Here is a 60,948-nt window from a genome sequence, read left to right on the forward strand (position 1 = left end):
TATTACTATTTTACAGCTGACAATTCCCTGTTACCCTATACCCTTTTTGCAATGGACAATACCCCTGTTAAAATTCATGTCATTCAAATATGGGTAGTCAAATTAAAACATGAGTTCAGTGATTTTAGGTGGATTTACTCTACACTACCCCCCTTAAGCACTGCAACAGCAAGCTGCGCTCTCGGCGGAGGTGATTATAACATTTAATCACCGGCCCCATTGCCATGCTGCAGCAGTCTGGACAGACTTCTTACTCTGAGGTTTGATTTACCCGCCCTCCTCCCGAGGAAAAATCTCATTCACTAGACAGATTGCTGAGCAGGCCTCTCCGACCAGCCCCTATAAATCATTCTTTAATCAGAGAGCTCTGAGATTGGGCGCAGACACCCATGGGAGAGCTGGTGACACCTCAACTCCTCCCCGCACGTCTCTGCAGACCCGGGAGTTTTTCTTCTTTGCTTATATCCCCTAGCTCGACTGCACTTGTATCAGTCATCCTGAGAGCAAGAAAGGAAGAAGGATGGCCCGCCCTCCACCCTCTTCTCACACCAACATCCCACTGGTTCTTTTGCCAGGACAGAGAACGGGCGAGGGACAAGATTCCGAACTCAAAGGACACAAACTACTAGTACTAAATTTGCTCTGTGTCCTGAGGTTCCTAAATTAGGGTCCGATGAAGGGTATAAGATTAGGCCTCCAGCAAAAGATTTGTTTATTTTCACTGTTCTTCTTCATTCAATCAATAGTTAATCAAACAAGAGAATGTATAGAAAGGACTATTCAAGTCACATTTTTTCCAATTACCTCCACACTTGCAGCTTAAACAGAAAAAATGTTTCAGACGGGGATGCCTGGTACAAAACCTGATCAGCTTTTATCCTTCATCTACCTCAGGGTCACTGACAAGCTTGTGAACACTTGTCTTTGCTCTCACAAATAGGCCTATTCCTGGCTGAGAGCTGAGACTGTTTTTTTCTGTCAAGTCAGTTGTCAGAGGGAATAATTTAATCATGACTATCCATGAAGTGTACTGGGAAATGGCATTGCTGTGCACTTCTGAATGACTGAACAAAAGTCATGCTTAGAGACCACTTTTACAATGAATAACAAGTGTTAAGTTCCCAAAATGGGGTCTAGTGACCCCCAGAGCTCCTGCGAGGCCCAGCAGATGCACCAAGCAACTTTGAACATTGGCTGCCCCTATTGAAATTGATTACTCCAATAAGCAAAAAACATGTGACATGATGCAAATACCCTGATTGCAGTGCTTAAGCCGCGAAAGAGGTAAAAGATCTCAAGTTAGTGAATTCAGCCTTCTCTCAACAGAGCACTAACTGCTGCTAAATAGACGGTTTGTATTTTGCTCCTAAGTTTAATTTTGTCTCTTCCAGTGGGCAGAGCAGTAATCATATCCAAATCCAGGATTTCATTTGGGCAAATCCACAGGGTCTTCATTAGAGGTAGATAATGCTGTTTTCTATGGCAGCTCCACTGTATGATTTAGGCTGATAAATGTGTTTTTACCTAATCATGAAAAGTGAAATTACAGCAACATTAGGGATAGTGTAGCTTTAATTTCCCTGTTAGTTCTCTCTGTTTTAATTAAGGTTATCACTGCCTCCTCCACACTTACAGTGAACCTATAAAAGTTAAGGGAAATGATATGCTAAATCATAACTAACAACAGAAATATTTCCATATAGGGTTCACTGAGACAAAATCCTATCAAGCGAGGTCTATGGTCACATATGCTTAACAAAAGTATAGGTTTAAGGAGCCCCAGGCATAATCAAACACCAGTCTCGTTTTAAATTGCAGAAGGTCTTTATTCCAGTGCTGCTTAGGAAAAGCTTACATGGCTGGAAGAAAGCGAAACACTATGCAGCAGCTTCTCATTATTGCGCAGCAAAAATGTCCCTGCCTGAGAGGGAATGTGTGAGGTGAGATAGCCTGGATGATGAACAGGCTACTTTTTGAAATGCAAAGATGCTCTGACGTCACGATGTTGAGATATTTTCCTGTCGGTCAGGCATTTGGAGCTGACAGTCCGGTGAAGTTGCCAGACAGCGCGCTTCCCTTGTTTCCCATCCGTGCGTAATGGCCATGGTCACGTCCAGGATTTTCACAGGAGGACATCATTTCCAAACTCAAGTGAAGAATGCCCTTTTGCCAAATTACCTGAAGCCGGAGGACACTGATGGATTGTGTTGGTGTGATCCGTGATGAAGTGATGGAAGAGTAGCCCACAGACGCAGAGGTGCTCTGGTTGTTTTCTGCAGTTGAGACAGTGAACAGTGTTCTGGCATAGAAACGGCTAAAACAATCAGAAAGCAGAGAAGGCAAAATCTATTAGAAAAACATGCACTATCCATATCCATGGAGAGATGGCATGCGTGCTCCTCCTCAGTCGAGTTCTGCCGTCCTCACACAGGCTCCTAAGGACATCTGTGTGGTCATTATCCATCCTCCTTACATATTTGTGTTACTGTGCACTCTTTTCTTCAGATACCATCATGCAAAAGTCAGGTGATCCAACGCCCAGCTGTCGGCGCGTCCTGGCTGATGGAGGCAAAAGGCATCTGCAAAAATCTCTCTCTTGCGTTTTGCCTTTGGAGGCAAAGCAGAACAGCGCCCATGCGTCTCGGCTTAAGAGCGACCAAAGACCCGCGTCACGTTTTACCGCTGCTCGGAATGACACGCCGAGTCCTCCCGTGGGTTATATAAAGTTTGGGAATAAAAAGTTACCCAATGCCATCATAGTTGGTGTGAAGAAAGGTGGAACAAGAGCTGTTCTGGAGTTTATAAGAATTCACCCGGACGTGCGCGCAGTTGGCACCGAAACGCACTTTTTCGACAGGAACTATGACCGAGGTCTCGACTGGTACAGGTAAGAACACATGTCTACCTGCTCAGGTGTATGTCTTACTACTCGTCCTGTGGTACTCAAACGTTTCCATCTCACGGACCAAATGGATGGATTTAAGTCCATGTCTCAATTTGATCAGATTTTGTCCCAAGAGCCTCAAGATTTCCATTGTTTTGACTGGGTATTAAATTATATAACTCTTAAGGGGTGATGGTGGATATCTAAACATGCCTAACACTAGTCACTGTTGTACAATTTTCAAATTAGTGTCATTAGTACCTGTAAATTAAATTGTTGTACAAGCAAACTATTATGCAACTTCAATTTGGTGTGGGGCCCCGTTAAGGACCCCAAAGGGACCACTGGTCGAATAAAATAAGCCTGCAGGATATTAAATACCTGCTCCCTGGCTTATTTTCTTCAACACAGCTTGATAGCCTCATGATTATGGTATAAATTTTCAAAATCATATGCCATAGGCAACAGGGTATCACATAAGATTGTTGCTTTGCAAGTTAAATGATGATTTTAATCAGTGGAAACTTTGCCAAATTTAAATTTAATTCCAAGTAATTCAAATAGAACAGAACTCATTTTAGTTTGTTAGTATACAAAAAAAATTGCTTATATATAATATATATAATATATAATATATTGCTTATACAGCAATATATTTATTGCTGTGTTATCCGTCTTGGGTTCTCAGGTTGAAAGGTGTTATACAATTTTGAACTTTAATATATAAGTGCCGAATCAACTGATGTGCATTGGTGGTCTTGCACCTGGGCATTGTATTTGTTTCTGGGTCTTCTATTCAATGGAGTGTTATTGCTTTAATGAATTTTAAATAAATCAACAAAGGCATTTGCATACCAGTTGTATTGTTAATACAAGTGTCTCTCAAGAATTAAGGGCACATTTTCCATAATCCAGCTGCACTCTGTTCCAAAGATGATGCTGCTACGTGTCTCCTTCCCTCTCTCTAGTGTTGCTCTTGTGTGTTTCTTTTCTCTTTCACTTTACTGAAGTGGCTAAACATGTTAGAAGTGCTTTCTACAGGCCCTTCGCTCGTTCCACCATCTGCCATTGCAAGAAACTTTGAACGTTGTAGCTCAGTTTGTGATTGAAGAACAGCAGTCCTGTTCCTGTTTTGCGATGTTAAGCAATTCAGCAGATTTCTCACACAAATCCAAGAGGTTGGCAGAAGCTGCCAGTCCTCTTGGCAATGGTCTTGTTTGTAATTATGCTAATGTCTCAGAATTAATGTTAAACTTAATGATTTATTGATGTTAAATGCTAGATGTAGCACCTTAAAAAAAGAGTGCAGTCCTCAAATTGCAGGCTACTGTTGGAACGAATGGATTTTTTTTTTTTTTTTTTTTTGGACTGTTAAGTGCTCATTCATATCTCATTACACATTAAAATCGTTATACAATAAACATATACACTAGAAAATAAGATTCTCAGCAACACTTCAGCCAATAACACTTTCTCTTTACTAAATAAGTGCATGACATTTTTCATCGATACTGATTCAAACCAGCTTTCATTTGTTAATAATGTAATATTCCCTTGTGACAAATAGTGTTTGTTTGTTTGTTTTTTGTTTGTTTGTTTTTTGTTTTTTGTGGGAGGCAGGGGTAAATATATAGGGACATATATAGGGAATATATTTTGCTGTAGCTTTGAAAAATTCTGACACACACACACACACACACACACACACACACACACACACTCACGAATCTGCTTCCATGTACATTTAACACTAATGATTAGCTGTCATGTAGCCTTGTGGCAGAGACTTGTATCAGTTGTATAAATATAGTAAATATAAAATAATCTGACACTGGGAAATATTCTCGACTAATTGGCACTCTTCGGTGCAGTCGGCCACTGACGCCCATTTATCTCAGAGATGTGAACTCGAGCTTATTACGCTGGTTTGATTGTCAGCTGTCAAAGCTGTCAAAAGAAGGTCAGAGGCTAAACTACCCGGAGAATTTGCTTTCACCATAAACATCTGCTTTTTAGCAGCTCTCTTTTGAACAGTTAGTGAACAATAAAGGCCAGCTATATATATATATTTTTTTTTTTTTCAGTTGTCATAATATTCAATTCTGGTTCCTCACAGCCAGTTGTGTTTGTTGTCAGCCAACAGGTGATGGAAATAACGTGCCAGGTGTCTAACTAGCAGTTTTTCAGTTGCATCACAAATCACCTAGCAACCACAGGTGGCACTATAACGGAGGTCTACTGGAGAATTGGCTGTGCACAAATAATTGCTAAATTTATAACAACCAGCCAAGAAAAACTAGAAGTGATTGTTGTGGTGTAGATGTAGGTCCATTTAGTAACATTAAGAACAGAAATGAACAATGTGCTAACCTAGATTTGTTTCAAAATTGACATTATTGTCACACAGAGAGCTATTTTGCCTACCTGCCTTCATTATATAGTCTATACTCCAAATGTGCTTATAAGACAGTAATGGCAAGCTGTGCAGATTCTTTCATTGCCATTAATATCAACTAAACACAAAATAGGACTCAGCAGCAAAATGAACAGTGGGAGGAATGGTGGCAGAGTGGTTTGCTCCACGCAGCAGGAAGTTGCTGGGTTTGACACTCATGCCCAGCCCATATATTTTATCCATGTTTGTGTGGGTTTCCTCTTGGTTTCCTCCCGCAGTCCAAACACATGTAAGTCAAGTGATTTGGGAGCTCTTAATTGCCCTGAGTGTGAATGTGTTTGCCTTTATGTGCTCTCCCTGTGATTTCCCTGCCTTCAACGCAATGCATACTGGGATATAGGCTCTGGCCCCCTGTGACCTTGAATAGGAATAAGCGAATAAAGAGTGTGATTAAATTGAATAAAGTGAAAAAATGAAAACGATCAGTTCCCAGGCAAAAACAGCACAGACTTTAATAATTGTGTGCTCTTCTTGTGCTCTTCTCACCCGTTATGGCCACCAGAGGATGCATCAGGTCATCTGAATGCCCTCTATAAGAACTAATTATTAATACCAAGAATACTAATTTGATATTTGCATCCTGGGGAGTATTCATCTGAATCTGTTCCTTGAGTGAATAAACATCTCAAGAATGTGAGCATGTAGAAATCATATTTACAGTTATAAGATGGGCTGTGTGTTTGACCTAAAATGGTCAATAAGATGCTCAGGTGTTCATTATCTGTTTTTGTCATTATATACAGTACTGTAAACTAATGCATCCTCATTGTTTTGAGGGTGGAATGGAATCAATGCTGTATGTTCATAGTTATTTTTAGGTTTTATTTATTCTATGTTTTTAGCAGCTATTTTTAGCATGGCTCTTGATATGCTTATTAACACAAGCAAGGTTCTGGTGCTGAATCAGTTGTCAAACTTTTATATCTTTTGCTGAATTGTAGTTTAAGTGCGAGCCTACCTGTTAAAAGCATATCTTTTATAGATTTCAGTGGCCTAGTTTTTAGACCTAGAAGTAACCCAACAGAGTCACGCTCCTCTATGTGTTCTGTTTGCATACCCGGTGATTTATTACTCTTGAACCAAATGCTGGGCTGATGCACAGGAGAAATGTCTCAGAGACAAGTCTCCTGTGACAACATACCACTATGACTTTGCGTCAGTGCTCCTATTATCATTTTCATCGAGAAACTGGGTCCATAGCCAAACTAGAGCTTCCTAGTTAGGGTGGTTTTGCAACTCACTGGCATAATCGTGGCCTGAATAAACACCTGATGTACACTTTTTCTTTCTGACAGAGTAAATGCAAACACATTGTTTCTGCTGTATGTCTAAACCAATTAAAATGTTGTTGTAATGCTGGAAATTGCAGATAATTATAAAAGAATGCAAGGTGTTTTAAGAGACATTGCTTTTAAATTACCACTTAAAGCAATGTGATTGTACATTTAAAAAGAAAAAAAATACTTTAATATATATTTAATATTTAATATTTTAATCAGGCTTTCATTTCATGTCTTTTCCTCCCTCATTCAGAGGTTTAATGCCGAGGACTCTTGAAAGCCAGATCACCATGGAGAAGACACCAAGCTACTTTGTGACAAAAGAAACACCACACCGGATCTCTGCCATGTCCCGAGACACCAAGCTCATCGTTGTAGTTCGTGACCCCGTCACCCGTGCAATATCAGATTACACACAGACCTTATCCAAAACACCTGACCTGCCCAGTTTCCAAGAGTTGGCCTTCAGAAACCAGAGTCTGGGCCTGGTGGACACGTCCTGGAATGCTATTCGGATCGGCCTGTATGCTCTGCACCTCGAGAACTGGCTGCGCTACTTCCCCCTGGCTCAAATCCACTTTGTCAGCGGAGAGCGTCTTATTACGGATCCAGCAGGCGAGCTGGCACGGGTGCAGGACTTCCTTGGGTTAAAGCGCATTGTGACAGACAAACACTTCTACTTCAATCGGACCAAGGGATTCCCTTGCCTCAAGAAGCCAGAGAGCAGCAGCTCACCCCGCTGTCTGGGCAAGTCCAAGGGTAGAACTCATGTGCAGATAGATAGGGATGCTATTGAGCAATTGCGAGACTTCTATAGACCTTACAATGTCAAATTTTATGAAATGGTGGGTCATGATTTCAGATGGGAGTGAGGAGGCTTGAGGAGCATTAATGGATGTTGCATGAAAGACTTGTGTCTTCCATGAACCTCATCTTTCAAAAGTGGTTTGCTTGTAGCGAACAATATTTGTTGTGAGACTTAGCAGGATAGGTCGGTTATGGCAATCTACCGACAGTTTTGAAGTGTAAAAGCAAAGACAGGATTATTTTTTGGAATGACACTAATGAACAGAGTGAAATCTGAGATGACATTGCTTTTTGAAAGTGTATTTGAATTTGTCAGTTGCCAGGCAACATCAGTATCCTCTATGTTGTTAGATATACTTATCATTTCAGCTTTGGGATCTTGTGATTCCTGTTCCTGCTGTGTTCCATGCTGACTCGCCTCCCTATTTGCTGACCGGTGTATAAATGCAAGGAAATTCAAGGAAATGGGATTACTTCCTTTTAAAACCTGCTTCACTAATCAATGTAGGGTTTGAAAGGAAGATTTTGGAAAATGTCAGTGATGTCTTCAGGGAGGGCAGTCTTAAGCTTCGGCACTGTGGTGGTATATCTGGAATGTGAAGCCATAATGAAAATCTAAAGCACCTTCAGCTCAAGAAAAAATACTTCAGTTTCATCCATTTCTGTACTGCGCATCAGATTTTTTTCATTCCACTCGCAGCATGAATAAGATAAGTTGTAAGGTGTAACATTCAGTATTTCACGCCCTACTTTGTGGTTACATTGATTTATGCAAAATCCATGTTACAAATGTCACAAAAGTAATTCCTCACTGCCCTAGCCTAAATGCTTTTCAACCTCAACCTTATTAAATGAAACAGAAACATAATGAATCTGTTGATTTTATTATCTTTGTCTCGCTTAAATAACATTTACACACCTTGACCTTGATATACTGCATTTTGCAAAAATGCACGGTGAACCCCTTTCTTATTTGTCATTGTCTTAGACCAGTGGTTTTTCAGCGATGTACCCCCTATGAAATATTTTTTCAGCCAAGCACCTCCAAGTTCAGTGGGGGGAGGGGTGCAGTGGGACAGTGGGTGGGTGGGGGGTCTTGGGGTTTTTCAGGATGATGAAATTGAATACTGAATATAAAAAATTGAATACTGAATATGAAATTCTGTTTATGAACTTCCATTTATATTTTAATGAATATTTATTAGGCTAAATAATGATTTTTAAGGAACCTTGCATGGATGATATTTTTTAACATACACTACCAGTCAAAAGTTTGGACACACCTTCTCATTTTATGTTTTTTCTTTATTTTCATGACTATTTACATTGTAGATTCTCACTGAAGGCATCAATACTATGAATGAACACATATGGAATTAATGTAGTAAACAAAAAAAGTGTGAAATTACTCAAAGCATGCTTTATATTTTAGATTCTTCAAAATAGCCACCCTTTGCTTTGATTACTGCTTTGCGCACTCTTGGCATTCTCAAAATTCAAGATTTAAGATTCAAGATTTTTTATTTGTCACATGCATGAATGTACAAGTACAGCAGCAGTGAAATGCAATGGCAACAACTCCAGCACTGTGCAAGTAAAATAGATAAAAATAAAATAAATTAGAAAGTATATATATATATATATATATATATATATATATATATATATATGTATGTATATATACACTATATTACCAAAAGTATTCGCTCATATATATATATATATATATATATATATATATATATATATATATATATGGTGGCCCAAAATTCCTGGTGGCGCCCCTGCTTGCCATAATATGAATTCTAACAGTTGTCAAATAGGGCTGTGTACCAACCTGACTTCTGCACAACACAACTGATGGTCCCAACCCCATTAAGAAGGCAAGAAATTCCACAAATGAACCCTGACAAATGAAAACCATTTTAGGTGACTAAATAATGAAGCTCATTGAGAGAAGGCCAAGGGTTTGCAGCGCTGTCAACAAAGCAAAGGGTGGCTACTTTGAGAAATCTAAAATCTAAAATATATTTAGAGTTATTTAACAATTTTTCTTTGCTACATAACTCCATATATCTTGCTTAATATATATGATGTCTTCAGTATGTATCTACAATGTAGAAAGTAGTAAAAATAAAGAAAAAACATTGAATGAGAAGGTGTGTCCAGACCTTTGACTGGTAGTGTATATTTAAGCATTATTACACAAGAGGGTGTGAAGTGACAATAATGACGGTCAAGCACTCCCTGGAGTGTAATAATGCGATTATACAACTATTACCAACAAAATAAAATGTATAATCAAAATGTATTCATACTGTGGGCAACTGTGGGTGCTCTCAAAATATAAAAGTTTTTTGCTAGTATTCTCTCCGTTTCAGCGGAAATACATGAGATCTGACGTTAACTAGTCCTTGTCAGCCAGTCAGCTTGGGCTTATAAAAAACTGAATAAATACCAGACATAGCAACACAAAACTGCTTTGCTAGCTCAGTCATGTTGTAACTAGAATATCTGCTGGAAAAAAATCATTTTTTCATGGACTGATAGTTATACTTCTGCCGACTTCTCAGTCATTTTTAATCTAACAGTTGCCAAGACAGTGACTCAGCAGCACAGCTGATCTTTATCTGCAACCAACTTATATTAACAGTTATATTTAAATATAGGCTACTGCTTTTCAGTGTCGATATATCTTTTCATAAACTCACCGGCAGATGTTTTATTTCAGCTGGGGGTGTCGCTCCAATTTAACGTCAGCTCCGATTAATGTGGCTAAGCAGCAAAAGTAACATCAGTACGCAGTCACATTAAGGCTGAACAGAGTTGCATAATTTCAACCCCACCTTTCGGGGGTCTTGCTAATCACCTTTTCGGGCTATTATCAATTTACCTCTGAAATAAAGACGACAGTTTTCACAGATGTGTTGATTTATTAAATGTTCATTTCAATGTACAGATGCAAACAAATTGACAAATTATTTAAATCAATGGCCTAGGAAACTCATAAAGACTAAACAAATTAATAACGATTAATAGGCTAATTAATTACTGATAACATTAACACATTAATAACAAGAACAAAGTTATAGCCTGCACATCGCCATGGAAAATCTTACAGGTATGTCCGTGGTGCTGAATCTGCTGAGGCATTTCATTCTCTCTATTATAGAAATTACAGCTCCATAAATTCACGGGGGATCTTGTTTAGTTCCTCTTTACTTACAGTTGAAAAAATCAACTGTTTGCCTGGTGTTTTTCAGGTAGTCTTGTAGACATTTGACGGACCAAGACGTTGTCCGGGCCATACTGGCTTCATTTCTTGACCTCTCCAGCTGATCCAGGTCTTCACTTGTCACTCTCGTGTATCTCGGCTTTATCTGTTCTGTCTTGTCTTCCTCGTTCAGCCATTTATCCAAACTTAGCTCGCCAAATAAATCAAAATTAACAACAAAGCGGTCCATTATGCTTTTGATGCGGGTTTCAGTGAAACGTTTTGTGTTGACAATGGAAACCACACAGACTCAATAAGATGTAGGCGAAGTAATATTTTCAGTGATGAGGTATTTTTCATTTGCGCACGGCTAGCCGTGCTGTCATGCTCATTTGAGCACATTCTAAATGTCTGATTGACCAATCAGATTGCTCGGTCGGATCTATGTGTTGTATAATTTTTAAAAATCTCACGTACCCCCTGGAGTTCCTTCACGTACCTCCATTTGAGAAACTGTGTCTTAGACCATGCCCTCGCCTGATTCCAATTCCATACACCAACTCAGATACATGTCTCTTTGAAATTGGCAATTGGTGTCACGATTTAAGGTTGAACCTCTCATGAAAGCTGTCAAGCTGTGTACGTCCTTTTCCATCTACTTTCTGAAGCAGCTGTATAATTGTGGTTTTAAAAACAGCACACCACAGAGGAATCTTTTTACTTTGTTCACCCTTGTTACCAGTGAAAACATCCTCATCCATATTCCTCAAGGTTTGTTGCATTCCGTAAAGTTCGTTGTGTGCCTTGGAGATGGCGGTGGGTGAGTGTAGGTGTGCCTCGGCGAAAGAATTTCAATCACTTTTCAAAGACAAAGGAAGGAGCACCCAGTTGTGGCAGGTTATCAAGTAGATTCTGGGACCTCTTGTCACATGATTGCAGTGAAAAGTTTCGATTTGGCTACATGCTATGAATACTAAAACCAGGCTGTCTGAGCTTGGGCCAGGCTCACAAAATGAGAAACAAAATTCTGCTGCAAAGGGACGACTTATGATATTTGATAAAGGGATGTAAGGACATGATTTATCAGTTGGAACAGTGTGTATTGAATGTTTAGAAAATCAAAAGCCAGAATATATAAAATGGTATCTTCTACGGTTTCAAAATAAAATAAGTTTGCAGGGGTAGCACAAAAAAACACCGAGCTCATCACACACAACAGTAAGCAAGGTATACATCAATATTCCCCAATTTATAACAGTTCAGATCCCACATAAGAGCAGCGTCATGCTTTTTAGACACAGTATCCCGAAAAAACACAAGTCTGCAGTGAAGTTGTGGTAGTAAACAGAACAACAGAGACTTATTCTGCATTTTAATATACATCTTTAGATTCTACAATTATTAGACACTGTACAACTGAGTTCACAGAACATTTTTTCAACCAATAATGCGCTCATTAACTGAAGAATAACATTTTTATATGCAGTGAAATGTAGGACACATTGCTCCCATGTGTTATCTACATACCTCAGAAGCCCATTACTTTTCTCTATTTGAATAGTGCTTCAGATGAAACCTTGAAATTTACATTTTGCCATTTACAGAATATCCTTTACAGATTTGGGTGGTTGACGTCACATACGGATACAGACGAGAGATACAGAAAATAAATTCCTCCAGCTCAGGTAAGCTAAAAGCCCACCTGTCCCAACTTTTACTGCTCTATCTGTTCCCTCTGTCTGTGTCCTCGTTCTACCCTCTTCTGCTTTTGTTCGAATTGAAGCCGTGGATTGTCAAGGAGAAAAAAAAAAAGGCCATGAATGATGCTATGCTTTGTGTGCCCCCCTCTCTCTCTCTCTGCTCAAATGTCTCCTTTTCCTCTTTTCTCCCAGGTTGTCTTTAACTTGCCATCTCTCTCCCTGTCCTAACATTCATTAAACTCAGAAACCCCCTGGTCTGGGTGTAGGGAGTGTGGCTCCACCACCTCTGATGCCCTTCTTGTCATCATGCTCACCAGCAGCTCATTTCTGTGGCTTATTGAGCACACACAGGTGAGCATCTATCCAGTAGTCACTGTGAGCGGCAACCCTCTATATGGTACACATGGGTCCTAATTAGGACTGAGGGCTGAAGAGGAGCAATCCCCTAGAACACGCATCAGCCAGAGTCTGATTAGACTCTGCCCGTGAACGGCTCTCCAGAGATTGCTTGCAGGTCAAATCTCTCTCTCTCTCTCTCTCTCTCTCTCTCTCTCTCTCTCTCTCTCTCTCTCTCTCTCTCTCTCTCTTTTTGCCTTCTCTCCCTCCACTTTCTTTTCAAATATGAATTCTCTTAGGAACATGCAAATAATGAAATCCTTTGCATCTTGAACCATGATGACGTGACCTATTTGCACCCAAGCTAATGAGGTGCTTGTTAAGCTTAATCACTATTTGTTAAAGCCGATGTGAGCGCTGTCTGGACTAATGTTTTTGTGCTGTTACGAAACAGCATTATGACTAAATGAATTAACAGCATACTCTCTTTTCAAGCAAATCCATAGCATGCTTGTCATCTGGGAAATTTGATGAAGAGCAGAGAATAAAGCAACAAATAATCGTTAAATAGATATTTCTCTACCTGTCCATTCATAACACAGAATTATTTTTAATCTATGGAGCATCCTGGTGATTATTAGATGCTTCAAATGCCAGAAAGTGTGACATTGGATGCCAGTTAATGCTTTTGTGTACTTCTGATAAGCATCAGTTATTGTTGACAACAAAGCCTTGTGTACATATAATAATAAAACTTCAAGGACAGAGGAGACACATAGTGTTTTTTTTTTGTTTTTTTTTTGCTTTCCCATTCAGTGATTTATGCTTAAAGTGGCATTGTAGTGTTTAGGGAAGAACCTCTGAAAAAAAAGAAAACAATTAATCTGTTTCTTTTTAATGCTTAATGACTAAAGCGCCCTGTCAGAGGAATAAAATTTACTCCACTGATTGAAGACAAAAATGAGCTGTTTTGAAGTCGTATTCTTCCATCAAGAATAACATCCATCAGTTGCCTGCAGAATCCCTGTTGGCTGATGTTGCTTCAAACATTCATCCTTTTGGATTTGTTGTGATAAATAAGTTGGAAGCAGTCACCAATGATTTTTTAACGAGCAATTCACCAAAAAACTTCTATGATTCTGGCACAATTGTGAACAATACATGCCTACAGGAAAATGCATTTTACATGCGTGCTCTATTAAAGCTGCTCAGTATTAAAATAGTACATGTTCACACAGCATTTTTTCTCCTTTTCTCAAGACGCTGAGATGGAATGAGGCTCCCTGGTATTTGAGTTAAGACAGTAGCTGACACTGCAGAGGCAGAGATTCAGCCATAGAAACTGAATGGGAATCCCATTAAAACTAAAAGAGCCCATTCAATTTCTATGGATTCAGCATTGTACCTTGCATCCGTCCTGATGCTTCAGAATAGTTTAACTTCTGCTGTCGACAGGATGTCCCAGTGGTCGAAATCACCAGTGGCTTTGGAGCCAAATTAAAATGAAGTGCTGACAACTGTGGCACAGTCTCACCACACCTAATGATACACGTTGCACAACTATTTGCAGACCAATGTGAGCTCAAAAGTCTGCAGGGATGACATTTAGTAAGTGTGTGACATGCTCTATTAAGCATATGGAGAATATCTATGAGGCAAAACAATGACGTTTAGCGTGAAATGCAAACTTACATCTTGCTTACATCTTGGCCTTCCTGCAGGCGTGCCCACTGCATCGTTCGACTGACAAAATGAGGACATTTTACCACTCTTGGACAGTCTAATAGCCAAACGAATTTCCTTCATTGTCATGTGCATTCAAATCTCTGATTTATGCTACAAATCAATCGGCCACCTGCACCCCCTTTTTAACTCATCCCCTGCAGAGAGTGAGAGAAAGATGGCAAAGATGTGAGATTTGTTGGGCACGTGCCCTTTCAAGATTTAGATCTGTGAAATTCTGCAAAGTCCTCCAAATTAGAAACAGTTGTTCAGTGCCATTGCCTTGTTGTTGTATCTGTTTGTCAGACTAGCGCGAGTCTGTTTTCTGCGGAGGAGATAAAGTGAGGTAGAGAGCTGATTAGAACAGAGGAGTAGCCAGACCTCAGCAGCTCTCTCACCAGGAGATGTGTTCTAATTAGAGTGCGTGTCTCATGTCTCACTGAGGAGAATAACAAGCCTCATCCCAAGGCTGCCTCAAGATGAACCTCACTGTTACATCCGCAGCAAACCAAAACACATCTGATATATCAACAACCCCTGGACTACAGACCACACCTGGGTCGACATGCCACGCATTAGGATTCTGAGGAGGTTTACATCATGTGGCACAACTCTCTAGGCGTGAATCCTCGCTGAGCTGCAGCAACCATGCCGCAGGTAGCCCGGTAGCCTGGCTCATGGGTGTGAAAGCAGCAACTGTGCCTGCACCTTTTAGAGCACAAGTAATTATTCTAGATGAAGCCGGCAAGTCCACTCATAAGAAAGGGAATAATTTCAGTTGGAAAGCAGTTTCTGTGCTTCACCTTTGTCCTAAAATGCACATTGAGGAGGGCAGAGGGGTAGACTTGTTTTCAACATAATGAGCATCCTAAAAGGAGGGACAGACTCAGCCCTGATGACCTTTTTCGGGGTCCAATTTATGCAGCTGCATTGGATGGAATTATTTGGAAACATATGTCTGTCTCAGTTTCCTGTGCTCATATACCCTTTGCAAATGCTATTACACATAATTTACCACTTATGAAAACACAAAGTACGAGTCCATCCAACTATCATATGGGAAAGGTGGCAATTATTATCTGTCTTGTTAAATTCAAATTTGGCAGAGGAAAGTTTTTTGAGGATTATAATTGGCATGTTGTAGTGTCATCCAAAACAACTAAAAGATCAAAATGTTGATATTTCTTTATGTTTTAAACAGCTATCACAGCCGAAAATTATGTTATTCATCTATTTAGAGACATGTTTGGGGTAAATCTGACCCCAAAGATAATAGGAAGGTTAAAAGCATTTTATTGTAAGTGCTACCAACATTCAAAATATTTCAATATATTGCTCTTTCCAGCTTTTTCTATCCAGACAATTTCACAGTATTAAGGCAAAGTATTTCGATTTGGTGCACTTGCATTATTATTATCACATTATCATTGTTGCCGTAATTGATATGTAAACTCAAAATATTGCCATTCTTGCTGGATTTTGGCATTCCAACTAATTTCAGAGTATTAAGACAAAAGATATACAGTTTGGTCTATAGATGCTTTTAGATTGTATTCATTGTATTGCACATTTACTGTAATTAGCAGAATTTTTTTAACACTTGAGCTGCACAGCAATATAGAATAAATAACACACACACACACACACACACACACATATATATATATATATATATATATATATATATATATATATATATACTCAATTAGTCCACTGACAATTTGATAGGCCATTGTCATCATTAAAAATTTGAATTTGTGGCTATTCTCAAGATTCAGTAATATTAGACAATCCTTTGTGCTATCACAAATGCAACAAAAATATTCCATTTTGCTCCAGTAATTAATCACATCAGAAAGTAAATTCTTTGCTGTGCCCATACTCACACACAGAAACATAAACATGCACTCACACAGACACACACGCTCACACACTCAGAGGAGAGGGCTCCAGCCTCCCTGGGCGGCTTGTCTCAGATTGGATGTCAGATGCTGGAGACAGCTGCACTCATCACAGCTTTTATGAATACATTACCTTTTATGTTCATCCAAACACTAATTCATCTTCCTCAGAAAATCAAACAGGACAGACATTCACCCACCATATCTCTGGAAAATTGGAACTTTCAGAAACTGTGATGTGTGTAAGACAAATATCTAGAGCCAAAATAACTGCGAATGTTTCAGCTGGGTGGCAATTCAAACCTCATCTTTGACAGAGTGTGTGTGTGCACGTGTGTGCGTGTGTGCGTGCGCGTGTGTGTGTGTGTGTGTGTGTGTGTGTGTGTGTGTGTGTGTGTGTGTGTGTCCAGGATTTTTTTCTTTTTTTTCCTGTAGAGATGGCTTATGAAATATCAAAGTGTTATTTGCCTTCATGATACTCCACAACATCAAAGACCTTCCCCCACTCCCTCAAGAACCCGAGAACCTACAGTTTTTTACCCATGCAGTCTCGCCTGTCTTCCATCTCAGTATTGCTCAAAAGGCAAAAGCCTCTAACGATACAAGATATGAAACAGAGTGACTTCTGCCAACCAAATCAAAAAAAAAAAAAAAAAAATGGAACAACAACTAAACAGACACATTTTAGAAGGATGATTGACATTGCTGCATCTTTTTATTATTCCTGTGATGTTCATCCAGACTCACTGATGCCAGAAACTGTGGCCTCACACTTTGGCTGATGCAGCAATCTGGTGATATGCGCCTCTCTGCCTGCCAACCACCTGGCTGGAAGAAGCATAATCAACCTCTCAGTCAATCACTTCTCGCACAGCCAACGGTGTAGGATGAGTGTCAGAGGAAGCGTGGCAGACATGCGCTGGCTGTGTGTCCAACTTTGACACTTCACACCTTGCTCTCAAGCATTCTGATGAGTTTTCTGTATTGACAAGGCCCCGGGATTCCTGCAACCCACTACTGTGCATCATGTAGGAGGAGAGAATGTATAGCATGAGGGAGGAATAAATCTGCTGGGTTTTAATGGTTTTAAAGTTACAGGTTAGGGTTTTAATAAGTGTATTCTCTCGCCATCTTGAGGTGAAATAGCAATTCTGTTCCCTTGAAACATAAAGGATGCATGAATCAAAGTTTGAATCTAATAATGGCAAAAGCATAATCAGATTACAATTAAAGCAGTGGCTTAGTAGCTTGTTGGTTTGGAGGAATGGATTAGGGACAAAACTGATCAAGCAGAATCTATTCTATATGCTGATTCTATTGTGATGAAAAAGATCAAAATGCCATATATGCATAGCTGGACTCTCAGCCTAAAATAACAAATTATTACACACACACTGTAATACAGGTGGATCAGCTGATATCAGGGTTTACTTTGCACCATCTGAATGGTGTGAAGGACTAAGCCTGACAATACATCTGAGTTATCCCTGGTCCACAAACAACAGCACAGTCTCCTTGGGTGCTAAAGTTGTTTTCAAGGCACCACTCACTGCCTGGGGTTATGTAATTCAGCTGTGGTTGTCCCATATGGCACAACATCATTTATATTGCATTACCTAAAAAGCCACTCTCTCTGACTGCACTCAAGCTTGCTAGATTTTTCATCTCCAATTAAAAGGGAATTAAAGTACTGCATCACTGGACTCAAGAGAGGGGGAATAATTGACATCCTCGCTCCTGAAACAAGTGAATAATTGACTTTGTTTTTCATTCTTTGGGAAAAAATGGACGCGCATTGAGAGTGTGTCCACTGTCAGCTGTGCACAAGTTGGTGCTTACTGTGGTGCGAAAACACAGTGTACAAAGACTATGAATTGAATAAGGATGAGCAGGAAAATAAGGACAAGGAAATACTTCTACAGATTGTTAGTCATTTAGTAAGCTACATCTCGCAGAATACCCCCCCACCCCCACCCCCTCCGCCACACACACATACACACACACACACACACACACACACACACACACACACACACACACACACACACACACACACACACTGACAGAGACAGACAGGAGGAAAATGAAAGAGAACACAAGAAAACAAGACATGGAATTAAGCTATTTATGATTAGGGGATGTTTTTCTGTCATTGCTGTCGACTCCAATACAATGCTTTGGCTGCTGGAAGCATTAAAGTGGACAGAGTGCCCAAGAGTGCTAGAAAGAGCAGCTTATGTCCCAGTCAGACAGGTGTTAATACCGGACCACAGCAAAATATTCTGATTTAAGCTTGTTTTTAATTTTCTAACCACTCAATTCTAATATCAGTGTAACATTGAGGTCCTCCACTTCCATACACAGTGAGTGTTTTGGATAGATTTGGGACAGTTTTAATGACAGAGTGACTGTCGAGTCAGGATAGAGTGACTTGAGTATAAAAACTACACCATGAAAAAAACTCAGCACATTTTTATATGGGATCTATCAGAAGAAGCAGGACATTACTATCCAGCTAAGATTAAAATATTTTGCAATGTCTATATTGGTATTTCACTCTGATTCTATTGCAAGTTACTTCTGTAATCTTGATTTTCTTAAATCAGGTTAATGTTTGAACCACTGGAGTGATCTGCATTATTTCTGTGACTGTCATTTGGTAAGCAACTGCTTGAATGATTTTTTTTTTTTTTTTCGGACATTATCTATTGGCAGATTTTCTGCTGCTGTTTCAAGAAAAAATATGATTTATCAAAGGACTTCAAATAACATTTTTGCAGGGAAGCAATTACTTCTCTGAAAAAATGTCCTTCAATGTATTTTGGGACACTCTGATCTATAAATAGTAGGGATTTTGTTTTCAGTTGTTATCAGCTCAGCTGCTACCTCTTCCCTTTTAGGTGTTCCTCTGTCATTATCGTGTGATCTTGCTTGTGTTTTCAGTAGATTTGACCTGGTAATATTGTGATAAAATGTGATTAAAAATATGTGACAGCCCTTTGGGTTTCTAACTGTGATGTGAGGGTCTGTCATGAGGAAATTAGCTGTGTAGCTCCACTCCAAGTGGCATGCTTTGTTGCAACAGAAGTCTGATTGTAATTGGTGATGGGCACATTAGTCAGGGGGAAAGGTGTGAAAGGGGAAGGGGAATCATCCAATGTTGTGATGTGCCTTCTTTTCATAGTCCAAAATTAAAAGCTCCTCTCTGGTCCTGAAAAGGCAGAAACTGCTGGCAGAGAGAAGACCATCTTTTCCGTATTCTCTGGGATCCCAGAGAAAAGGCAGAGGGCTACTATCGGACAGAAGGCCGCCTTGGCGCCTTCCCCGGAGCTGTTTTCTCCTGGCTCAAGGGACCAGACTGCACACAACGAGTGCTAACAGGCTCTTCTTTCCTGTAGGGAGGTGATCGCACTGCAGAAAGGCTGTGTGAGTGGGCTGTTAATGAAAATGGAAACACTGTTATTAACTGGTGATTGTTTTCAGCCTATTGTTTTTATACTAGGGAATAAAACTGGATTTTGGTTAGGGCTGGCAACCCTTATGTGTTGGTGTTGTGAGCTCAGGACCTCATCTGGTGTGCGGCTTTCACAGACCAGAAGCACGAGAATCACTGCAGATTGTCTTTATGTGTGGGATCTGCACCTGCCAGCTGATTATGGAAGTCTTGTAATGCCTAACTTGCTGTCATAAATAAGCACTACCTGCAGTTGTGTTACCCTCATGGTTCAGTTCCACCACAGTTATGCTCAGTCCACAGTGCTGACTATATGCCAGATTGACCAGACGTGCCTGTTTTCTGGGGACAGTGCCCTGAGCTGATCCTTTGTCCCAAGCTTGAGCCGTCCACAGAAATGTCCCCGGATCCCCCCTTCTCCGGACAGCACTGGTATTACCAAAGAACATCTTGTGATTTGTTGTTTTTATCTCAAGCTTGTGTTATATGAACTGTCAAGTTTTCCTAATTGTTTGTAACCATAAAAGTGGAGGATTGATGCACAATTTGCAGACTTCAGGCTATTTATTTGACAGGTCAGTGATGCTGGGTTCATGTTGGACAAATTCACTGGATTTTGTTCAAAAACATGGGAAAAGAAGACAAGTAGCAAATGAGCAAAAAATTAACAGAACATTAGCAAAAATTACACAAAAATAACAAGAAAAACTGACAATAGCTAAAATATTTTTCAAAAATTACAAGAAAATAATAACTATTAAAATGATGAAGTCAGGTCAAAGATGCTGGATTAACCTCAAGGTTCTTGTGTTTAAATGTTTGTAAAAGGCTTTCACAGGCATTTAAAGGGCTGTATAATTTCTGTCAGATTCTGGAACATGTCTATTGTGGTTAATGTTTGTCAGTAAATCTGATCAGTCAACTGCTATTCCATGACATGGATCACTTGTTTGCCAACACACACACACACACACACACACACAGAGAGAGAGAGAGAGAGAGAGAGACAAATTAACCTTAGCCAGTGCTAACATTACTGATATGTGACACTGGAGCCTAATGCAGGGATCTCCAACCAGGGAATGTATCATAATCATAATCCAAAAGAAGAGGGTCAAATTTTAAAACATTAAGGACAAGATTTTACATTGTTCATTCTGAAAACTCAAGCCATATTTGTTCTATGTAAATTACATGTCACCAAGGAAGGGTCAAAAGGCCAGCGAGCACTTTCAGTGGGAATGCCTCCAGTATCAGAGGTGGAACAGAAACCCAGAGATCCCCAAAATGGCAGCCATTCCTCCAACCAGGTAGTGGCTTCACCAACCAGCTTTCTGTTTGATTGGGGTAGAGTGTTTTCAACAGTATGATGTGAAGGTAGGCCAAAGAAATGAGAAACAATAGGAGAAACAATATCATTTTTAAATGCATCACCACGAGGAAGCACCTTGATCTTTTCACAAGTATTGATGCTGACTCCTCGTTAATGTCCTTTGACCCAAGGAGGGCAAGCTTGCAATCTTTCATCAGAACAAGGGACAAGCTTTAAGGGTGGAGAAAGGGAATTCAAGGATGCCTTGACTGCTCTCACATCTCAGCTCCGTGAGCAGCGTGCAAGGCAAGAGATACACCTCCATGACAGGCTATAAAGTCCTCCTCCACCCCCCCACATTGTGGAGGCTGGGGAGAAAAGACCCCTAAAACAAGCCCTTGAGGCAACCTCAGGAGCTCAGCCAATCACCAAAGAGGTCCTACCTGTACTCATGGAGACTAAAAGAATTTAAAACATGAAAACCCTGGGTTGTTTCTCCTCAGGTACTGCAAATAATAATCCCAAAAAACACCAACCTCCCTCCTGATGGGGCATTCAGATGCATCACCTCCCCTCAGTTTTTTTTTTTTTTCCCAGAATCAGAAGGGCCTACTTGTCAATGCTTGTGCCATAGTCAGCAATCATCAGAGTACCTCATAAAGACCTCATACAGACCACAGTCATTTAAAATAAACATCACATACTTGGGGAGGCACTTCATAAAAGTCCATTTAACAGGTCTTCAAACATGACACAAATGGCTGCCTACAATGCCCAGAGCCATGATGGCACCATTGTCCTCACTGTCAACCCACAGTTACCCAGGTTACAGTGGCCGATGGGACCTGCCACAAGTCATCACTGGCGCTGATGGCTGAATTAGCACAACAAAGATAAAGGTCAGAAACAAGGCATAATACTCATCCTGTAGCCTATTTCATCAGGCTGCCTGAATTGCTAGGTTGAACACACAAGAGATACATCCAACCCCTAAAGACTTTTCTTCATGATATAGAGGCCTTTTGCTGTTGATCAGATTTCTTTCAGTGGACTGTGTTACAAAAATCTGTGGTATCAGGGGTAAATCACACACCAGTATCTCAGTCCAGTAGCCTGGAATGCTCTAGAAATATTCTTTTTGGTTCACTGTGTTTAACCTGCACCAGCTTACACCCAGGAGAGAAGTGTTGTTGTGCACAGAGTGTTTTCACTTTTGTAAATCTGGGTTTGTCTGCCAAAAAGTACACAAGCATTCTATGATGCAAATTCCCTTGAATTCCCCTTTTTTTTTCAGGTACCTGGCACACACAAAAATGCTCTTTTGCAGCAAAAAGTTCTGGTGCCAAAGTTCCTCAGTCTTGTCCTTGGAAAAGGGTTCCGAGGCAAAGCAAATATCCTAAGCTCTTGTTTGTTTGCCTTTTCAACATGAACTACATGCAAATAACAGGGCAGAGTCACGTTATTCTGTGCAACTGACCGCAGCAAAACCACCAATGTGGAAGAGTCAAAGCTATTGTAATGTTCATCATAATATTCTACTGTGATGCTCTTATGTCGATGGATCCTGATCCTCAACAGGGTCCTGTGTTGTGGAAAATGATAACCAGTCAGAAGGCCTAATGCTAATTTTATTTTCAAAACCTGTTATGAATGTTGTTCGTAAGAACCGAAATTAGCACTGTTTATATTTCTTGTGAGAGACTGATTGGTTCAATGTGATCGTTTTAATTTTATCTTGATCATAAATCTTATCTATTTTATCATTAATTTCTGCTCAGTGGAAAGTTACTCACCATTTTTAGTTTGTGTAATAAGTAATAGTACATAGTTAGCTAAAGTTTACTACTGTCTGAATTTGTAACTCTTGCCATGCGCAGTTGTAAGCGAACAAGTATATCCACCTTTTATCTTACCTTCAGATACAATGTCAGTAGCCCCATCTAGTGGATATTATCAGCTCCTTTATATACATGCATACACACACACACACACACACACACACACACACACTCATATATGCATATATATTCATAGAAAGAACCTATATGTACATGCAACCTAGAGATGAGTGCTTGTACCAGCCCACCACTAGTTTAATATTTGTTAGCAGTGTCAAGTGTAAAATATTTCTAGATAGTATAAAATTTTTATCAAAGCAATACAGGATTTGCTAGATGTTCTCTAATTTGGATCATTGTATCTATCCCAATAGCGAACATGCAACAAATCATTTGGATCCTGCCCTTCTTCTTATATCAGGAGGGTCTTGGCAGCAGCATTAAGGATTAAAGTTGCCCCGTGAGATACTGAGAGAGGGCTGATCAATAAGACAAGATTGCTTGTCTTCAGCGTGTGGAGCCCAGTGCAAAACCTGTGAACTAGTAGGTTAGATGCATTATTCTCTGGAGTCAGCGATCACACTGTGGTTTGTGTGTTAAATCCAGATAAAAGTTGATGAATTCTCCACTGAGGTATTGCTAATGATGCTCTCTTGGAACTGTTACAATTGGCAAATGATTATTGATTTCAGCACAAGAGGAGGTTGGCTCCTGCACAAAACTTTCTAGTGCCAGGTTGCAGCCACTGAATGTTTAAATCACATCCACACATGCGTTTTCATTGAACAATCCAATGTTTTTTTTTTTTGTTTTGTTTTAATTTTTTTTATTCTTTTAATTTAGAGTAAGAGATAAATTGTGGCTGTTAGTATGTGGTGTGCAAAGAGTCATCCCCATATCACCTATTGATTGCACAGAGCAGCAAGTTGCAGCCCTATCATACTGGGAAGTTTTGAAAATTTCTCAAATTTTATAGGAAGTGAGAAGTGAGAGGGCAAAAATGTAATTCCCCAAACTGTCATCTGTCATCTCCATAAGTGACAGCATTTGAGCTGATGGTACTGTACATCTTAATAAACCCCTGGGTTCAATCTGAAGGCCACATCTTAGGGACAAATTGAAGTTTATTGTTGATTTATTTCTCAAACTCTATTATTTTCTAGTCTGCTTGGGTATTTAGGCAAACATTGAGCTCCACCAAGTGGATGAAATTAGTATTGTAGAAATGGGGGGAGAAAAAAAATCACCCAAAGCTTAAGATATCAACAAATGTTTATTTGATGACATAATTTTATTTTGTTCTTGCATTGCTAAACCAATGCCAACAAACATTGTCTTCTCCCATCAAACTGACCGAGACTGAGAGAAACTGATCAAAGTGAATTCTGTAAAGGTCAGAGCAGAATCATTAAAATTACATAATATCACAGCATAGAAATGGAAAAATAAAATGGAATAACCTTTCTCATGCATTTGTGAAAAATAAATAATTCCTCTTTGCATCTCACTCTATACATCCTTTTCTCAAGATCAATATTGCGGTTTGACTTCAAAGCTTTTCTATGGTCACTTAAAACTATGGAATATTACAGAGAAAATGCAGTGTTTTGCCTTTGATGTAACACTTTGAAAGACAAACTTATAGAAGTCTCAGTCTGCATACAGATATGAAGTACAGGCATCTATTAACAAGCTGGAAGAGACAATGTGACAAAAATTATAAGATGTCTTGGGTGTAATACAACAATATCACCACATTGTAGCCACCAGGCATCGATACAAAGTAAAATACCCTGCTTTGTCATGCACAGTGTGCCCGTGATTTTAAAGAAGGTATGTGATCTGTCTGTGGGGGTATACTCATACATGAATTTGAGAGATATGGTCATAGAGTAACTCTTTCATTTTTCTATCACGATGCCACAGTAACTGGCCATAATTCATTTATATTTAATGGAGCTGCTTAATACTAGACAACTAGTCGAAAAGCAGGACTTGCTGAAACTCAGGGTGTAATCTTCGATATTTAAAAATGAGGTCATGTGGGTCATTATTGGCAAGATTTTTGTTGTACATTTACAGGGTCATGCATTAATTCATACATGTATTAAAATCAACAGAGAATCAAACTTTAGAGAATATACTGTATATCAACATTTTTTTAACTGTAGAAAAACAGAAGAAGGCAGTGTGGTTATAAAGGTGTGTCTAAGTTCAACATTGTTTGTTGTGTCCCATGTTCCCAGCCTAAAACATCAGGGAGTTTGTATTTAAACCCAGAGAATAAGCCTGTGATGTCGTCCTATACTGTCTTCAGACCTATGCTATTTTAATTTCCTAGCTCTCAAGATAGAACTGGAAAAACATGTTGTTTCCCAATTAAACCTCAAAATATATAACTGGATTAAATAAGTTCACAGATCACCTTGTAAACTGTACTCCAGTGGTTTGTTTAAGTTGTATAAAAACCTAAAACAGATGTGCTCATGTGTTTGCGATCAACCATGAGTCAAATGAATAAAATACAGAAAACATTAATTTGCAAGTGAATTGGTTTACTTTGAGAGGGTGAATGAGCAATACCTATCATTCATACAAAATGTATATTACTTTGAAGAAATGTGCAATCAAAGCATTAATAAAGAATGCCTAAACATGCTCTCTGATGCTGGCATTTGGAAAAATATACAGTTAGAAATATATACACATCCAAGAGTAGCAGTTTTACATACTCAGTGTGGGCATTAGCAAGGATTTGCTTGCATAGTTGAGTGCATGCATAAGCAATTTATCATGCAACAATTGCTGTCATACAATTCATGAATGGCGATCACTTTCCTCAGTCTACGTCAGTGCATTCACCGCGGATCTCCTCAGTAACCCATAAGCTAAAGATGTGCACAAGCTGCGATGCCACAAATAAAGACTGAGAAGGATGGTCTGATGGTCAAACACACCATAATGCTCTATGTACATGTATGGTGTTCAACAAAGACATCCCAGGGAATTGTCTTTGATTATCTTGGTTGTGTGCGTAGTGGCTTTTTACATAAACCCTGTGTTCATCTGAGAGGAATGTTTTGAGGTGTCTGGCAGTCTTGAGTGAGAGGTTCCCCACTAACTCTATATGTTATTACTGTAAAATCAATATAACCATTTAAGATCCATTTAGAACCATGGTCTCCAGACGTTTAACACTAGTGACGCATGCTTTATTCCCGTGCTTCTTCTAGGCCTCATGTTGACAGTCTGGAATACAAGTCTGATTTGGGCTGCACATAAATGCTGTTTTAAAGGCTTTTGCACAATAACTATACCAAGAAGCATACAGTATGTAAACAGCAAGTTTGGTTAAATAGGATTAATTGTGTGTTACTTGAAACAACATTTTCAGTGCTTAATAAATATTAAAATTGACTTATAAATGTACCAACACCTGGAATTATACAATTTAGAGTATACTTAAATACATAACTATGATTATCTGAGGCACTGATGTTTGTTGACATATGGCTCCCAATATTTAAAGAGAGCTGTACATAGAGATTTTTGGAAATAACTGAGAGGTCCACTGCTTCAGAATGTTAAAAATTGACAGTAAACTTCCTTTGGTGACTGCGTAGTCCATGTTTGATGTGATGTATCTCAAAAAGTTTCTTTCCTCCACCCTACCACATTTTCCCTCTGCTGCAAAACCACACTTTTATTTTTACATCCTACCAAGACGTACCTCGGGCATGTATGGGCTGTATGCTACAGACAGAACCAGGCAAAAATTTCAATACATGTGTGGTCCATAACTTTTTACACTACAACGTAATATTCTTCAAAATCAATGCAATCCATACAAAGTGCTTTATTTAAATCCATTCCTACATAACTATTTAACAAAGTGGACAGTAATTGTCCAATATGGCAGCTGGTATTCATTAACCAATGAAAAGCTACTGGTGCTTTGAAGATGTTTCTCAAACAACAGGTTTAGTTTGATGGTTCAAACACCTAAGAGCTGCACTAGAGAGATTGTTATCAGGCCCTCCACATGACTTTACTTGGGCTTCTGGCTAGTTCGTGTAGAATTGATCGGGATCTTTCTGGACTGCATTGTCTTTTTAGCAGGTTCTTTCTTTGAAGGTTCTTTAGTACTGGCAGGGGACTGAGTGGCTGTTTCAGCTCCAGCGGACTTGGATTTGTTTGAGGGCAGCAGGGAACGCTTAGCAGGGGTGGATGTCTTAGAGGATTCCTTGTCTTTGGCTGGGGCCACATTACTCTGAGCCTCTGAAGCCACATTCTGGGCCTTCTTGCCTATTCCATCTGCTATTATTTCACGAGGTGCATCTCCACCACCATCCTCTGGGCTTCCTTTAGCCTCTACTGCCCCTGCTTTCCCACCATCACTTGATTTACGGGTCTCTTTTTGCCTCAAGGCAGTCTTGAAGAAGGACAAACCTTTGTCCTCTGTCTTACCGTTCCTTTGAGCTGCCCTTGATGTTGCATTTGTAGTTACAGAGGTAACACCAACACTTGAGGACCGAAGACTAGTCATGGAGGAACTGCTGCTTGAGCTTCGGCCTCCTGCTCTGTTTTCCACAGCCCGGCCCAGCCTGCCCTCTGCTCTGCTACTTTCTCCAGCCCGAGATGAAGCACCACTTGATCTGGAAGAGGGTCCTCCATGGTTAGCCTTTCTTTCTGAGGCCACGCTGGCCCGTGAGGATTCCCGGCTGGTGCTCCTGTCTGCTGCTCTAGTCCTGCCAGAGGCTGAGCTCTTTTCACCCCCACCTCTGGGTGATGTCCTCCTTTGAGGATGTGAGCTTTGCGATCCTGGAGAACCACTCTTCCGTTGTTGGGCAGACTCAGGATGTAAAGTTTCCTGGGTTTGGGACGACCCTTTTCTGGAAGGGGTGGCTGTTTTAGAGGAGCCAACTTTACTAGTTTTAGGAGGTCCATCACTTTTGTCTTTGGGGTTAGATGCTGATGCAGCACTCTTGGCCTGTGTGCGAGATGGTGACTTATCAGCTGCAGGGGATGCATGAGATGGAGAGCTGGAGGATGTTGAGGAGGTGGCAGGACGCTTCTTAGGACTCCTTTCAGACTCCAAGGCAGTCTTGGTTGAGGTCCTTTTGACATTAACATTTTCTGCACACACACTCCTCTGTTTAGGCTCCTTTGCAGTTGCCCCATGTCCAGGGCTGGCATGCTCAACAGTAGCGGCTACGTTATTATTATCACCGGCCTGGATGGAACTCCTCTGCTCTGCCTGTACTGTGGCTTTAGAGTGAACCTGCTCCACCAGCCTTTTACCACTTGCAGTACTATCTACTGCTGCAAGGGATGACTTGCCCCCAGATAGTTTGTCTGGCTTAGCTGACCCACTGAAACAGGATGTTGATACCTTGTCATCAGCCGCCTCTCCTATCCTCTCCAGTGTTGGGGAGGATGAGTGGGAGTCCAAGGAAAATCGAGAGGGAGAGTTGGAACGGAGTTGGAGCTTAGCAGAAAGGGACCAGGATGGTTTCGTGCCATTTTCACTGAGTGCTAGAGGACTGGCCATGGAGGACCTTGAGGAGAATGTCTGTCTCTGCATGCTTCTCACTGCTGATCGAGTGGAAAGGCCTGCTTGATTAAAAAAAAAAAAAAAAAAAAAAAAAAAAAAAAAAAAAAAAAGGGCAATAAGAATAAATATTAGATGGATGCAATATTTATGTTTTCACTTTAGAAACAATAAAATCAATTCAGACACTGTGTGTGCATATCTGGTCTTTTGGATGAGTGTCACGTACCATCATCTTCACTCCGTTCACCGGCAAATTCAGCTGACTCAGAGAGGGAGGCTAATGAGGTGCGTCTGGAGGAGCCAGATGAGGCTTGGCTTGGTGGTCGGCTGCCCATCAGCCGACTAATCCAGTGCTCACACAGGGAAGAGCTGGTGGATCCTGAAGACCAAAACAGGTTATTAAACATATAGAATACATTCCATGGAGAGCATTCAAAGATAAGATAAGATAAGATAAGAAAGATAAGAAATTGCACAGCCTAATGTCAACAGGACTTACCTCCCACAGAACTATTAGCTGACCAAGACGGAATCGTGGCACGTCTTTGATAAAACAGGATGTAGGCAGTCTGCTTGCAGACTTCATCATCAGATATGGCTTGAACATCGCTATCATCAAAGCAATACCACTGCCCATCGATGGAGTTCTTACAGTGAGCTACAAAAAAAAAAAAAACATAAAACTGAAATATCACATAAATCTGGGAAGCTTTTATGAAGAAAAAAAATTGATATACCAGTTAATACATTACATAGAGGAAACTCACACTGGTGCTTATGATATAGAGTATGATTGTGGAGGGTGTTCTGTTACCTGTGTAATGTCCTCCCTGCATGGTCCCATGGTGGTTACACACAGCATACAGGTCATAAAGGTAGTCCTCAGGATCACGGCCCATCCCATATGGCCGTCTCCATGGTGACCAGTGGGAAGGTAGACTCCAGCTGCTTTGGCTTCTCTTGACCATGTGGGGTGCCATGTCCATGCCTATCAGTGGAAACTTCACCATGTTTTGCATCTTCATCCGTCGATCCCCATCCTAAAGGATACGCATACATTTAATTTAATTTGCATAGATTTACTGTCTGAATATTTGTTCAGTGCTAGCATGCACTTCACAAGCATCAGGTGCTTTGGAAGCAACATCTAAAGTGAAGATACAACATCAAAGTCTCTACATATTTGATTACTTCGGGAGATCTCAGTGATTTTGTCAGCTACTTTCCTTCTGTAATCTGCACAGTTTGTCATACCTGTCTAAAGCGTTTGAGGTGAAGTATGAGGATGTCTGGCAGGGTCCAGAGACTGAGCTTGATGCTGCCCTGTTGTAGCTGCTTACAATGTGGACATCGCCATGCATCATCTGGAGCAAGCTGAAATTACAGTGAAATGTTTTTTTTTTTTTTTTTAGCATGATATACCACATGTATAGAACTTAATATCAACAAGAAGCAAATACAAAACAATATAAAAAAATCTCCTTAAATCCACATTCTTCTACAGCATCAGTCCATCACTCTAAGAGCTGCAGCATATGATAGATGGGATGAATCTACCTGTTCCTCTTTGGTGTACAGCTGAAAACACTGGGCTAGCGAACAGGTCTGAGGTTGCAGGTGCTGCTCCTTCACTTGACGCACACTTTCAGCATCTGGAATGTACTCATCCTCTGTCCGTTTGAACAGACTGCAGGTATAACAAGCACAGGTCATAGTGAGGTGATATGGAACTTCAAAGGACAACAAACAATTTTTCTTAAAAAGAAAAACCTATAAAAAAAAGACATCAAACAGAACAAAGGCTTGAAAAAAAATGTGTCCAGTCAACCTTAGTTTCCTACTAATAGGTGCTAATAAGGTTTCCTGTCAACTGAAAACAACTGCAAAGAACTTAATGAAGTGTGATAAATTGCTATGTTAGTCTTTGCCAGATCTCACTTACTAGTCTTTCGTCTCTTTGTCCCATTCAACAACAATTTTGACATGTGGTGGCCCCCCAGGACCGCAAGACTTGTATGCCCTGTGAAAAACGAGAAAAAAGAAAAGCCTTTACATTGCATTTTCCGTGTTAGACATTTAGCTGATGCTCATATCCAGCATGATTTTGTAGTATGCTTCCATCTTTACAAGAGCATTTAAATGTGCACTACGCAAATTGTTGTCGACTGAGGTGAGGACCCACTAGACTCAACTGACACACTTCAATCGACCCTCTGCAATTTTACAAGCACCTTAAATCAATGTAACTGCTGTTAGAGAAAAACTTTTATCTCAAAATTTAGTATTACTGCAAAAGCAGAAAAGCAAATTTTCTGTTTCATTGATGTCCACGCCTTTGCTGAAATTACACATTAAGCTTTGGATAGTCTTCATATGCCTTGGTAATATGAAACTTACTCCTAATCTATCATTATTAGCAAACAAAACAAGTAAAATGCCAAAACTGGAGATAGTACTTTTTTTATGTAGTAGCAGTAAAAGCAGTGTCATGACCCTCAGGCATTTGAGTGAGTAAAATAATAATTTCCCTTATTCATTCCTTCCATTTGTCTATCTTCATTCAAACATTTCAAATGTTATTCTATTATATTAAAGTTCTCCAAAAATCCATGTAAGAATTAATAGAGTCAACTTCTCAGAGGAAAATCTTTAAAAATGAGATGAGCTATTACACATTTCATGAAATATTTTAAAACATAAGAGAGGGTGTACAAACTGTATTAACAAACTTATATGTGACATTACCTCTCCACAGAGGGATGGCACAGTGGCTGCTCCTCTTGAGGCAAGAGATATGTGATACCAACCACTCCTACCACACGCAAACTGAAGGGCCCCACCTACAGACGATCATGAAACATTACACGTCCACATGCTCAAACAGTTGCACAGGAGCATTATTAAAAGTGTGCACATGTGTTCTCATTTACATAGACTATGTACCTGCACAAAGACTCCTGGGCGTAAAAGATGCCGCATCTTCTCTAAGATCTCTTTCTGAAGCACATCCCACGTCACTGTACGCTCCAAATACAGCACAAATGGGTTGCCAAACCTGTAACAGTTAAAAATGGCAAATTAGTCATTTCAGTGGTAAAGAATTGTTAGCACAGTGTTGTTTGTGTTTAGTTTAGTGTACCTGCGTCCTTGCTGTCCAGCGCAGGCTCGGTTGCACACCAAGAGGACGATCTTCTCAGCCTGGCCAGAATTCTTATTAGGACTTTGAGGTGGGCTTGCTGGCTCTTGTATTTGTGTAGATATCCTATTATTATCCGTCCCATACTTTAAGTTGTTCTGGTTCAGATTGGCATGGGAGCTCCCTGAAACTAATGTACATATTTTGAAGTTAGTGACATGAAAGGAAAAAAAATGAATCCCTCACACTTGTTTGCTGCTTCACAAAGCAATCCAGCATGGTGGTGAATTTGCGTAATAACTTCCTGATTACAACATTTGTCCCATGTTAATCCATTTATAATGTCATCTAAACTCCCACTGCCAAAGAGCTAAACTGATTTACGGAGAATCATGTCATACCTCCTCGCTGTGAGCGGATCTGCTCTGGTCTGAACAGTTCAGGTGTTTCAAAGGCAAAGATGGAGTCACTCTCTTGAATGATCTCAAGGTCATCATCGTCGTCACAGAAGGAGCGGTGAAAACCGTCGTAGTACATTTCAGTAAGAACAATCTAAACAAAGACAGGGAATAAAAGCAGGGTTGGAGTTATTTTGAATTACAATCACTGTTATGTAATATCTAGCAGGTGCTGAAGAGGTGCTGTCAAGAAAATCAGAGAGAGGGTTCAGGTTCCTGCCTAGATAGATCGGGATATTTATAAATGACTGATTAAAAAAACAATACTGCTCAAATCAACTGAGGACTCATGTATACAATAAATAGACCTCATAAAACAGGACATTTTTTACTCAAGCAAATGTCACATGATCCCTGTCTGCCACTGTGACACTTGCGGTCACATCAAATACAAATGGTGGATTGTTGAGGGCTGAGACAATGGCTTTCACTGTGATTGAAATGCCATCTGACATCAAAGAGGCAACTTCTTGCTGAGGAACAAAACATACCGCTTCCATAATGCAAATCCAGTCAGACCTAACCAGAAAGTCCTTTGACAACTCACTGAGAACTTTCATTCTCCATTTAGTTTCCTCAAAGCATACAACATCTTGAAGCTACTTTATCTTGACACACTCATGGTCTGAAGGGTTACACCTCAAACGAGACAGTACCTGCTGAGCAGGGATTTTGGTCTCCTGGGCCACAGCTTGTCTCAGTCTGGACACAGTGCCCGAGAGAGGCACTGCCACCCCAACTCTCATACAGTGGGAGCACTTTCCTTGGTAGACCACCGTCACATACAGGGGCCTGGAGCACAGAAAATAGTGAAATGGAACGGCTGTTACATAGCCATAATTTCAGTGATGCTCCAAAGATAGATGCACTCTTCCAATTTTAGCATTTCCTTGTCAGATCTATTAGGGTGTCTGTGTTCATGGGTTTGACATTCTTTTTAATACCTACTTCAATAGCAAAAACAAATCCAGATATGGTACTGTTCACATTCTTAGATGCAGGATCATTTTTGTTCAGCTGATATTGTCTTATTTACATGTTATATAAAGCATCGTCTTACCGTGTGTGAGGTACTGGGATGGGCAGTGAGATGCAGAGGAAAGGATCAAAGGTGTTGCTCTGTTTCTGGCAGTGAGGGCAAGTCAGGGAGGACCTGGGGGCATCATTAAATGACAACTTTAGAATAAAATAAGTTAACATACAGTAACTACCTTGTAATTAGTGTGTTATTTTAAAATCAAGTGTACATATTAATGAAAAAAAACAACATCCAATACCAGGATGCTCACAGGGTGATAAGCCGAGTGCTAGATGCTCAGTGTTAAACTCAACAAAATGTCACTTTATCTATAGACTAATTTTCACATTGTTATGAGCATCCACTGAAACTCAGTAGACTTTTTAGTGACATGTAATATTCACTTGATAGGAGGTACAATATGAGCACTGGACTGTCCACATACAGTGTGACCATAAAGAAAATGGTTGCACATTAATAGGTAGTGAAGCATCAGTCTATTTCAGAGCACAGATACGAGGCTGATGGAAAAAAGCATCGAACTGAATGCTGGAAATAGTCATCTCTATTGTATGACATAAAACACAATATTAGCCCTGGTCCAAACAGATTTGATACTAAAGATTAATCTGTGGAACAGTTAAAGGAATAACGACAGTATGGCAGAACTCAGTCATCATGTGGGTTCTGAATCCCAGCCTGAGAAAGTGCTTACTATTTTTAGATGAATCAGAATAATCCCAAGAAAAGTGCCTCAGTACAATCTTAAAAGCCAGGCAGTTGGCAAAGGTGATTTGCTTTTGGTTGAGTATTTGGTTGTAGGCTTGGTATGGGTGTCACAAACATGGGTGCATCTACAGAGATGCAATTATAACATTTCAACCTTAAGCTAAGGTTAAAATTTCACCTGTATTGTGCCTGAAACAGTTCCTGTACAAAAGAGCCAGGTGCTGGTACTGGAGATCCTTCACGGACGTTTTCTTCTTCCAACGGCGGCTAACAACAGAAATACAACACAGGTGGTACAATCATTTAAACAAGGCCAAAAAAAATGTCCAATGACAAGCACGAACAAGAAAACACATCTAAAAAATATATAGAGCAGCCTAGCTGAACAGCAGTCACCACAGAAATATAATATGCAGTCTATCACAGAGGTCTTATAGCTGATCAAATGAGCTTTGCTGAAACTACAGAGACCACATCCTGCCACAATATGAAAAAATGGTTCATGGATTTAGATTATGCTTCTCTATAGTAAAATTTATATTTGTAAGTATGAACATAGTCTTGCTCTTTACCTTCCTAGGGGGTCTGCTCTCAGGGTGGACAATGTTGTTGAGGTCCTCATGGACTCTATCCAGCAGCCACAGGAGGAATTCCTGGGCGTCATGCTGGGCATTGCCTCTGAACTGAAGGGCGCTCTTCGACACCACGTTCTACAACACAACACAGGACAATACAAACAGTTTTGCTGCATGGTTTCTAAAACAGATATGATTTTGTAGTGGATGTGGCACCATTTCTCTTCTTTTACACTGGCTCGTCATAAAATATTCAGCGGGCTTGTCCAGGATGCTGTGATCAGCACAATCCTAAAGGTCAGTAGAGGTGATGGTGATGGTGAGAGGCAGGACTGGAGAAGCTTTTTAAAACACCGGGACACAGGCGGAAAATCGACAGCGCAACCTCACTGACAATTAGCCACTGGCGGCCACAATAGTGTGCACTCTACAGAGCCGCCCAGGCTGGCAGCCGTAAAGTCACCTCTACTCACTGGCTATCAAATGTCACGCAAGGTCAAAGATATGAGGGGACTGAGCACTGTGTGGTTCCCTGACAGTCCCACGGGATGTTAAGTCCTCTTTTTCAAGCTATTACCAAGGTAGTCTCAGTACTTATATAAAATGTGATGCAACCACAGTGCAAGCCTTCCATGAGCGGCTTGAACACAAACACCACCTTTAAGTAAAGGTTTGTTTCAATGAACGTAGATCTGAAGCTAGTCTACTGCATGAGGATGGTCATGGTCTGATTATGAGCCAAACTGTGAGAATTACAAAAAAAATAAAAAAAAAAAAAAAAAACACTTCAAATTTGGAAGGTGTGCAAGATGTGGACTGGATACTAATCCCGCCACATGTTTAAAACATCTGTGTTTGTTTGAACCATCTTACAGTGACACAAAAACCCAGTGTCCTGTGGATAACACCATGTTCCTCCTCCTCAAAGTAGAAGTACTTGCAGGAAAGTGTCCATGAAAACTGCAGTTCTGATACAGTGTGTTGGTGCTCTGATACTTTTTAGTGTCATACACTAAAAAGTATCAGAGAAATATCAATCAAATATAACTGACAGTTAATACATTTAGATGATGCTCCTATCCGTATACAGAAAAAATGACAATATGTCCCTCTGCAGCCTAATACAGTAAACATGTATTTATTCCAAACAATAATTGCTCCTTAAAGGTGAATCATGTAGAGTTATAGTCCATTTTCTGCTGTCTGTGTACAGTTTGCATTCCATCCAGCCATTTTAAAATGCACGCTGTACATAATTCGATTTAAAATTTATTATTTGTCTTTCCTATTTTTTAAATACAAACTCCACAGTGTTCAGCCTAGTTTGAAACTAATTACGGTGGCTCAACTTGCCCCCGGGTGGGAATAAGTTGACCACAGGAAGAGGGCAAATTGAGTCCTAAGGGGGTAAAATGCTATTTATTTATTCAATTCTTTCTTCTATTAACAACCTAACATGTGTGTCAATTTCTCTTTGTGAAGTTATAAAAAGCATAGTTTGTCTTAACCTTCTGGCAAACACAATGTAGAGGCATTGAACTTACTGTTGGTACATCTCCTTTCTGCGTTTAACATTTTTGTTCAGTGTCATTCTGTCTATCTTCGGCTCCCTTGTCACTGATCAAACTGTCTCCACATAGCTAACGATGTCCAGTGTACTTCATATTGCATCAAGCATTTCTTTTTCCATTTACATACAATAATTATAATATTTTTACTATATTGAGTTCACCCGATGTATCAAACTTGAGTCATTTGTTACTGTGACTTGGCATTCAGGGAAATTAATCACTCTCTCCAAATCTGTGATCACATTATTCATGAGTGTATAGTTAGCCAGATACAGTGGGCGGCTCACCTTACTCATGTGCTCACCTTCCACAGTCTTCCCTATTACTGAATCGTTTTAATCTACAGTTGTGATCACTGTGTGAGTTATTTTCCATGAAGCAATTTATCCTTTTTTTTTTTTTTTTTTTTTTTGGAAAAGGGGGCAGGTTTGATCATCAGCTTATCCCAACAATACAGAGGACACAGCAAAAAAGCTGACCCAGTAATAATGTTGTCAGCTGATGATTTAAGTTACCTGCCGTTCTTTACGGAGTGCCGCCATTTGTTGAAATTTTGTACCAGCAATCATACTGTAAAATTTGGCGTCACTTCTCACAAATGGTGGCTGTCTCTTCCTATCACCATCCTGGCGAATCTGTGTGGACCGTGCTTTTAGCCACTTTTGGATGGTGGATAACAACACGATCCTCAAAACGATTGCTTTGGAGAGAAAATGGATACTGGCAGAAAATGGCTAATTCCCTTGTGTTATTATTACTGATGTCTTCCTAATGATCAGTAAGTGCTCTCAATTTTAGGCTGAGATTGTGGTTCAGGACAATGGGCAACACACCCCCAACGCATGGATGATGAGCATCCTGTAATTTACACTAACAACGGAAATGGTAAGCTTCAATAAATATTAATTAGCTGCATTTAGATTTGTGATGTATATAGATTGTCCAAATCAACAGGACGAAGCACAGCACTCCTCAAACGCCTTATAAAGGGATAGTTCAAGTTTTATCAAGTTCATTTCAGTCATCAATTAACTGGAAGTCCTTCAAATCCATCTGAAAAAGCATGTGCAGTCTTTTAAATTTTGAGATATCAGCAGCAGGAGTTACTAATATTTCTTTGACAAACCAGATTTTACAGTATTTCTGTAACAATGTGCATCACAGTGTTGAGATGCATGTTATTTCACAGCCCAGCTCAAATATATTCAAGGCTTCACCCTCTGAAGAGAATAATCTATATCAGATCAGACAGTTTGTACTCCAGCCAGCAAACCAAGGGAGAAAAAATGGACAGAAATAGTAACACTGTCAAGGAAAAGCAATGTGCAGTGTAACCTTTTTCAATTTGATTCCTCTATGATATGTATTTTAAACTTCTGAAACAGGACAATGAGTTATCAGGCGAAAAAAAAAAAGTATTCCCTGGTGCAAAACAGCAAGCCTTTGTTATTATGACAGGTGCTTTTTTCAGTGTTAGGAATGCAAATTTATGAGAGGAACAGTGAAAACACAAACAAGGTTGGAACAATAGCTGGTTAGTGTGGAAAAGACAATCAATGGGCCCGGCCTGATAGGAAGCAGTTCAAAAAAGCGGCTAAGTGGGGTTTTATCACAGCTCAGGCCCCGTGCTCAACACTCAGCTGGACAGATCATCAACAGGATCTCAGACCAGGTCTTTCAACTGCCTCGCTCATTATGATTTAAAAAAAGAAATCAAATATCTCCTATTGTCGAGGCTATTACTAAGCCTCTCAGCATGAGAGGCTTAGTAATAGCCCACTATTACATAAACTATAATCACAATTGATTAGCTGAGTTAGCCCTGGTATCTCAGATTCTTCTGGATCAAAGACAGAAACTACTTTCATTCTTTTTTATCTCTAAATATATTCAACAAAATTGAATATTTTTCATTAGAGGAGTGGACAAAAAAGACTGCCATTTGAGTTTGTAAACAGAGTTCTGCTTGATGGCTTGATGACGAGAGGATGAGCTGCATTACCATCCATTCATGGCTTTAACATTATCATTGCAATCATATCTGACTCTGTCTGTATCTTGCAAATCAAGGAAATTAATGAGGTGATTAAAACGGCACATGATGTAATTCTACTACATGAATATTGGAACTAAATTATCCATCATTTCATTGGTTAATTTGACATTACTTTGCCAGGCTAATGAAACCTGATTTCAGAATCATCTGAGCAGACAGAGAAGATGTGCAGCCACCAGTGATATAACCAAATTCAAAAGGGGTGTGCAAGATACTTCATTTCAGTCTTTTAATGGAATACAGCCCCTGCACCTGGCAATTGGCCTTTAAGCTGCAATAACTGATTGGCTGCCAAGTTATCCCACCTATTCATTACAGTGTTACACTCTTCTCCACGGGTTCACATTTTTTGGATGCCACCTGGGCCTTGTGTCCAGTGTAAAGTGTTGAACAAAAAAGTGGATGAACAATGATCTCCAGCTGATGATGCTCATAGGCCTAAGGCAACCAGCCACAACAAAACAACAACAATCAATTAACTGTTAATCAATTACAGTATATTCAGTAATTTATGTGTTTTCCTGAGATGACCATTGAATCAGCTTTCCATGATGTGTAACAGGAATATATGTCGTTGAAACTGAGCGAAGTGAGATAAGGTGGGTTTACTCTCCATGACTTTTACGCATCTTTTGGTGAGTTGTGGGCGAGATGTAGAAAAGAAAGAAAGAAAGAAAGAAAGAAAGAAAGAAAGAAAGAAAGAAAGAAAGAAAGAAAGAAAGCTTCTCCACAGCCTACCTTGAACTCTCGACTGTGCTGAGGGGTGTACTCGAAAGTCCACAGCGCCCTAACCAGACCGGAGAGCTGCTCGGTCACTTCCCCTGCCTGCTGCTGGCTTTTCTTCTGCACCAGCACCCCGTTGGACTTGGCCTTGTCGTTGTTGGCCGTCTCTCCTCCGCGGAACTGCTCCAGAGCCAGGTACTCGGCGAAGAGCTCGGTGTTGCTCAGGCACTGCAGGATGGCGTTCATGAAGCAGGTGTTGCCGTGGTTCTTGAGCCCGGCCACCCCTGGCACCTTGTCCCCGAAGAGGAACCCCCCGCAGTCGCTGTCGTCGGAGGGTACTGAGCCCCCCGTGGTGGTCGGGATCAAAGTTGCGTCGTCCTTCTCATCATCAGCGGCCTGCTCCTCTGTGCCGAAATGAGACAGAGTCGACAGAGTCCGGAGAACTCTGTTCATAAAGCTCCCCACGGAGCGGACCGAGCTCCTCCGGAAGAGCTTTTTGCTGAAGGATTTCTTCTCCTTGTTTGTGGCTGCTTTCGACATGGTCACTCAGTTTCAGATGGGTTTCCCCAGTTATTACAGGCCCGTATTCCAGCCAAGGTCCCCTTTTAGAGCATCGCCTCGACCATTTGTCATCCCCCGATGACAACTCGCCCACGTTAGGTTAAATGATGTTCTACACTAGGCCTAACATTCAGCATCATTGTAGAGAAAACACAGGCTATGCAGTTCTGGGGATCATATCATTTCATGACACCACGGTAACATAAAACGACAACTGGAATCAGCCCACTTGCAACACTGCGTCGGATTGCATAAACACGCTCCATGGAGAGCCACTATCACGGCGCTTTAAATGAATGCCTGGGGTAGTCCCGCACCAGCTAGGAGCCATCATCTCTAGCAGCCGGTCCGCTGGCACAACATCATGGAGGTGTCATATTTGGAGACACAAAATGATGCGCGTTAATCGAGCACCAGTGCACAGCGTCTCTTAAATACCAGCAATCAAATCAACCTTTTTTTTTTTTTTTTAATTGGAATCAAAGTCGCGTGCGGAATTCCTCATGATTTATTCAAGAAACCGCAGCTCCACCCTGATAATAAGCCTATATTCCTTCACCTCAGGTCGCTGTTTATCCGCGCTGTTGTTCAAAACTAATGGGATGGTGATATTTAGCCAGTGGGTGTCCTCCCTAAATCGCCTCCACAGTGGACGCGCTCGCCGAAGCTCCTCCAAACTGAGAGCCCCTCTGCCCAGAGCAGCGCAGCCCGCCGCTCCCGTCCACCAGCCTCAAAAGCATCTCTTCCCCACGAGCCGTGAAAGGTTTCCGTGTCTTCATCCGCAAGTTTGAAACACTTGTCCCAGTCCCTTTACGGCTTATTTTCCCCTCCGGTTTTGATCCAAGGCAAGGCCGCTTCTCCCCGTCTCCATCATCATCTGTAGTCACCGATACTGCAGGCAGGGCGGTGACGGCTGACGTCAGGGCCAAACACTGGTCCATGTTGGAGGAGAGCAGGTAGCGGCATGTGATGCTGGATGATGTTCCGGCCCCGTTTCTGCCCAGCGCGCATCGTGATGGGCGCCGATTGGGTAGCCATGGCAAGGTATGGGCACCCGTCATGCCTCAGCATAAGTGAGGTTAAATTTGGTGGGTTTTTTTCCCTCCATTTCTGACAATGGAGAGCAATTATCTCCATAAATTTATCCCTCATGAAAAAGATGAATCCTGTGATGCATTTTAGAAAGGTGCAGTACAAATATTACGAACTAAAAGTCCCATTGTCAGTATTACAATACCATAACACCACCATAAAGTCCCTACAGGAATATTATAGTGATTTTTGCCATAAGGGATTTACCAAATATCTTGTCAATCATCAGCAATTACTCTGCTTGATCCCATAAATTCAGTCAATATAAAATATATTTTCAAAGTAGCGATGACAATTAGGCTATATGATTCAAGTACTTTGCCATATAGGTTCCTATGCACCTCTGCTGGATGGCGGGTCTGGCAATGACTGTAATCTGAATCTAAGAGAAAATAAAATCTTTTATAACCTGGATATTAAAGTCTCTTATTTTGCACGTACTCCCCAGTCAGCTAATAGTGACGGGCAGGCCAATTCTCATGACTTGAGGGTTGCAAATGCATCCACATTACAAAGGGTTTTTAGAGCATCCTCCCTTCATATGTGTTTTTTTAAGCTTTGATTTTTCATACTGTCAATGTTTTGGCACATACAAAAACATATTTATGGATACTTTTGCATCAGAGTTAACGGTGTGCGGCTTCCCTCTCCTCCTGGAGAGTCATTCAAAGACATTATGAAAAGTCAAAGCTCAATAAACCATTTATCAAGGAAGGACGCTCTAAAAGTCCTCTCTGCTTCTTCGAATGAGACTTCAACATCAGAGCTCATTTGAATAGAGAATAAAAAAGCAAGTAAAATAAGGCAAATATACTCAAACACACACACACACACACACACATCAATTTTAAATTATGAACAGTATTTGAGCACAAAGGACCAGCATTTATTAAATTAGATTGATTACATTACAAAATCATTAAAACCCTAATCACATCTAGCAAATAAACAATAGAAAATAAAACATTTGCACAGTACACTGTAGTGCTGATGTGTATATTTGATTTACAGATTTTCATTCTAGTACAAAATTTCAAACTGGAGGCAAGATAATCTGTCTTTTTTGTTAATTGCCCGGTTCAGAGAAAAAGAGAGCAAGAGAGAGAGAGAGAGAGAGAGAGCGAGCGAGCGAGAAAGAGAGAGAGAAAGAGAGAGAGAGAGAGAGAGAGAGAGAGAGAGAGAGAAAACATTACCTTCATCCCTTTAGTTTTGAACTTTGTTACTGAGTGTGCAGAGTTGAGAAACAAATATGGCTCCATTTGGAAATATTACCATAGGAGGGTAAATTATTAAATCCATTTAATGTTATAGTTTAACCTTGTTAATATAATCAATATAGTAGAGATATGGATCATATATACATTTTAAATATGCTCACACATCCCTTTGATACTTCCTACAATGACCCAACAACTTGGCTTGACATTTTTAAAAGTGAGCCATTGTTAGGAGTTGCACTTAGTTCTGCACTAACAAGTGTGTGACAGTTTGAACCTCTTTGATTGTTTTTATGGCATGGACCCCCAAATACATAACTCTTTGGACGAGATAGTCCTTATGTTACCACCACGTCAGCTTTGTGTGGGAATGGTCTCTCTGAAATTTGAGACTTAAGGTACTGTAACATGTAAACAAAGTAAAAGAGAAATGCGACTGTTCTTCATTTGACTGCAAACTCCCAAAAATCCATCAAAGATGCCCGAGGGTCACCAGACCTTTTCCTGTACCTACAGATTCTGCTCCCTCTTCCTCTCTGTCAGTAGTCAATGCCACGGAGGGCAGCAATGGTGGAGGCCAGCCGGCGGGGCAGCAGCTTGGCTGTCTGTCGGTATTCATCTGGCTTGGCCCTCAGCAGGGTGACGATCTGCTGCAGGGTGCGGGAGGGCTGCAGGCCCAGGGCATCCATCACGTTGCTCAAATAGTCTGCAGGGGAGAAGTTATACAAAAACAAAACAGGAGTTACGACCTTTAACTAACTTCAGACAAATTAAATAAACTGAGTCATCAATTAATTCAATCTTTCCCAGGTACGATCAGTAACAGCCTAATTGTAACTGCAACAATCAGTGTAATATACCCAACTAGGTGCTACTATAGCTCAGATGGTAGGCATATTTTTTCAGATGTTTTCTGTCACACATGTAAGTTAACTTTTTATCTGATGTTTTGAAGATGTAGCAAATGTATCACATAACCTGTCAAAATAGCATTTAAGCACAGAAGAAAGTAAATGTGTGCACATCTAAACCCATTTTTGGGGTCAGGCACAGGATAGAGATACATAAAAGGAGAAGGAGGCCTGATGAAGACCCTGTGGGTTTGAAACATTGTGAAGTTAGTCAAAGTTTTTGGAGCTGTAATCCAGTGTGTGGATATTTTTCTCCCTGTTTCCAAAGTAGCATTTAAACCATTTCCAATGTCAATGCTGCAACAGTGAAATTCCACTAAATTATAGCAGTTTGGTTCATTCTTAGCCCTGTACAATGTATTTTCCTAAATGAAGATGCTGGAGTAGCAGCTCTTCCAACCTGTGGTACAAACAGTTAACCACAATTTGTTATTAATGCAATGTGTTTGTCTGCAGAAAGAGACAGCAGCCCAGTTACCAATGTCTGTAGCCAGCTGTTTGGTGGAGTGGGGGCTGAGCTGGGGGATGAGCAGGATGGCATCGCTGTAGGTCTGCATGGTTGCTCGGGCAATGGAACCCAGCCAGTAGTCGGCCGTGTTGTCTAGCTCGGGAAGGTCGTCACCTAAGAACGCAGGAGAGCAGTGATGTCAAACATAAGACAGCTGACACAGTGTACAGGGAATAAGAGTCAGTGGTGTGAGGGCAGACAGAGGCAGAGATATTTTTGGAGGGGAGGAAGGTTGACGCAAGTGGTGTGTGGGGAAAACAGGAGGACAGAGAGGGGGAACAAAAGTTTTGATTCATTTTCAAGGAGGAAAGAGAGTAAAGCCAAGTGCACATTCTGTACAGCTCCCAGGCACATTTGTGGAGATGACATTCAACCTAATTAATGATATATTTGAATTTGATCTCAGCTCTCTTACTTCCTGATTAATCAGCTGCCTGAATCTCTTTCTTAAAAAATACAGAAATGTTAGGTTACTTGGCTTGCTACTTGCTAGTTAATGTTAGAAACTGAGCCATTAGTAAACATGAGTTTCATAGGGCCCAGAAATAGATGTCAAGTCTTTAACACAACCTGATTTTGTCTTTTGGAGACCACAGCACTTGGTAACTGTACCACAGTACAAGTAAAAACATGTGAAAAGAGAAAATGATAAAGTGAAGAAGAATAAGGGTTTAAAACTGTAAGTACATGGGAATTACAAGGAAATTAGTGGGAAAACTAGCAAAGACAAGAAAAGGGAAACATGTAAAATCTATAACAGAGAGAGACAGGCTGAGTGGAGTGAAGAGTCGGGGCTGACAGCTGGTCACCTTGCTCAGGAGGGAAGGGCAGCTTTCCAGCGTGCAGGGCCAGCTCTAGTGCCGGGTCCTCCTGTGTCACAAACGGCTCTAAGTGGAGTGGCAGAGACATAATGTACTGCCCTATCTGAGAAGGAAAGACAGATAGTCATGTAGTTTGATATGTCCGGTGTCTGAGAGCTATCATATTCATCGTAACATTGTTTGTGAACAGGCATGATAAGAACATTAGTTTGATTTCATCTTATGGGACAACTTCCAGCATGTTTTAATCGCATACATGGTGATTTTTATTTAATGTTATTATCTATAGTATATTTAAGCCAATTGTGCCTTACATTTGTAATGTATTCTTGTGGTGACAAGCTAAAGGTAGGCAAGTCCTCTGTGTAGCTCTCTCCAAAACCAGCGGCCTCTCGACTCTGGAGACAAACAAGGGGCACGGTCGAAACAGTATGAGGTGGGATTAAATTAGCCGCTCACTTCCATGCGCGCACGTGCACACACGGACACACCACACACATTGAAAGCTCTCTGCAATGCACTCAAATCACGTCAACTATTTAAAATCAAATAACCTAGAAACTTGATACTTGCTCACCTCCATCTTGGAGACGAGGCAGAGCTGGTGTTTGATCTGCAAGAAGACGGAGTCGAAAGCCAGCTGGTTGGCCTGCTGGTTGAGTCTGGTCAGAGCCGCCTTGGGCTCAGCTAACAGGCTGGAGTTACCAGTGCCCTTCTCCTATAAAACAACAGGGAATTTCTGAATAAAAGCAGCTGGGGAATCACAATAAAACTGAGCCACTTGATAAGATGCTACAGCAATTAACCTGTGCCTTGTGTTATAAGATAGAATTATATTAAGGAACCTCTCAGGATTTCTTCTGTGCAGAATTAGACATGTGCCTGCAAACAAAGGAACAGAGGTGACCGTCCACTGACACTGATCCCTGCTGCGTACCTTTAGGGAATAGAGCACCTCCATCAGGCTGTTGTATTCAGCCATGTTGCCCCTCTGAAGGTAGTTGTACTCCTGCCAGGGATTCTTGGTGGTGCTCTTCCTCTCTGAGGAAGTGGCCTCCTGGATACCTGCCAGGCTGCGTGGGCTGTAAGACTCTGACAGGTACTTACCTGCTGTGGCCAGGATCCTATGGGAGGGATGATGAAGCACAGCAAATGCATGCAATTTGTTTTAATTTGACAATGTGACTTCACGAAAATATAACTGCTTGCAGCCTGAGAGCTGAACAGGTTTGAAATAAAGACAGATAACTGGAAGATTAAACACATCCAGCAAGTCTCAACTATAATCTCAACTACAAGGCAACTTTTTCTTACTTATTTGACAGCTGCTGCTGAAAGGCTCCACACTGTCTAAGTAACTCTCCACAAGTGGCAATGATCCTGTGAACCAAAACATTAAAAAAGTTAAAGCATGAGGAACATCATACTGTAATGCTCATCTTAATGGGCAATTCAGTGGTGAAATTTTGAATATAAAAACACTATGTGCAATGGATCCTTACATGTAAGGGTGAGGTGATTAAATTACTATTATTTTTAAATGCATGTCCTGATAACAGATTGGGACACTGAGACAATAAAACCTGTTATTCTCATCATCTTATCTCAAAAATACGAGACATTCACCTGACAGAGTTCTGAAAGGCTGTCCAGTCCTCTTGGAAAACAGATGAACTGGGTGTGTCCTCCAGTTTACATTTCTTCCTGATTGACTGCAATGTTGTGGAGAAGTCGGACACATACCTGGAAGAAGCACAAAGTCACGCTACATCAATAGAGTTAAAAACAAAAACGCAAGCCTCTACACACTGCCACACTGTGCAAGTATACTGAAAATGAGGGAACTATTTAGTCTGAATTTTCAAATGTGAAAAGAGCATAGAGCATAATATATGACCACCAACAGCATTCCATGTATCTTATAACTGAGTAAAAATGAATTATTTTTACTTGGTGAAAAGGGCTTTGAGGGCTTTGAGAAGGCCACACACAGCCAGTCCATCAGTCAGTTTGACACAGCGGTCCACAGCAGCATTGGCCAGGCCAAACAGCTTGCCAACAGAGTGGCTCAGCTCCTCCACACAATCAATCACTTCCCCGTGCTCCTGCAAAGAGGGAGGGAGGATAAAAATGGAGAGTGTGAGATAGAGGGAGGAGCAAAACAAGGGAAGCTAAGACAGGAGGAAAATCAGATACCTGACACAAGATTTTTACTGAGAACCTATTAGCTTGTGTGTATGTGTGTAGTAGCTGACTAACCAGAGGTACAGCACTGATCTGGATGAGGAGATGAGCTTCCTCCAGGTCTCCATACTGCAGCTGGTAGGACTTATAGGGGTCGTACAGTGCACTGACCAGCTCGTTCACCTTCAGCAGGTTGTTCTCGCCTGTGAAGGAAACACAGAAGCAACATAAGGTTGTGGGATTCACCCCATCTGCAGTGTGGACAGTGTCAGTGTCCAGGCATTGCACAGACCCAGGTGGGGCAACATGGCAGCCTCCAGGCTGTGTCCGAAGGCCGACGTGGTGTGGTGGAGCTCCAGCAGGGTGTCGAGGCGCTGATCCTGGGCCGCTCGCTCTATGTGGGTGCCCAGGCACACAGGGATGGATGGCACCATGGCCCCCAGAGTCTGGATCAGCAACACTGTCACCACCTCATAAGGGTTCTTGAAAACCTGGTATTCATTAACAAACATGGCCTCAGTGAGGGCTCAAGGATTATAGAGAGAAACAATCATGTACTAATGGAAAGTACTTTACAGAGATTTTAGAGTGGTCAAGTTTGCTGTTAGGCACAAGATGAAGATTCTCAGTAATAATTACAAAAAGGATTACATAAATAAATAAGACTTAAAAAGAAGTACAGCAGTTGAAACATTTTAAAGATAGTACATTAAGATCCAAATTTAAAACCATGCTGCCAAAGTCAGTGTAGTCTGTACGTCTGTTTTCAGAGTGTGACTGGTCTCGAATCTGGTTTATGTCTTTTTTTTGTTTTGGTTTGTCTATCCATTTATTTAGCGTAGGGTGGTGTGTAAATCGGGAAGCAACACAAAATACTGTAATATGTGATGATGTTTGGAAACACAATATGCTGAAAATCAGTGCAACAGCACAGTATCAAATGTGTTTATGAAAATCTGGTTTAAAATGCCAGAATCACTGAGGCTGAGGGTTATAGACAGACTGAGCACTACACCAAATAACTCATCTAAAAGTTATACTATTCTTTTTCAGACATTACATGTTTTTTTTATCCATCTGTTTCACTAACAGAGATGCATTGCTGGAACTTCTCTTTGAAACTGAGGGGGCACGGTGTGGACCTGTGTCTGTTTTGGCAGTGTGTAATGTACCTGGCTGCTCCACTGGAGCTGTGTGTGCCACGTAGAGAGCAAGGTGTCGTAGAACTCAGACAGCTGCTGGTTCAGACTGAGCTCGCTCTGAGAGAGATCCTGCCACATGCTCACCAGCTGGCCCTGCAGACACCCACATAGTCACACAGGTGCACAAGAGAGCACAAGAACCACCACTTCAAACAAATGAAAAATATCACTAGAATATGATCCTATGTTGACCAATTTATTGACGGATAAGACTGAGACGGGCATTTCCCACCTACCTTATGACACTTATAGTAGTAGGCAAGGAGCTGTGGCATTCTGTCGATCTCTGTGAAGACTTTGACAAATAGCTTGGCTTGGTCTGCAAAAAAGGTAAACAAACTATGAAAACTTCAAGTTGCTATGTGCTGTATTCATCACTAGAGGGGGCACTGCTCATCACAACAACTATGAATCACTTCGAAGTTTACAGGGGGCAGTCAAGGCTTCCTGCAGCTAAATGGGCTCACAATCTTGGAGTGAACAAGCACTGTAAGCTAACACTCATTTATCTGGTTACAACATGTTTCTGAGATGCCACCAACATGGAAACAGATTCCAGCAGGGTGAACATACTGTTTGCCAGATTTTGTTTTGTGATCTTCACTTCTCACCACTTGCACTTACAGAAATGGCTTACACAGCTTATGTTTAGGATTGTTTTGCAAATAATCACATGGTATAGTTTTCCTTGAACTACAGCACATAAAGAAAAGGATGTCGGAATAAATGAGATTTGAGTAAACTTTTTTTTTTTTTTTCCTGAGGTGCTTACCTATAGACATGGAATTGAAGGTTGCTACTATCTGAGGGCTGGCCAGGGCTTCCAGCCTATTTTTCAGGGCCTCCAGGTGGACGCACTTCTCAGAGTAGTCAGGTGTGTCCACCAGCATGGCCAGGCTGTTCTGCATGCTGGTCAGCTTGGAGGAGATCACTGCAAAGTCCTAAGGGAAGGAGGAGGCACATCCAGAGTTTATAGTATTATCCCAATGAAGCATGTATTTTCTACCAATATGGCACATTGTTACAAGCACTTGTTACTGTGTGTTCAGTTGACTTTTAATTACCAGTTAATTATGAACACCTGCTGTCCATCATGTTATCTGTGAAGCGTTGTAACCAAATATATTTAAATGCAATGCAACATGCTTTTCAATACCTATGAATAAGAGTAATTATGAGTGCTGACAGAGCCAGTTTATTGTGATCAGTTAATTACACTGCATTTAACCATTTAAGTGTAACAGAAACAGTCAAATATGCAAAGCTGACATGATTAACATCATGACAGACAATAGCGCAAAACATTAGAGAATATCACTTTTGCTACAATATGCCTTTTATCAAACTATAAATAAAATGATGTTCACTTTAACTAGTTTGAAAAAGGCTGACACAGAACTAAATGAGCTAAGTTGCCAGGAACTGATGTGGGTGAGAGAGTACATTATGTTCAAATTTTTGTTCTGGGGTGAACCGATCCTTGGATTCATCCTTGTATTTTCACAAATGTGTGTTTTATTGGGTGCTTTACAACAGATTTCAACATTCAATCCATTTATGAGAGCTTAGCAAAAAAAGAGATGATCACCAAGCAGCAACCTTTACAAGCACATGACATCAAAACCGTGCATCATCATGTTTCATATTGTACCTGTGTTTTGAATGTCTCTTCGATGTCTGCACTCAGTGTGCTCCATTTGTCGGCCTCTTGCAGAGCTTCAGCAGCCAGCTGCATGCGGCTCTTCACCTGATCGATCTCCACCAGGACCTGGCCAGCAGGGTGCACACACACAGAATACAAATGATGCCCAACAACTCAGAGGCCATGCAGTTTTCATTAATGACATAAAAGATTTTCCCTTATAGCTTTCTCCTTACCGCATTTCTTTTCCTAGCATTTCTCTCTTGTGCAATTTGTTCATTCATTCAAAACTTTGAGATTCACAAAAGGGTTCATAGCAATGACACAGTAATACATTATGAAAATAGAATTAATAACATATAATGACAGCAATAATACTATAATAATCATTTTCTTGTAGCATGAATATTGTTAGGGCTGTGGGTTTTACTCATGCAGTCCTTAATATGTAGGAATTAAAATTAATTCTACTGTTGCAGTCATTGTGTATCAGTCGGCATTAAAGCACCAGGTGACAATCTGCACTGCAATAATCTGTGTTATTCCTCAGTCCTGAACATACTGCAGAATATGCATATGCGCCCCAACCTGCATTGACTGCACGGTGTCCTGTTCAAACTTCCTGATGTCCTCTTTGACTAGAACCATTTGCTCCTTCAGGAAGGACGCCTCCTGTTTCAGAGCCTCCACATCCCGCAGCACCCTGGGCATGTTCTGGAGGGCCTGGTTACTGCTCTCTGCAGAGACACACACATTCAGCAGCCTTGCGGTCATGGAAAGGCATCATGTCGCAGCTCATCACTTTCATCACATTACTGCATAGCTGTGGGGACACCTTCAGCAAGCTGTCAGAGCCCTGATATGTGCCATTCTTTCTAGTATGGATCCCAGCAATGATTTAATTAAAAGTCTATTTTTAAAGGTGATTTGCACTGCTTGAATTGTTCTTGAGCTGCTTGGTAAGTCAGTTGCATACCTTGACAAAAACTGGCACCTAATGCTTTATAAAATATCTTCAAGCATGCACACTAAGGCGAGATAATGTGTGTCTGCACTTTATGGCATAAACGCTGTAGTAAATTCCCTCCGAGGTGACGTTAAGCACCAATTTACTTTTCGGGAGTAGACAACTGCACTGACTGCAGTTAAGAAATCAGGTTTGACAGCTTCTGCAGCTGCAGCACGGATAACATGGCGCAGCGCATCTTTTCTGATGGCGTAGTGAGAGGTGTTGGATAACCTGCCTGCATGCAACGTCGACAACACAGGCAAAGCAGAGGAGAAATTACATTAACACTAACACGATGCAGCAGAGGACGCATTCACAAGTTAAAGGCAAACAGTAACATGACGCATTTTGATATAGGAGAGAGGCCCAAGAGAAAAATGCACAACAAATTGGTGTTTTGGTGTTAGTTCAAGGACACTGCAGCTACACCGGTATTATGTTGTGTTTAGTGTGCACAAGATTAGCTTTCACGCCGTTTAACAGCCACTAACCCTCAATGGCATTGTTGACTTCCTGGATGAAGAGCTGCAGCTTCATGACGAGCGTGGCTGCGTGTGTGTCCGCCTTGCCCGGCGCATCCTTCTGCGCCACCTTGAAGGCGCCGTTCACCCACTCCTTCACGTCGAAGTCGTCGTCCAGGAACTTGGAGAAATCCATCAGGCCGTCCTGTCCCCGCGGCTCACGACCACTCACACACTCCACTCACACACTCCTCTGGTGCACTAGTCCATGTCAGCGGGCCATCGCTAGCCAAACAGGACACCTAGTTTTTCCCCAGCAGAGGCTTCGAGACAAATATAAAATAAATGGCCCAGGAGAATGAAATGATCATGACAACCAAATATATTTCTAACAAGGCAACGGCTTCCTCCAGAGTTAAGTCGAAACGCCGACGGCATTCAAGGTGAGAGGCTGGTTCACACAAATTTCGCCCAGGTTTGGAGTTTACGGATGATCCAGTGACTGTTGACAACAACTTCCTACTTGTGCTCTCTATTTACCTTCCCCGGAAACAAGCAGCAAGACGACAAAATTACCTACTTTTTCAAATGATACGATAACAGAATTAGACTTATTGTGCCATTTATAAATTTAATAATAAAAGAAGAAAGGTGAATCATGCTTGTCGTGTAGCAACGAAAAGAGGGGGAGGTATGAAGTGTCTAATGTGAAGAGAGAGTCATTGCGTCACACACGAGAGCGTCCGTGCAGAAACGCAAATGCGCTTTACAGATGTGCACTTTGCCTCCCTCTGGTGTCCAATTAGCGTACATACCAGCTCCGTATTAAAAAAAAAAAAAAAACACTCATGATTCATCCCCTATTGTGTGTGGTGCATTTTTGGTGGTGCTGGTCCTCAGGCTTTCTCATTGCAGATGACATTAGAAAAAAAAAAAAAAAAAAAAATCAAACACTAGAAATATGAGATTTTTTAAAGATGACCTCAAGTCGAAGGTCCTCAGCAGGCCTGATCCAGCTCTTCACCCCTCCTTGTCCTGCCCTCTATGCCTAATAGATATTGTTCTCTATGACCCCTATCTCTAGAAACTGTAAAAGCCCAGCAATGTGTGTTATTCATACTATTTTAAGTTATTATTGTTTCTATGTGGTATTACAGTATTGGAACCTGTTAATCAATACGTCCAGATGCTGCTGGTTCTGGCCATCATCCTGATCATCCACACTGTTTTCTGTTGTCTTATCTGCCTTAACATGAAAAAGTGTAGTCGTCCCCATCATTACATGCCAACCATGCTCTTTATTTTTTGGATTTGATTATCTTGTTAGGTGGCTTCAACCAGATGATCCATTTTAATGTTGTGCCTTTACAGAGTCTTAATAATAAAGGGTTTCGAATATTTTATCTCTGGCAGTGGACACGGATAACTACTCACAGCCCAGTTTCTGAATGTCATTCAAATATAATGCGCAGGAAATACGGGGCTAAAGATAAGTTTAGCACGATAGTAGAAGAGTATTTAAATCTCGATGAAACACATCTACCAGCAACTAGCAGCCACAGAGGACGATATACCAAAGGAGAGGCCACTTCAGCTTAACCTGCAAGATGGGATGTCAAGACATAATCAATGGCATTAAGGATGCACTGTCTAAGGCAGTGTTTTCCCCTGCGACTCTGTTGACGGGACGAGGAGGGCTGCACATGACCGAGATCATTCTGTGTGTCATCACCTTTGTCCTGGCTGCTTTTAGGGGTTCCAGCAGCCATACCTACTGGAACTATGCCATGTTCACCTGGGCTTTCTGCCCCATCATGACCTTGATCATTACCTTGATTGAGATGTTCAAGCTTGACATCCCACTCAATTTGTTTTGTATGGACTGGCCCGACTTCACCACAGGCGTGGCCATGTCTTCAAGCCTTATGACCCTGTCTGTTGCCATCATCTACGCCAACTTCTATGCCTGCAAAAAGTGCATCTACGCCTGGGTGGTCAGCGCGTTTGCTTTCTTGAGTGCCGTGGTCTACATCATCGAGGTGCTGAAGGACAAACTCTTGGACAAGAAAAAGGGCAGCTACCTGGCCGCTCTTCCTGGATTCTGGAAGGTTTTGGAAGCCTTTGTGAGCTGTATTATTTTCATATCGCTGTCTGGTTACCATGGGAAGCCTGCTCTGATTATGTGTGTGATAGCATATATCATTCCTTTTCCCATTATTCCTCTAATCATAGCCACCAACATTCTCAAGAAACTGAAGAGTTGTTTGCCCTTTAATTTGGACAGGTTTGTTTTCATATTTCTGGTCATCTCCATTGTGCTGTATGTATTTGCTGCTATCATGTGGCCCATTTTTACCTTCAGGAACAATCCTCGTCCCAGTGAGTGTCCAGGTAGCTACTGTATCTGGGCCATTGAGTTCATAGTTGCATTCATGACCTATGTGAACCTCATTCTGTTCATAATAGACCTTGTTTTTACCTTGTGTGGAATCTGTGACTTTAAACGCACCTAAAAATGTCTGGTAGCTTCCTAATCTTTAAAATACCCTCTTTAAGCTTTGATACTTTTATTGTTTTTTAATGTTTTTCATTGTTTTTTTTTTTTTTTTTTTATCTTTTTAAAAAATTTTTTTTTTATCTGAGTCTGTATGCCCTCAGGTCAAAAATTTGCATGAATATTCCAGTGTCAGGTGAATGCTATAAAATTAGCAGTGCTTGTAGCTTGGCCATTGTTAGGGCTCACCTTTGCCAGTATATGAACAGCTGATTTACCAGTCTTGAACTGTTGCACCACAGTTTTGCATGGTTTATGTGACAGGGTAATGATAATAGCGTACAATGCAGTGACAGACCGTTTCTCCACCTACACGGTGCCTTTGTCCAGTATACGATATAATAATGCTTAAAATCTTGCAGTGCATTCCTATAGTTGTATACACACATACCCGACAATGGGACACTTTACACACTTCATAAACATCTATATGTATCTACATGTGCAAAACACCAACACAATGTCCTGACACCTTGCACACCAGGACCACTGACCACATTCACCCATCACAAGTCACAATCTATTACCCAAGTGCCCATTCAGCACTCTGATTGACTCTGGAATAATTGAGTGTTTAAATCTGTTGAGTCTACATTATGGGACTATGTACCGACCAGATGGCATACGCTTGTACGACATGGGAGGTGTCACCAGAGATGTTACTTGTCAATCTCAACATGCTTTTCTTGTACTCTCTTTGGAAAGTTTGTTCCAGTGGCTCATCAGCAATCTTACAGCATGCTCTGAGAGCCCAGCAGGGCACTTTGAAATGCAGAGCAGTAAAATGAGGATAAAGTCTGTATGCTTGCTCCAAATGATCTTCCAGAGTAAGTAAGCCCACCGCTGCTAAATTCACTGTGAATTATGGTAATATAGGATGGAGGGTACTCTTTGTGTCAGAGGCTAAAAATGATTTCCTCTGTGTTTTTGTACCTGTGATTAACAAGGATGTGCACTGTAACCTTGGTCACTGTGAGTCTGTGAAACTGCCTGATGAGTTGTGAACAGTTAATGCTGCAGGAAAGATGGGTGCAAAGATAGTTCCGGGTATTTCCCGGCTTGGCAGCTTTTTCTCTCCATTGCTTGATTTTTTATTCGGTGTATTCAGATAACAAATAACATCAAATTGGTTGTGTTGTCCCTGTCAAACTTTTCAACTGTGGAGTGAATATAGCATATACTGTTTTATTGCCATGAAGGAGGAAAACAATCTGATCATCTGCTGGAACTGTGAATTTGAATATGATTTAAATGGTGACTGAAATAATAAAAGGAAACAGGACATGAGCTGGCTGCTTTTTAGTAGCTTTCTGATTACTTTCAGGTTAACTGCCAACTTAGGAACACAACACAAGCCCACAGCCTAAATACCCACAGTTGTGTGTGCCTTTAGATTTCAAAAATGACCTGAATAAAATGACTAAGGAGATGGTCTGTAGCGTTAAGAACAGAGTACTTGCAGTAGAAACTACACAGAAAAAATAAGCAATATTATCCCATGCACCACATATGCACATATTTATGTGATTTTCTAGTGTGTATTTTCATATTTCTCATTTGTTACTGTGTCTGATTAATATGAAATATTTATACAAATGGTAATGAATGTTAAATTAAAGAACTTGCATTATGTTAACTAGAGGATTCCACCCAACATCCCAATATGAATGCAACCATCATCCACAGACACCAATGAAATGTTTTTGTTTCAATGAAGTCATCTTCTGTTAAAGATTATTTTCATCAAGTGTGACCTCATTTTTTTTGGTACTAGATGCAATCTGTATTCCTGTTTTGTTACTGCAGGTCATGACTAAGAGGTAGAAATTCAGCATATATTGCATCATATTGACTAGAAACTCGGGGTGCATTGGTCAAATATTATTAGCTAACTTTGTTTTTCATTTTCTTACATTGTTGCTCAGTGAATAAATGCATTAGTTAAATGTACACCATTTAATGAAATAAATGTAGACATGACTAGCAGAGAAATACTGAAATACTGGAGAAATGCTTTCTATATCTGAAACAATAAAGCCACTGTTATGCAAAAGCAGCCTCCTTACACTAACAGACATTCATGGAAATCAAACAGTCAGACTGTTAGGGACAGTTTATACAGCCAGATATTTGAATAAAAAGGAGTGCCAATTGACAGGATACCTGTCCATAAAAGACTGTTCCACTGGAGTATGAGAATTAGAGCAGCAGTTGGGGCATCAGCTGTTACTGAGGAATTACCAACAAAACCAGTAAATCTTGCAACCACAGAGGCTTCTGTGCTCTTGCTTGTGGATTCATTGTTTGGAGTGTTATAATTGGCCTCATAGCTCAATGTCTTTTGTATTATCCAATGTATCTTAGAACTCAATGTCCTTTGTATTATCCAATGCATCATATAGTTCAGGACAGCTTGACCACTTGGAGCTGGCTCCATATAGCAGAGAACAGATAAAACAGGAGCCAGATGTACCTTCTCTATTTTGTTAGTTAGGTCTGCTGCATTAGATACACGCTCAGTCAACATTCACACACTAGTATAATACATAGAACAGTAGTATAGAATAATATAGAAGCAAGGCGTGGACAGTGGTTGGCCTGTCCATGTCCGGGTAACTGGCCAATTATACTCAGTTGCGTGTAAGTCCAACCTCTGTACGGGGCAGGCCCAGCCCAAGAAGATAAATGTGCATCATTTCCTAATATCAGGGCTCATTCTGACAGACATCCTGCAACAGCTCTGTCACCCTGAGCCCAGCACTGCCTTATTTTATATGTGACCAAATAAATATTTCATCTGAGAGCTGAAGATTGACTCCGGTTTGTTCTTGGGCTTTCAACAAAAGAATCAGGTGATTTCAAGATTTCAAGATCATGTGTGGCCCCTTCAAGATCTTGAAGAACATTTTGCGTTTGCTGGAAGCTATTTTCAGTGCTCTAGCTCTCATCACCATCATGTTCAGAGGGGGAATGGTGAACCCATGGGGCATCTGGTGTGAGTTTGTGTGGGTTTTCTGCACCATCGTGCCCCTGGTCTTCATTGTGATAGAGGCGCTGGCTTTGAATGTTCTCCTGGAGACCTTCATAACCAGCTGGGCTGACCTGACCTGCGGATTGACTATGCTGTGTGCTGTCATGATCACCTCTGCCTCAGTCATCTTTGCCGTTATTTTTGTCTGCTCTACTTGTGTCACCAGCATCATCTGCCTCATCTTTTCCCTGGTTGCCACCGTGATCTTTCTGATTGACGCTGTGATGCAAAAGATGAAGTGTCCAAGTGGGTATCTGTCCAACCTGCGGGGACTCCTCCGTATGAGTGAAGCCTTCATAGCTTGTATTATCATCACTGCTGCATCTAGTTACTTTCTAGGTGTGGAAGTGTACTTCCGCCCTGCCGGGATGATTTGGAGCGTCTTCGTCTTTGCTGTCTGCCTCCTGGTTACTGTGGTCATCATAATTTTCCGTTTGCTCAAGATTCTTCAAGGTCTAATCCCATTTGGATTGGGAATGATAGAGTTTGTGTTCAACATTGTGGCAGTGCTGTTGTACTTGTCCGCTATTATTCTTTGGGCTGTGTATGGTTATAGCCGTCACTATGAAAAAAGTCTTTACTACTGTCACTACTGTGTTATTAGGGACTTGAACACAGTTACAGTTGGGGCCATTGTCAATCTCATTCTTTACATTGTGGACTTAGCTTTATCTTTCAAGGATCGATAGACATCCATTCTTAAAACATTTTCTGAAAGAAAATAATATAGGATAAAAACCTGCTTTGCATGCATTGCATGCTTCCAGTTTTCTCTATAGGCTAATTATTTTAAAGGTGCACTATGCTAAATTTAGAGTTGTTTAGACTCAGCAGACTAAAACAATGGAATAAGCATGTGATTTCATCAGAGTGTCAGGTCAATGTTGAGAACCATGTGGACTTGGAATCATGTGGAAAATTATGTACTTATTTTATGTTTTTTGTCATTTGAGTCCTTTGAGTGTGAATTGCTCAGCAATTTTGAATAATGCACCTGTACTGAAAAAAAAAGCAATGGACAGTAGATATACCAGTGTTGGTTATATGATATGAGACCAAAACAAGACAAACCTCATCAATGTAATGAAACAAATAATAAATGAGCTCAGCCTAAGTCAGAATCTCAAATTGTTTTGGAAAAAAAGGTGATGTATATTGTTGGAAAATCACATTTGATGTTGCATTGCAGATGTGTCTGAGTTGTCAGGTGATCTCCCCAAAATCTTCAGAGAATTTCACCTGACTGTATTGGATGTATAATGATGAAATGATATATGATTAAAAAAGATGTTTTTTCAGCCATAATTTGTTTCAATAGAAAAGATCTGTCATACTGTCCACTGTAAGCAAATTGCATACTGCATACTCAAAAGTTGTTGTTGTTGTTGTTGTTGATGTTTTTTTTTTTTTTGTTTTGTTTTTTTTTTTAAAGCAAATTAATTTAATTGCATGCTGTAAACATAACTTTTTTTTTTTTTTTTTACTGTTGGATGTCACCTATCAAGCTCATAGAAATGGCACAGGTGTCAAATGCATTGTACATGTGTATGAAGTGTTGTCAATAACATTAAGAAGAGCAGACCCCTGCATGATTTAACCAAAGTGAGCTTGACAAATGCAGTCTTTCTATTGTATCAGGCGACTAGAGAGCAAAATGTGAAAGACTTGCCATACCACAGTGAACATTTGAAAAAGTGAAAAGTTTTATCACCTCTCCACCAACATTGTAACAGGTCTGTGGGAGTAAATTCAAATCTGAAGTCTCTGGTAGAAGAATTCCATGTAGTTGAGATAGTGAATGCAAATAACTTAGCAAATACTGATATTTGTCTCAAATGGTGATAGTATTCCCTTTTTGCAGTAACACAAAACAATTTTAACATATAAAACAACTAAATTAGTGAGAAAACTAGCTGGCTCATTGACAATTTATTTAAAAAAAAAAATGCTGCTCTTGAGCGTCTAAAATTTGATGACAGTCGACAGTGTGTTATCACTACAGCAGCACACTCCTTCAGTCCTCCTCCGGTTCCTCAAACTCCACGGTCTCCAGCAGACCCTGGAAACAGAAGTAGTGCGAGTTGCAGTAGACAGTGGGCTTGTTGGGACACGAACCCACAATTTCTGGTTTCAGCGAGGCAAAGGGGTTGGGACCACTTCCCTTCATGTCCATCTCCAACTCTGACAGGATCTGCAGGGAGTACGTCATCTCTGTCTCACTGTGGGGAGGAGGAGGACCAAACAGTCACATTCCCACATGGCTTATTGATTGATAATAACAGCCTAGGGGAATAAAGAGGGACCATAGTCCATCATACAGCTGGCATGTTTGCATAATTCCAAATGCATGTATTATCATGCAAATAATAGGCAATGTGTGTCAGTGAGCTAATTTGTATAATGTGGTTTGTGAAATCACATGGGTCAAAGAAGGTTAAATATTAACCTGATGCTAAAGGAGGCCACAGTGTTAAGTGTGGATGCAGTATGTGAGAAGGGTTGGGAAAGGTACTTCAAAAACCTAATCAACTGCAGATGAATGATAACCTGATGTAAACATATTCCCTTAGGATATTTTAATGTGAACAATACACTACTCATATTGTTATACTAATATTTATGCACTTTCAAGGGGTGCAGTATTCTCCAAATGTTCATTGTCTGTAAACTCATTATCCAGATGTCCTCTTCCCAAAAAGTATCTGTATTGCAACTTGTAATCTGTAACCTATTACTAAATTTACATTAGCCACTCCAAAGATTGCAGTTTTAAAAATGTGATTATAATCCTGTTGGATGGAATACACCTCTGCAGTTGAGTGCTAGACTTACTTGAGAGCAGTGAAAAGAGAAGGAATCTCATAATCCCTGAGGAGCAGAAGTGTTGGAAGCCAACCTTGGTCCAGGCCTTGACTGGCATCAAACCCTGATGGAAAAAAAACAAAAAACAAGATACAGAGGTCTTGACTGTATGCAAAATAGTTTAAAAAGTCAACAAAAGGTAATTTCCTAATCAGTAGTGTCAGTTTGGTATCATAGCTAAATGGACATACATGACCTTTCAGATTGCAGAGCAATACACTGACGAAAATAAAGCAAGTTCTCACCAGGATGAAATCCAACAACCAGGTCTGGTTTGGCTGCTTCCTCTTTTTCCACCACATCCTCCCAGAACTGGTGGTACAGGCCCTTGTAGGCACTGATGTAGACCCTCTGTCTGGGGCCAAATGCCTTAAGAGGAGGCCTCATGATGGGACCATCCATCACCTCTGGTCCCACCATGACCACCTCCAGACCCTGGTGTCCAGGGAACATGCAGTTCAACTCATCGTAGTCTGTCAGTCTGGCTCCCAGAGTCTCACTCTGGCCCGCTCCCACCAGGTGAATGGTAAGAGGTTTGGAATAAGGGTTAAGGCCAAAAAGCCTCATTCCCCAAGCTATGGTCAAGGGCCTGGAGAGGAACTCGCTTGAAACCCTCCACAGTGACTGCTTCAGGTCATCATCATCTGGCCGGGGTCTGCCAGCATTGGTCCACAGGTCTTTCATATTGGCTCCAGTCAAAATGGGATCGAGGCGAGGTGTTAGGTCTCCCTGCATTGCGAGCCAGTCATCCCAGCACTTCACCTCTGACTGAGGCTTTGACCATTTGTCTGTGGGGAACGGCAGATCCCCTGATGGTGGGAGAGGGGAGGATGAAAATTAAAGCCCAGCTAGGGAGAGAAGGATCTGACATAACATACTGCCGAGGAGCTTATCCAAGCAACCAGTGAGTGCTGGGATAGGCTCCAACACCCTGCGACCCCAATTAGGATAAGCAGCTTGTAAAATGAATGAATGAATACTGCTGAGGTGTGGGTCTAATTAGTAATGGAACAGGGGCGCTTGATAACCACAGTGATACAACCATTCTAACCCTCCGTTCCTCCAAACCACGTTTTTACATTAGTGTTTTTCTTGCCATTATACTCAGCCTTATGGTAATATCTGTTTCACTCTGCCATTTATTTGTGAGCTCTCAGTGCATGTATCATGACAAATACTTTCAGCTCACTCATAACACCTTACCTTTGAACACAAGCCACTCCACAACTCTGTCAATAGCTACTTGGCGCAGCTGTGAGCAGAACTTCTTGTGCTTGGGCCAGTCAGCCTTCTGGCACTCTTTACAGCAGTAGTAGGCATTCAGACATCTGTGCAAAGAGAGGACACAAGTGAGAGGTCTGTCATCTGCACAATGAAAGTCTTGGCTCTTGAACAGCCCTCGAGAAGGGTGAGCTCTTTCTCTCTCTCACCTGACACAACGCTTGAGGGTCTGTGAGTTTGAAAGCTGATTTGGTCGGTTTTCACAGCTTGCGCAGATTTTAAAGGATTCCTCCATCTTTTCAAACATCTCCTTCTGAGACCGGAAGGCCATGGCCTTTCCTGTAGTCTCTGGAACAGCTCTGGAGGGAGAGAGGAAGAGGAAATGGAAATTATGAGCATAACAGAACATGACAGAATATATATGTTATTCTCATTATTATTTCTTCATTATTATTTGTATTTAATGTGCATATTATTTGTACAATGTGCTTTGGCAACACTGTGTATACATTATGGCCATGCCAATAAAGCCTCTTTGAATAGAGTAAAATAGAATAGAATAGAATAGAATAGAATAGAATAGATGCATGGCCACAACTTGCAGGGTGCTTATCTAAACATTTGCAATATTGAGTGGAACTGAAACTTTTTACCTAGATAGCTCTTAAAAAAAAAAAAAAAAAAAAAAAAAAACTCAGTATCCAACCAGTGTGCTCTCCAGTTGACCACTGATACCTATAGTTTCTCCTCTCATGGTCTATTCTTAGAACAGGACATTGGCTCTGCTGAATGAGGGTGGAGGAGGGGAGCAGAGGGTCTGCATGAATGGGATACATGGTTACAAAACTATATCTACATGGGGTCAGATTCTTACCAGGTTAGTGTCTACAAATGTTGAGGTAAAGGTCAGCCTGGAGGGATATGTAAGGTGAGATGAGAGACAATTCAG

General features: G+C 40.8%; 6 protein-coding genes across 7 annotated transcripts; 3 read left to right on the forward strand and 3 right to left on the reverse strand.

Annotated features, from left to right (window-relative positions):
* Positions 1-2,384: 2,384 nt before the first annotated feature.
* On the forward strand, positions 2,385-8,263 carry LOC115377967 (heparan sulfate glucosamine 3-O-sulfotransferase 2-like). Its single transcript, XM_030078053.1, has 2 exons — positions 2,385-2,887; positions 6,873-8,263. The coding sequence occupies exons 1-2, from the start codon at positions 2,385-2,387 to the stop codon at positions 7,489-7,491; spliced, it is 1,122 nt and encodes a 373-aa protein (XP_029933913.1). The 3' UTR covers positions 7,492-8,263.
* Positions 8,264-24,247: 15,984 nt separating this feature from the next.
* LOC115377856 (ubiquitin carboxyl-terminal hydrolase 31-like) lies at positions 24,248-39,540 on the reverse strand. 2 transcript variants are annotated; one of them, XM_030077914.1, is made up of 16 exons: positions 38,739-39,540; positions 34,371-34,508; positions 33,977-34,065; positions 33,112-33,204; positions 32,708-32,843; positions 31,995-32,145; positions 31,597-31,777; positions 31,401-31,512; positions 31,203-31,297; positions 30,400-30,477; positions 30,015-30,144; positions 29,712-29,831; positions 29,272-29,497; positions 28,957-29,115; positions 28,684-28,836; positions 24,248-28,516 (listed from the first exon to the last, which is right to left on the reverse strand). In XM_030077914.1, the coding sequence occupies exons 1-16, from the start codon at positions 39,261-39,263 to the stop codon at positions 26,952-26,954; spliced, it is 3,951 nt and encodes a 1,316-aa protein (XP_029933774.1). In that variant the 5' UTR covers positions 39,264-39,540; the 3' UTR covers positions 24,248-26,951. The 2 variants fall into 2 exon arrangements, with proteins under 2 accessions (XP_029933774.1, XP_029933773.1); XM_030077913.1 differs by having other exon boundaries at positions 31,597-31,783.
* Positions 39,541-41,240: 1,700 nt separating this feature from the next.
* cog7 (component of oligomeric golgi complex 7) lies at positions 41,241-50,872 on the reverse strand. The gene is made up of 17 exons (XM_030077915.1): positions 50,362-50,872; positions 49,450-49,598; positions 48,871-48,987; positions 47,992-48,160; positions 47,456-47,538; positions 47,190-47,312; positions 46,310-46,508; positions 46,093-46,220; positions 45,784-45,938; positions 45,460-45,576; positions 45,148-45,213; positions 44,771-44,957; positions 44,411-44,551; positions 44,148-44,231; positions 43,822-43,936; positions 42,983-43,126; positions 41,241-42,299 (listed from the first exon to the last, which is right to left on the reverse strand). Exons 1-17 carry the CDS (start codon positions 50,525-50,527, stop codon positions 42,133-42,135), a joined length of 2,310 nt encoding a protein of 769 aa, XP_029933775.1. The 5' UTR covers positions 50,528-50,872; the 3' UTR covers positions 41,241-42,132.
* Positions 50,873-51,938: 1,066 nt separating this feature from the next.
* Positions 51,939-52,867, forward strand: LOC115378204 (myeloid-associated differentiation marker-like protein 2). Its single transcript, XM_030078391.1, has one exon. The coding sequence runs from the start codon at positions 51,939-51,941 to the stop codon at positions 52,842-52,844; it is 906 nt and encodes a 301-aa protein (XP_029934251.1). The 3' UTR covers positions 52,845-52,867.
* A 2,892-nt stretch (positions 52,868-55,759) lies between these two features.
* On the forward strand, positions 55,760-56,605 carry LOC115378205 (myeloid-associated differentiation marker-like protein 2). The gene has a single exon (XM_030078392.1). It carries the CDS (start codon positions 55,760-55,762, stop codon positions 56,603-56,605), a length of 846 nt encoding a protein of 281 aa, XP_029934252.1.
* Positions 56,606-57,857: 1,252 nt separating this feature from the next.
* On the reverse strand, positions 57,858-60,745 carry LOC115378096 (putative protein MSS51 homolog, mitochondrial). The gene is made up of 6 exons (XM_030078237.1): positions 60,653-60,745; positions 60,209-60,358; positions 59,982-60,106; positions 59,024-59,587; positions 58,749-58,842; positions 57,858-58,135 (listed from the first exon to the last, which is right to left on the reverse strand). Exons 2-6 carry the CDS (start codon positions 60,328-60,330, stop codon positions 57,931-57,933), a joined length of 1,110 nt encoding a protein of 369 aa, XP_029934097.1. The 5' UTR covers positions 60,331-60,358; positions 60,653-60,745; the 3' UTR covers positions 57,858-57,930.
* Between the last annotated feature and the right edge of the window lie 203 nt (positions 60,746-60,948).

Source organism: Myripristis murdjan, chromosome 19 (genome assembly GCF_902150065.1).
Source record: "Myripristis murdjan chromosome 19, fMyrMur1.1, whole genome shotgun sequence".
Taxonomy (NCBI): Eukaryota; Metazoa; Chordata; class Actinopteri; order Holocentriformes; family Holocentridae; genus Myripristis; species Myripristis murdjan.

Coding starts and splice junctions, on each gene's coding strand:
- LOC115378204 (XM_030078391.1), top strand. CDS start 51,939: ATGGGATGTCAAGACATAATCAATGGCATTAAGGATGCACTGTCTAAG.
- LOC115377856 (XM_030077913.1), bottom strand. CDS start 39,263: ATGTCGAAAGCAGCCACAAACAAGGAGAAGAAATCCTTCAGCAAAAAG. Junction 34,509..38,738: donor AGCACAGTCGAGAGTTCAAG/GTAGGCTGTGGA, acceptor GTTGTGTTGTAG/AACGTGGTGTCGAAGAGCGC. Junction 28,517..28,683: donor TGAACGGAGTGAAGATGATG/GTACGTGACACT, acceptor TTAATCAAGCAG/GCCTTTCCACTCGATCAGCA.
- LOC115378205 (XM_030078392.1), top strand. CDS start 55,760: ATGTGTGGCCCCTTCAAGATCTTGAAGAACATTTTGCGTTTGCTGGAA.
- LOC115378096 (XM_030078237.1), bottom strand. CDS start 60,330: ATGGCCTTCCGGTCTCAGAAGGAGATGTTTGAAAAGATGGAGGAATCC. Junction 58,843..59,023: donor GGTTGTTGGATTTCATCCTG/GTGAGAACTTGC, acceptor TTTTTCCATCAG/GGTTTGATGCCAGTCAAGGC. Junction 58,136..58,748: donor TCTCTTTTCACTGCTCTCAA/GTAAGTCTAGCA, acceptor TCCTCCCCACAG/TGAGACAGAGATGACGTACT.
- LOC115377967 (XM_030078053.1), top strand. CDS start 2,385: ATGGCATGCGTGCTCCTCCTCAGTCGAGTTCTGCCGTCCTCACACAGG. Junction 2,888..6,872: donor CGAGGTCTCGACTGGTACAG/GTAAGAACACAT, acceptor TCCCTCATTCAG/AGGTTTAATGCCGAGGACTC.
- cog7 (XM_030077915.1), bottom strand. CDS start 50,527: ATGGATTTCTCCAAGTTCCTGGACGACGACTTCGACGTGAAGGAGTGG. Junction 45,939..46,092: donor AGATCAGTGCTGTACCTCTG/GTTAGTCAGCTA, acceptor CCCTCTTTGCAG/GAGCACGGGGAAGTGATTGA. Junction 43,127..43,821: donor GCCCTTCCCTCCTGAGCAAG/GTGACCAGCTGT, acceptor CTGCGTTCTTAG/GTGACGACCTTCCCGAGCTA.